Source organism: Typha angustifolia, chromosome 14, assembly GCF_048772165.1.
Source record: "Typha angustifolia cultivar Huaian chromosome 14, ASM4877216v1, whole genome shotgun sequence".
NCBI lineage: Eukaryota > Viridiplantae > Streptophyta > Magnoliopsida > Poales > Typhaceae > Typha > Typha angustifolia.
In genome coordinates this window covers 5,646,464-5,704,050 of record NC_133252.1, presented here as the reverse complement: position 1 = coordinate 5,704,050, position 57,587 = coordinate 5,646,464, and the positions used below count along the sequence as shown (strand labels likewise).

The following is a 57,587-nucleotide window of genomic DNA, read 5'->3' as shown; positions in this document are numbered from 1 at the left end:
ACTAAAACTATCATTTAAATCCAAAACACACAAAAGCCTCATCATCTCCTTCTCTTCTCCTCCCTCTTGTCTTCCTCTCTTCTCATCTCTTCTCCACAAATCTATTTACCTCGACCACAGCAGAAGACAACCTAAGCTATAACACATCATAAATTAAAAAGGACCAAAAGCCATAGTCCTCTTCTTTTTCTCTTTTATCTTCTTCTCCATCTCTCTCACGAGTCATTTTTTACAATCATGACACCTCGTTAGAAATGAAACTCTACAGTAATTTAAAGTAATGGAATAGTTATTATTTGATGTATATTTTTTATTTTTGAGTGCACAACTTAAACTTGAGGGAATGACACTCTGAAGCTAAAGTTACTGATAAATTCTTTTCTTGAGTTAGTTCATGAAAACCATTGAGTAAGACAAACCTTTCTATATCTTTCACTCATGTCAAACATGTCTTATGATCTAAAATTTGTAGCTCTAACATTAAATTTAACTTATTAGTTATATTTGAGGTTGATTTCTTGATGGATTAGTCAAGAATTACAATTACTAGCCAATCTCGAACAGGTTAGGTGATGTTCAGATGATTTTGTGTATCTTTTTAATCTAGATTTTTGATGGAATTTATGAATGTCAAAATAAAATAATTTAACATGCTTGCTTTAATCTAAACAGATAATGATTTTTTTTTTGGCAAAGAATATGCTTTTGTTCTCTTCTCTTGTCACTTTTCTAGCAAAATTTGTCTTTAACACTACCTTTTACTTGTTGATCAAATTTGATCAAAAGCAAAGTATGTGCTTTTAATCTAATTTATAAGCATGATTGTTTTTACCTTTTGAATTGGATACATTTCTTGAATTTTGGTGAGTTAGTTTGTGATTAACTTGTCTATAGATTATCAATCAATTAATGTACCTTACATTCTGCGGTTCTTAATGGCAATGATGCTATAGATTTTTGTGACATTTTAATTCTCTCTCGTGCTTTCTTTTACATACTTGTATAATATATTATATACTAGTCACATTTAGTGTTAATATATTATGTACTAGTCTTGTATAATATATTATAAAATATTATTTAAGTTGATAATATTTTTCAAAGTAATGTTCATTCCTTCACAAATATTTTGTTTTGGTGCCTTAGTTGTTTTTCAGTGTCTGATAACCTCACTACCTCTCATTTAGTGGTATAAACGTTACAAATATATAACTATTTTTTATTGTTTTGTATTTAAACCGGCAAAATTAAGATTTAAGATCCAATCTCTTATTCTATTTACAGCTTATACCTAGGATTATGATGTGCACTGATACCAAATATTAGGCTCTGAAGGCTCTGATACCAATTTGATAAGATCTGGAACCAAAAATAGGCTACGCTAAAATTCCTTCAAAATCTGAATACATTACAAAAATCAGCCTACGTAACTTTGGTAAAATATTTATAAAATATTCTTCGGTAGTTAGAAAATTACGAAACCAATTTGGTTGGATCTTTAACTTCCTGATCTACAACTTTCATATTTACACTCTTCATAGATTCGAACTGTAACAGAGACGAAAATATAGAATAACGTGGGTGATGGTGGTGGTAACGGGTGAAATGGATGTTAGGGTTATGGATGGGTATGAAGATGAGGGTGTATTGTGGAAGTGATTAAGGGAAGTAGACGAAGGGAACGAAGTGGTCGAGATCCCAAAGAAGAGGAGTGACTCGAGATTAGAAGCGAGGAGAAACCTTGCCAACGGTAAATATGGAAGGATAGTGAAGAGGGAGGAGGGAGAAATCTAGAGAGAAGATAGGAGGCAAGAAATTAATAATCCAATAATATAATAAAGTTGGCTATCATTCACATATTTATAGAGGCTAGCCAACAAGTCCTAAAATAATATGAAACCCTAATTCTAGAGGATTCCCGTCAATCGCGTTCGAACACGCCCGATTGCGTTCGAACACACTCAAAAAGCTCGATCTCTGGATGTGAGAACGCGATACAGGCATTCGAACGCAGGCGTTCGAACTCACCCAATTGCGTTCAAATACACAATATGCGTTCTCTGTATTTGCGAATCTGATGTAGGCGTTCACAAGGGCGTTCGAACGCAACCCCACCTGCGTTCGAATGCAACCTACAGAAATTTTATTTTAATGAAAATAAACACCTAATGCAATAAGAAAGGATCCTAACTAAGTGTATCAGATTATGATATGAACCTAATCTCAGAGGGTAGGTCTGGTATAATCTCTCCTCGAAGAGGTTTGATCCAACTCACAACTAGTTTTGAATAGAAACGAGGGAAAATTTTTTGAGAGATATTTCAAGAGTTATACTAATCAGATGCTCCTGAAAATTGGATATGTTGTATTCTCGAAGAGAGCTTTCCAATAGATCCAATACCATGAGATTTGGATGGATAGATCTAGAAATATCATCAAATTAGTGGAAGAAGGTCAGAGGGACAAACTGATATGAACTGATCTCAGCTACTGACTTAAGAGTGAGTGTAGGAATACAGTCTGCACAGTCGGTGAAGAATATTCGTCAAATATCTATCGGATGCTGGAAAATTATGAAACTAGATGGGTCCGTTCTATAACCTTTTATCTACGTTGCCGAAGTCAATCCCTTCTTAGATTCAGATTGTATCTAGGTCTAATATCAGCAAAGTTTCGGTGGTGGTGTTACAGTGCCTAATGGATTCGAGGGTAGGGAAGAGGGTCTAGGGTGTGAGAGAGGTGGTGGAAGAGGGAAGAAGGTCCAAGGGTGAAGATGGAGGCAGCAGTGGTGCTTATGTCTTGGTGGTGGCTCTCGGCTTGATGGAGGTGGTGGTAGTGTAGACCTAGACATGGTGCTTCTAGGAAAGGGGTTGCACATGATAAGTATGGAAGGAAGAGAGGGAGAGTGTTGTTAGCGCCCAAGGAGGAGGGGAGGTCCGATGGAGTGTTATGAACCAAATATAAACCAATCTAGACGTAAGAAATTTGTGATATTTTATGTGGTGGTAGCTTTGTGAGTTAGGGTTCCAATGTGTTAGGATCGTAGCTCGGATGTAAAGAAGCAGTCTGCGCAGTCAAATAAAAATATTTTCTGAATATTGTCCTTTAGTCAGAAAATTATGAAACTAGATGGGTTCATTGCGTATCTTCTTGATCTACATTTTTTATGTTCACCCTTTCATAGATTCTGACTATAAATAGGGTGAAAATAGGCAAAGTTATGGTGGAGGTGGAGATGACGAGTGATAGTGATGATGGTGGTGATGGTGGTAATGGATAGGTTGCGCACAGTGCTGTTGGGTGAAAGAAGAGTGGGGAGAAAGTGATCGAGATCCCAAGGAGGAGGGAGGACCAGATGGTCGATGGAGGCTAGGGGTAACCGGCATTGAGGTGGCACGCAGCTAGTGTTTGAATGAGAAAGGAGAAGTTTCAGATTAGAGGGGAGAAGATAGGTTAACTCAATGATTCATTCCATAACTCCGTATCAGACTGGCTTCTACATATTTAGAAGCAAGTCTATCTATCAAACAATTGAAGAAATTAGGCCTATTCTCACTGGGTGTGTTCAAACGGCCTCGCGGGGCGTTTGAACAGCCAAAACAAGGTCTCTGACTTTGCAAACGCGATGTAGACGTTTGAACATGGCTTCTTTGTGACAATCTCTTATGAAATACTGAAGGTATTGCTTGATCCCCCGGTTTACCACCTCTATTTGCCCGTTGGTTTGATGATGATACATCAACCTCAAGTCCAAACTGGTTCCTTGTGACCTAAATAATTTACTCCAAAACTCACTAATGAAAACATAGTCATGATATGAAATGATTGACTGTGGCATGCCATGTAGTTTAGCCACATTTGGATGAAATTTTTAGTCACCGTCTTTGCTAAGAAGGGATGCGCAAAAGTTGGAAAATGAGCATATTTGCTCAATCGGTCCACCACTACAAAGATCACTGAGTATCCTCGCACCAGCCGCAAACCCTCTATGATGTCCATCGATATGTCCTTTCACACATGATTTGGTATAGGCCAGGGTTGTAGGAGTTCGGCCGGCTTCATCATCTCCACCTTCGTGCTTTGCCAAATTTGGCACTTCTGCACGTAGGTTTGACATCCTTCTTCATTCTCGGCTAGGTACAGCTCTGAGATATTCTCTTGTAGGTCCTCAAAACTCTTTTAAGGCCTGGCCTACCTTTGGAGTGTCGTGGAACTGCTCAAGCAATTTGGACTGCAACATTTCATCCGCGAGGACTCATATGCACTCGTGCTCCATTAGGATGATGTCTCGCTTCTTTGGTCCATTCCAGATCCTAGAGAATGTGGGAGCAACTACATATAAGCTAGACCTACCCGAGTCATCCCGAGTTCACCCGGTTTTCCATGTATCCAACTTGACAGCGCGAGTTGGTCCAGTTGAGCAAGTTGCAACATAACTACCTGAGCTCGAATAAGAGGCGGTTGAGCCTGTTCTAGTGAAGGTCCTCGCACGAAGGAGGATTAGACGTGAAGAACGAATAGTCACAGAGGTGTTGGTAAGCGGGATCAGACAAACATAGGAGCATGCCACATAGGAACCAGAGGCAACCTTGATGAAGCGATATCCTAAATTTGTACTTTGAGGACAAAGTGAGTGGAAGCATGGTGGAATAATGTGATTCGGACCTCACTGAGTTATCTCAAGCATGGATACACCCTATAGGAGTCTACTATTCTTGTGTTCTAGTTATTTTTATCAGAAAATAAGGATTCTGTATGTTGCGTTCGAACGTAGGAGGGCAACCAAAAAGATTATTATGAATAAATATTGAGTTCTATCCCTTTCCTTCCTCTCTACCCTAATCTTCCTTCTCTTTCGTTCAAACCCTAGTCATGCGCCATCTCAACACTAGTAATCCTCTAATCTGATACGATCTCCTCTTAGGCTAAAGTTCGACATATTCCGTTTTCAGATCTGGACAGAATCTGGTATGAAACTTTGGCAATGGATCCCAAAAGATGCAGCCATCGATCAACATGAAATATTGATATGTTGTAGCCTTAGAAAACAACTTTCCAACAAATCTAGTTTCAGTAAAATCAGATGGTGGGATGTCGAGATATCATCCGAGAGCCACGGGCCTGCCCTATTGCATCAAAATAGCTCCAATGCCCTCACCCGAGGCGTTGCATTCCACCATGAATGGCTTGCTGAAATTCAGTAAAGCCAAAACTGGTGTGGTAGACATAGCTACCTTCAATGCTTCGAAAGCCTCTGTCTCCTTGCTTGTCCATTAAAACCCTCATTTTTTAAGGAAGGAGGTCAGCAAGATAGCGATCTTGCCATAGTTGGCAATGAATCGCCGATAGTACGCCATCAACCCAAGGAATCCCCTCAATTCCCGCTGATTTGTGGGAATCGGCCAATCCACCATGGTTTTTATTTGGCTTGGATCGGCTTCCACTCCTCTCGTTGAGATTATGTGACCCAAGTACTCCACTCGTGGCTCACCCCAAAGGCACTAGCTCATCTTGACTTTCAACTGGTTTAGTCAGAAGATATTCAACACCTCACGTACATGCTACAAGTGTTCGCTCCAATTTCTACTATACACTAGAATATCGTCAAAGAAGACGAGCACATACCGACACAAGAGCGAGTAAAAAAGGCCATTCATCAATCCTTGGAATGTTGTCGGTGCGTTGGTGAGCTCAAACAACATGACTCGAAACTCATAGTGGCCATCATGAGTCTAAAACGCCATTTTGTGCACATCTTCTGGGTCGATGAGGATTTGATAGTACCCTGCCTTAAGTCAAGCTTGAGAAAGTAAGCCGACCCTGTAAGTTCATCCAGCAGCTCCTCGATCACCGATATTGGGTACGAGTCTTTGATAGTGATTGCATTCAAGGCTCGATAGTTGATGCAAAACCGCCAACTCCCAACTTTCTTTTAAGCCAACAGCACTAGCGATGAGTAGGCACTCCTACTCGGCTTGAATAATCCCTTGCTCTAGCATCTCGACCACCAATTTGCTGATCTCCTCCTTCTAGACATATGGGTACCGATACGGCCGAATATTTGTTTGTTCTGCCCCTGGAAAGATCTGAATTCTGTGGTCATGCCGATGGGTCGGCGACAGTCCTCGGGGCTCCTCGAAGAGGTCACTGAATTCCTATAGCAGCTCCTTCATGTCAGCGAGTATTCCATTTGATGGTGAATGTTTTGGTTCAGCAATAGCCATTTGCAAGAGTATAGCTTGGTCCCCTACACATGGAAGTTCCAACAGCGATTGCAACGCCGGCCCTTATCGCGGTTGATTTTCATCCAGCAGCACTCTTCGACCATTCCTCCAAAATGTAAGTGTGAAGTTTGTAAAATCAAATGTTACGGCCCCAAGCTTTGAAGCCATTGAGTCCCCAAGATGATGTCGGCCAATGGATAAAGATCCAATGTGAAAGTTTGGCCGTACACCTTCAACTCCACACCTCTGCAAATGAAATCAGCCCGTAATGTGGTGCCATCTCCGATCGTAACATCAAACCCTTCCGTGGGTTACGATTCGAGCCCAATCTTCCTAAGAAACCTCTTGTCAATGAAGTTGTGAGTAGACATAGTGTCGATCAAGATTCTCACTATGGTTCTCTTGACTACACCGTTCACCCGTAAGGTCTTTGGTGTGACTATCCCATAATAGGCATGAAGGGAGATTTCGGCCATAATGTCTTCCACAAGCTGCTCCTCCGCTACTCCTTGTTGTTCAGCCACACCTTCATCTTCAACTATGTTAGGTTTTTATGTGTTGGCAATTGTGTACAAAATATTCTAAGTGTATTTTTTACATGTATATGAGCTTTACACAAGTCTAGAATATCTCTAGTCTGAAGAATTGCAAGGTTATTGGAGAAAAGCTGTTGAGTTCACACCGCGTTCACAAACGCGTTCGAACGCGGTGCGTTCACAAACGCGTTTGAACGCGGGCACTGCGTTCACACAGACAGAGAGCTGCGTTCACAAACGAGTTCAAACGCGAAATCTACGTTCACACAGACAGAGAGCCGCGTTCACAAACGCGTTCGAACGCAACCTGAAGAATTCAAGCTGTCGCGTTCGAACGCACTCGAGCCCGTTCGAACGCACCAACAAAGTTTAAAAATATTGGACTTTCATGAGTACGGATAAGATTCGGATTTGGCTCTATCTTGAAGAACATGAGTACGGATAAGACTCGGAGTTGGCTCTATCTTGAAGATCATGAGTACGGATAAGACTCGGATTTGGCTCTATCTTGAATATCATATATAAGGATTATGAAACCCTAACTTGAGGGTAGTGGAAGAAACATTATTGAGGGTGACTTCTTGAAGCTACATCGGTTCTTCTACCAACAAGGTTCCACTCATCTACAAGAATTTAATATTTCGTCTTAAGGGTGATCTAGACGAAAGATCAATCTCGAGGGCTACTGAGATTGGACTTCAATCACAAGAAGCAGTGAATCGTGGGTTCTAGCGATCAAGACTGAGAGAAACAAAGTCGTTTGGATCGACGGGGTGTTTTGTGAGTCAGTCTTGTAACTGCTACTATTATAGTGATTGGTTTTGATCCGAGTTTGGATCCGTGGTTTTTTTCCCGTTTTGGGTTTTTCCACGTTAAAATCTTGGCGTTCATCTCTACTTTCGTTTTTAATATTTCTTCCGACTTTTACTTAAGCGAACGAGAAATATCATTGCCTAGAGGTTAGATACATACGTGTGTCTAGGGATTTATTTTTTTTTTCAATTGGTATCAGAGCGGGTTCTCTCACTCTTTGAGAGAGATTAAATAGGCATGGATTTTCATAGAGATGGACCCTCATCTATTAGACCTCCTATTCTAGATGGATCAAATTATGGATATTGGAAAGCTAGGATGAGAGCTTATTTGAAGTCTATAGATGAGAGAGTTTGGATGGCTATTATGAACGGTTGGAGTCCACCAATGTACATGGTGAATGATGAGTTAGTTGAGAAACCGATTGAGTCATGGGATAAAACAGATTATGAAAAAGTTGGCTGGAATAGCAAAGCAATAAATGCAATTTTTAGTTGTGTTTCCTCGGAAGAATTTAGAAGAATATCTACTTGTGAAATAGCAAAACAAGCTTGGATGATCTTAGAAACAACTCATGAAGGCACTATGGCTGTAAAACTTTCGAAACTTCAAAGGTTGAATACTAATTTTGAAACCCTACGTATGGAGGAGAATGAGACATTTGATGAGTTCTATGCAAAGCTGAGTGATATAGTCAACTCTAGTTTCAACCTAGGAGAGAAAATTCCTGAAAACAGAATTGTCCGTAAGATCCTTAGGTCCCTTCCAGAAAGGTTTCAGGCAAAAGTTACAGCTATTGAGGAAAGTAAGGATATCGATTCAATGAAAGTTGAACAATTGGTAGGAAATCTACAAACATTTGAGTCTAGTCTTTCAAAACCGAGGAAGTCCAAAGGGATGGCCCTATCTACAGTTGAACAAAATTTAGAGGAGTCGGATGATGAAGGTGATTTAGATGTTGAGATGTTGACCATGTTTGTCAAAAAGTTCAATAAATTCTTTTGAAAGCCAAACAAGTTAAATACTGAAAAACTTGAGAAAAGCAAAGCCTTTGTAAAAAGGAAGAATACTATGAGTTCAAATACAGGTGGTACCAACAACAATGTCAAACAGAAAAATAAGAATTTTGAAAATAAAGTACAATGTTTTGAATGTTCTGGTTTTGGACACATCGCACAAGAATGCCCTAATCGTCTTAAGAGAAAGGGCAAAGCTATGAAAGTTACTTGGGGTGATTCAGATGAATCTAATGATGATTCTGAAAAGGATGAAGAAAACTTTGTAGCTTTTACCTCTTCTCTACTTTATACTGACTCTATTGTTGATACTGATAGTACAGATGATCAGGATATGTTACCTGCTGAGGAAGATGAATCTGAAATCCAAAAGGCATATAATGACTTATACCTAGAGTCGTTTAAACTCAAGAAAAGCAACCTTAGACTACTTCAACGACTCAAGGAAATTGAACCAGAAAGAATTCAATTTGAGGAGAAGTACAAATTGGAGCTTGAACGTGTCAAAGACCTTTCTGAACAACTTGACAATGCGAAAAATAAAATGAAGGTTGATGAAATTGAACTAGAGCGATTGCAGAAGGAAGTTACATTTCTGAAAGGGAAGAACAAACTTGACGAAATTCTAAAAGCTCAGATCTCTGGAAAAGACAGGTATGGTGTTGGATACACTAGTAATTCAAATAATAATAAAACTGTATTTGTTTCTGCAGGTATACAAAAGGAAGAATACCTGAAGCCATCAACCGCATTTACAAAGCAATCGTGGATGAACCCTTCTAAACAGAACTTGAATATACAAACTGGTGAATCTTCGACGGTACCAAAGGTAAACTCTAATCACTCTCCTCGACATAAGGTGAGTAGAAAAAGGTTTGTTCCGACATGCTATCATTGCGGCATTCTAGGGCATATTCGACCACATTGCAAATTTTTGCAAAAACCTAGAAGTGCTTTTATTTATGGGATGAAAACAAAGGCCATATGGATCAAGAAATCTGATTTAAAATGTTATGTTGTGCATACTGCCTTGAAAGCCTTAAATTCTGAATTGTGGTATTTAGATAGTGGCTGTTCAAGACATATGTCGGGTGACAAGTCTTTATTTTCTAATCTCAAAAAACATGAATGGGGAGTTGTGACATTCGGAGATGGTAACTCATCCAAGGTAATAGGTAAAGGAAAGGTAAGTACTCCAGGGATTCCTAGTCTCGAAAATGTTCTTTATGTTACTGGCTTGAAAGCAAATTTATTAAGCATCATTCAATTTTGTGATGAAGGCTATGAGGTAGAATTCTCGAAAAATGATTGTACTATTCTAGATCATGATGGTAATGTTATATGTTTTGGATCTAGAACATCTAATAATTGCTATATTGTTAGAACTTCACATAATCTGAAATGTAACAAGACAAAACAATAGCAATAGAACATGTTGAGATGGAGAAACAGTTGGGTGATTTGTTACAAAACCTTTTGATTTACAGAGATTTCAGTATCTTCGAACTATAACCCCATCCTCTGCTTCCTCCAATCCATCTATTAGCATCATCGATCCCATCGGTTTAGTGCAGCGATGTCCAGGTACAAACTTATCATCACAGCGAAAACATAGGCCTTTGGCTATTCGCTCCTCCACTTGAGCAGGTGTGAGTGCTCGACCCAGACCTCCAGGTGCATACTTCACATCATGGGAGGGCCTTTGGGGTGCTCGAGGAGATGGCATTGTAGCAGCAGCTCTTGGTATGCCGGCTACATTTCCTGTCACTATGGTAGGCCGAACCGGATTGCGACTTTCTTGGCTCGTCTAGTTCTGTTTGAGGTGTATCTTCATGGCTCGATGCTTGTCTTCCGTTAGCACTGCATCCTCGAAGGCCTCCTTTAAGATTCTAGGCCTTAAAGCCCTCATGTCAACTTGTATGTCTCCCGGCAATCTTAAGATGAAAGTGCTGCGAAGTTGTTGATCAGTCCAAGGAGGTTGGCAATGGCTACTTATCCTCTCAAATTCTTCTTGCTATGCTCCAACCGTGGTCCTTTGTATATAGTCTTTGAGAGGAGAGCAGTGAAGTCTTCATACCTCGACGTTCCAAATCATAGCATGATATCAATACAAAATTTAGCCCAACTTTTAATCATATCATGGGCATTGGCTACTTGAATCTAATTTCTTCTTGGTATGCTCCAACAGTGGACCTTTGCATAGTCTTTGAGAGGAGAGCATCGAAGTCTTCATACCTTGACATTCCAAATCACCGCGTGATATCGGTGCAAAAATCAGCCCAACTTTCAATCATATCACACTCATTGGCTGCCCAAAACCAATGAAGTGCTGCATCTTCCGCTGCACCTTGGTACACAAAGAATTGTTCCGCCCTATACAACCAATCGATCAGGTCACCACCTTTGAACTTTGAAAATTCGAGACACACGATTCGCCCACGGATACCGTTGTCTCATTCTGGATCATATCCAAGCCCTTGTCTAACCTGAGGAGGATGCATCATGAATGGTTGATGATCCCTCCTTCGATTTATGTTAACTCGATGCAGTTCCGGTTCGTATTGCCCCACCTAAGGGTCTAGATCTCAAAGATGATCTCCATTTAGGTTTCCTCGTCGGACAGGCTCACCCGCAACTTGGCCTGGTGGAATCATCCTTGCTTGTCTCTACCCATTTGGCGGTGGGTTCATGGTGGTAGACTCACGTCGAGGGGTCATTGGTGCATTTCCGATCGCCATAGCTTCTTTTGTCTCCCGTATTTCCCGCATCATTTCTATCATCATTTGATTATTGATGGCCATTTATTTGAAAAGAGACTCAATCATGGCTTGAACGTTAGGCTCTTCCATATTTAGGTTCGATCGGGCGGTTCCGCGAGTGGAAGTCCCCGTAGCCATTTCCCCCTCCTTGATTGGAGAAATTTAATCTTCCTAATTTCAGGGAAATCGGACGATAGAATTGATCGGTTCTACAGTACCAACTGATAGGCTCTGATACCAATGATAGGGCTACGGTACTAAATTAATAGACTCTGATACCAAATGGATGGGTTCTATAGTACCAAATTGATAGGCTCTGATACCAATGATATGGCTATGGAATGATTCCTTCAAAATCTATATTGATTGTAGGAATCAGTCCGTGCAACTGAAAAAAAAAATATTCACTAAATATTCTTCCATAGTCAGAAAATTACGAAACCATATAGAATCAATCCATAATTTCCTGATCTATGCTTTTTGTATTTATGCCCTTCGCAGATTCTGTTACGATCCTTCCTCGGCTATAGGCTCTGATACCAGATTGTTACGAACCCTCTTTTGGTGCTATGGCTCTGATTCAAGATTTATACGATCTTGCACGGAACTTTGAGATCAGATCCTGAAATATCCCGCCGTTGGATCGCTGTGAAATTTTGATATGTTGTAGGCCCGGAAAAGAGCTTTCCAACAGATCTAGTTTCAGGCGAATCGGAGATGGGGATCTCGAAATATCGTTCGTTTAGTGGACAAACGTCAGGATACTCTATTTTGGATTCCGTGGATGAAGGCACGAAATCCTAGGTAATGGTGGATTGTGGAGGGCCGGTGTTGATGGGGTGGCACCGGTGTAAAAGTGATGGTGGAAGGGTTATGGATGATGGAAAGGTTGGGATAGCGATGGATAAATTGGAAGAAGGGGGAGAAGAGGGCCACTCCTAAGGGACTAGGGTGATTGGCCTGTCGAGGGAGATTAGAAGCGGCGTTGCCGGGGAGATTGAGGGAACGAGAGCGAAGAAGATGAAGGAGGCAAGGCAAACTCAATTCTCAATATTCAATCCTAATTTTGGTTGCCCTACACATACTTTTATAGGCTAACCAACAACTCAATCTTATCCTAAAACACAATCTTATCCTAAAACTCAATCTTATCCTAAAACTCAATCTTATCCTAAAACTCAATCTTATCCTAAAACTCAATTTTCCCCGATCGCATTCGAACTCGCCCGACCGCGTTCGAACGCGACTTACAGAAAACCTATTTTAATGAAAAATAATTACTAAAACATGAAAATAAATCTCTCCTAAGGTAAATCCAAGCTTGAGACGATGTCGGTGAAGTCCGAATCGTATCAATCCACCACGCTTCCGCAACCTTGTCCTCAAGGTTTGAAATTTGGGAAGCGATCCATGATGTCTGCCTCTAGCTCCCATGTAGACTCGTTAGTAGGTTTGCCCAACCACTCAATCAGCACTTCAGTCTCTAATCTGGATCCTTGGCGTCTTCTCCTACGACTTAGGACTCGAACCGGCTCAGTGGAGCCATCTTCCTCCATTGGTTCGGGTAAGGTCGAACCCACTACATGGTTAGGCCCGATCTGGGCCTTCAATGCCGAGACATGGAAGACGGGATGTATCCTGGTTCCTTCAGGTAGGTCCAATCGGTAAGCTACTGGACCGATTCGTTGTAGCACTCGGTACGGACCATAGTACTTGTATCCCAACTTTTGGTTCAAAATTGGCCTCAATGTGGATTGTCGATACGGTTGAGCTCGAACGAACACCAATTGATCCACCTCAAATTCTCGCTCACGTCTGCCTTTGTCATGCGTTTGCTTCATGCGGTTTTGTGCTGTGGCTAGGTGAGTCTTGAGCCGTCTCAATGTTTCATCTCGATCAGCAAGCTCCAAGTCAAGCTCAGTCCTATCCGTCGCTGCGAGTCTATCGTAGGCACGCAAGACAGGGGGAGTGCGCCCATAAACCGCCTCAAATGGGGTCATGCCAATGCTTGAGTGATGAGCGGTATTGTATGACCACTCAGCCCAAGGAAGAAATTTGACCCAATCCTTTGGTCGATCCGCCACAAAGCATCGCAAGTATTGCTCTAGTCCACGATTCACCACCTCGGTTTGGCCATCCGTCTCGGGGTGATAAGCTGAACTAAGATTGATTTGAGTCCCTTGCAATCTGAAGAACTCGGACCAAAACTCACTTATGAAGATGCGATCCCGGTCTGACACGATCGTCCTAGGCATCCCATGCAAGCGTGCCACTTCCCGAACAAAAATTTCAGCAACCCTTTTTGCTGAAAACGGATGAGACAATGTTATGAAATGTGCATACTTGCTCAGTCTATCCACCACAACAAACACCACCGATTGTCCTCGAACTTCCGGCAGCCCCTCGATGAAGTCCATGGAGATATCCTCCCAAATACGCTCTGGTATCGGTAGTGGTTGCAGTAGCCCGCTAGGCTTGAGTGCCTCCGATTTGACTCGTTGGCAGATTTGACATTCACGCACATACTTCTTCACGTCCGTCTTCATCCCAGTCCAAGTACAGTTTTGGGCCAGCCGCTTGTAAGTACGTAATACCCCTTCATGACCTGCTATAGGAGTATCATGGAAGTGTGCCATCAATAGCCTCCGTAGCTCTTCGTTTCGGGGTACCTTAATTCGTCCATGCTCTAGTACTAACCCATTGCGCTCCTCGTGCTCGGGGTTGCTTGAGGGGTTCTCTCTCAACTCCTCCATGAGTCGGACCAGATCACTATCCTCTGCACTGGCTCTTCGTAGATCTGAAAAGAAAGGAAAAGTGGGTGCCGAGAAAGAAGCGAGCTCCCTTTCTTTTGAAAGTTCAAGCAGCGGTTTACTTCCATCCAACAACACTCTCTGATCATCTCTCCAAAAGGTCAATGTGAGGCTTATAAAATCAAAGGTCACGGGCCCCAAGCTCCGAAGCCATTGGGTCCCTAAAACAATATCGGCACCTTGCAAGGCCAATGGATAAAGATCCAATGTGAAAATTTGGCCTTGCACCTTCAATTCTGCACCTCCACAAATAGAATCTGCTCGCAAGGTGGTGCCATCTCCAATCGTCACATCGAACCCTTCCGTGGGTTCCGACTCGAGCCCAATCTTCCTAAGGAGCCTCTTGTCAATGAAGTTGTGGGTGGACCCGGTGTCAATCAAGATTCTCACTGTGGTCTTCTTGACTACTCCGTTCACCCGCAATGTCTTTGGCGCAGCTGTCCCCGAATAGGCGTGGAGGGAGATTTTGGCCATCGTGTCCTCCGCGTGATGTTGCTCCTCAACTTCTTCTCCTCGATGTCCAGCCACATCTGCACTTTCAGCTGCCATGGGTGGAAGATCGTGGCCTTCTCCTTTGAGTGGTAGCTTGGCAGGGAGCTGCAACGTCATCGCTGGTGATGAAGCTGTCATGGTCGACTGTCGATTGACCGAGGAGAATGGTAGAAGATCGCTGGAGGCCATATGCGATTTCTTCTTAGTTGCCGACTCACTATGGTTGCAAAGGGAGCTAGTGAAAGGCGGCCCAAGTGTCGAAATTCGCGATTTCGGATCATCTCCTTCACCACTGATGAGGATTCCTGATGAGGGATATCCAGCGACCAGGTGTGGGGTAGCCAGCACTTCGCGGTTTGTCGACGAGGTCTCCGGTGCATGGGAAGATGTGGAGGTTCCGAGGGCTGCTACAATGGTTGAGGATCTCATTGTAGCCGGTGGCAGTTCGTTGCGGCTGACCATGGGTCGAGGTGTAGAATCTCGATCTTGCCGGATAGCCGAACTCTCCCCTATTTTTGTGATGAACGGGGAGGCCGTGGAGGATGTTGGGTATGTTGTGGAGGGTTCCCAATGCTGTCTTGTGATTGCCTTGCTTGTTGAAAAAGGTTTCGTCCATGCCCGTATTTCCTGCATCATCTCCATCATTATTTGCTTGTTGATGGCAATCTGTTTGGAAATAGACCCCAACATGGATAGAACGCTAGGTTCTTCCGTATTCCTATTAGATCGAGTGATCGTCATTGGAAGCGCTTGTCCGAGGAACGGTGGCTCTGATACCAGCTTGTTACGATCCTTCCTCGGCTATAGGCTCTGATACCAGATTGTTACGAACCCTCTTTTGGTGCTATGGCTCTGATTCAAGATTTATACGATCTTGCACGGAACTTTGAGATCAGATCCCGAAATATCCCGCCGTTGGATCGCTGTGAAATTTTGATATGTTGTAGGCCCGGAAAAGAGCTTTCCAACAGATCTAGTTTCAGGCGAATCGGAGATGGGGATCTCGAAATATCGTTCGTTTAGTGGACGAACGTCAGGATACTCTATTTTGGATTCCGTGGATGAAGGCACGAAATCCTAGGTAATGGTGGATTGTGGAGGGCCGGTGTTGATGGGGTGGCACCGGTGTAAAAGTGATGGTGGAAGGGTTATGGATGATGGAAAGGTTGGGATAGCGATGGATAAATTGGAAGAAGGGGGAGAAGAGGGCCACTCCTAAGGGACTAGGGTGATTGGCCTGTCGAGGGAGATTAGAAGCGGCGTTGCCGGGGAGATTGAGGGAACGAGAGCGAAGAAGATGAAGGAGGCAAGGCAAACTCAATTCTCAATATTCAATCCTAATTTTGGTTGCCCTACACATACTTTTATAGGTTAACCAACAACTCAATCTTATCCTAAAACACAATCTTATCCTAAAACTCAATCTTATCCTAAAACTCAATCTTATCCTAAAACTCAATCTTATCCTAAAACTCAATTTTCCCCGATCGCATTCGAACTCGCCCGACCGCGTTCGAACGCGACTTACAGAAAACCTATTTTAATGAAAAATAATTACTAAAACATGAAAATAAATCTCTCCTAAGGTAAATCCAAGCTTGAGACGATGTCGGTGAAGTCCGAATCGTATCAGATTCGAACTACAATAGGGACAAAAACACGATATAGTGCGGTGATGGTGGTGATGACGAGTGGAGTGGATGTTAGAGTTATGGATAGTAATGGAGATGAGGGTGGATAAAGGATATTACTAAGGATAAAGACAAGGGAGAAGAAATTGTCGAGATCCCAAAAAAGAGAGAGGACTTGACAGACGACGGAGATTAGAAGTTAGGAGAGACCTTACCAACGATAGAGGTGGTAGGTTGGTGTAGAGGGAGGAGGGAGATTAGAGTAGAAAGAATAGAGAGAAGATAAGAGGTAAGAAATTAATAATCCAATAGCATTATGATTTTGGCTGCCATCCACACCTTTATAGAGGCTAGCTAACAAGCCAAAATATAATTATTAATCCTAATTCTATAAGATTTCCACCAATCGCATTCGAACGCGCCCGATCGCGTTCAAACGAACAAAAGGCGTTCTCTGTATGTGCGAACACGATGCAGGCATTTGAACGCGGCGTTCAAATGCACCTGACCACGTTCGAACGCACATTTTGTGTTCTCTATTTTTGCGAACCTAATGTAGGTGTTCGCAAGGGCGTTCGAACACGACCTACATGAATTTTATTTTAATGAAAATAAACAACTAATGCAATTAGAAAAGACCCTAACTAAATGTATCAGCCCACCACGCTTCCCCCACCTTGTCCTCAAGGTGAAAGGTCAAGGAAACACTCCAAAATATTAGTCTCCAACTCTCATGTCGCCTCATCGAATTGCTTGCCAAGCCTACTCGACTAGAATCTTCATCTCTAATCTGTACCATGTCGTCGTCTGCGCCTAGCAAGTACATGAACTGGCATTATGATCTCTGTCTCCTCCAATGGCTTTGGTAGAACAGATCCAACAACCTCATGATCTTCAATCCGCTCGCTCGGCATTGAAACATGGAAGACAGGATACATTCTCGACCCCTTAGGCAGCTCCAAATGATATGCAACTAGACCAATCCGCTATAACACTCAAAACGAACCAAAGTAGTGATGTGCTAATTTTTGGTTTTACATCGGATGTAAGATCACCTACTGATACGGTTGCACCCTCACAAATACCTAAGTGCCAATGTCGAACTCCTGCTCCCTATGAATGGTATCATAAACTTGCTTCATGCGGTTTTGAACAAATTAAAGATGGGTACGCAACCTCCTCAATGTGGCGTCTCTATCCATCAAAGCTAAGTCCACCTCTATCTGATCTGCAAATGCCACTAGATCATAAGTGCGTAATGTCCGAGCCGTGCGTCCATACACCACCTCAAATGAAGTTATATCAATGCTGCTATGGTGGATAGTATTGTAAGACCACACTGCCTACGGTAAGAACTCCAACCATCATCTCGGCATTTCTCCAACAAAGCACCACAAGTACTGCTCAATGCCTCGATTGACCACCTCGGTTTGGCCATCTATCTATGGATGGTGGGCAGAACTAAAGTTCATTCTAGTTCTCTACAATTTGAAAAACTCCATCCAAAAGTCGCTCATAAATACACGATCACAATACGAGACAATCGTGTGTGGCATGTTATGCAACTGAAAAACATCTCTAACAAAAATTTTAGCTGCTGACTTGGCTGAAAATGGATATGATAATGCCGAAAACTGCGCATACTTGCTCAATATATCAATCACCATAAAGATAACGGAATAACCACGTACCAGCGGAAGACCCTCTATGGAATCTATAGAAATATCTTCCCAAACACAGTCCACTATAGGTAAAGGCTGAAGTAATCCAGCCAGTTTCAACGTTGTTGCCTTAGCCCTTTAATAGACTTCGCAAGCACGGACAAAACTCCTCACATCTCACCTCAATCCTGGCCACGTGCAACTCTGTGATATTCTCCTATAAGTCCTTAAGACACCCTCATGATTAACCTCTGGAGTTTGGTGAAAGTGCTCCAACAATTTCTGCCACAATCCATCATTTGTGGGCACCCGAATGTATCCGTGGTCCAGCAACAAACCGCCTCGGTTCTCCAACTCTAGATAGCGCTCCGGATCATCCATCATCTCCTGTAACAATCTCAAAACATCTGGGTCAGATGTACATGCATATCTCAGGTCATCAAGAAAAGAAAAAGAGGGAGAAGAATAGGCTGCAAGCTTGGCGGTATCGAGTTGGCGTGATAATGCATCCGCCGCTCTATTTTTCGTTTCTTTCTTGTGTTAACTTTCATAATCATACCATAGTAATTTTGTGACCTATCTTTGCTGTGCTGGAGTGTGTATACGCTGTCCCATAAAGTATGGAAAGCTCGTTTGATCGGTTCAGATAATGAATCACGTACCAATCAAATAAGGAACCCCACTTTGTCATCGCATGCATAATTGCCAACATCTCTCTCTCGTAAGTTAAGAATTGCTAAAAATTTTGTATAAAGCCTTGCTAAGAAAGGCAATGGGACGTCCTACTTGCATTAGTACAACTCCTATACCAACTCGCAACGCATCACATTTCACAATAAACTCTTTCGTAAAGTCCAGTAGTGCTAAAACGGGCGTCGTCGTCATTGCTATTTTTAGTTTTTCAAAGGTTGTGGTGGGTTCATCCGTCCATCTAAAAGAATCTTTTTTCAATAAAAAAGTGAGATGAGCAGTGATCTTGCCATACCCGGAGAAGAAGCGGTCCAAAAAATTCTCGCAATCCGGTGGTGGAAGTAGGAATAGGCCAAGCGATCATGCATGCAACCTTTTGAGGATCCGCCGCTACACCTTCCGCTGAGATGATGTGGCCTAAATACTCCACTTGTGGTACTCCCCATAGGCACTTGGACTTCTTGCTCTTCAGCTAGTTTTGCTTCAACAAATTCAGCACATCCTCCAAATGCCGCTAATACTCTAATTCAGTTCTACTATACACCAAAATGTCATCAAAGAATACCAAAACGTACCTTCGTAATAGAGGCCAAAATATATCATTCATAAGGCCTTGAAAAGTAACTGGAGCATTGGTTAGACCACAAGGCATTACCTAGAATGGGATACTGGTCAAGCTTGCTGAATATAGTCGCCTCTACAAGCTCGTCCAACAACTCCTCTATAACCGGAATGGGATACCGGTCCTTGACGATAATAGCATTTAGTGCTCGATAGTCGACACAAAAACGCCATATCCTATCCTTCTTTCGCACCCATAGCACGGGCAATGAGTTAGAGCTATGACTTGGTTGAAAGAGGCATTTCTCCATCTTGGAGATAACTTCCTTTTGCACATGTGGATACCAATATGGCCACACATTTATCGGGCTGCAGGGAGACATACAAGCCGACGTGAGGGTTTTAAGGCCTAGAACCTTAAAGGAGGCCTTCGAAGATGCAGTACTCATGGAAGACAAACATCGAGCTATGAAGTTACACCTCAAACAGAATTGGACGAGCCAAAAAAACAGTAATCCAGTTCAACCTACCAAAGCAGCAGGAAATGTTATCGGAGTACCAAGAGCCACTACTACAATGGTGCCTCCTCAAGCGCCCTTGAAGCCCTCCCAAGATGTGGAGACATACCTAGAGGTCCGAGTCGAGTACTCACACCAGCTCAAGTGGGGGAACGAAGAGCCAAAGGACTGTGCTTTTGCTGTGATGAGAAGTTGATACATTTAGTTAGAGTTTTTTCTTATTACATTAGTTATTTATTTTTATTAAAATAAAATTCTTATATGTCGCACTCAAACGTGGAAGGGGGCGCATTTGAATGCCCTTGTGAACGCCCACATCAGGTTCGCAAAAATAGAGAACACAAAATATGCGTTCAAACGTGATCGAATGCGTTCAAACACCACGTTCAAACGCCTGCATCGTATCCATACATATAGAAAACGTCTTTTGCGCGTTCGAACGCGATCAGTGGGAATCTTCTAAAATTAGAGTTAATAATTGTATTTTAGCTTGTTGGCTAGCTTCTATAAAGGTGTGGATGGCAGCCAAAATTATTATGCTATTGGATTATTGATTTCTTGCCTCCTATCTTCTCTCTATTCTCTCTACCCTAATCTTCCTTCTCCCTCTTCACCAACCTACCACCTCTACTGTTGATAAGGTCTCTCCTAACTTCTAATCTCTCTCGTCTATCGAGTGCTCACTCTTCCTTGAGATCTCGACCACTTCTTCCTCTTCGTCTTTATCACTTAAACAACATCAACCATCCACCTTCATCTCCATTACCATCCATAATCCTAACATCCATTCCACCCGTCACCACCACCATCACCCGCACTAATGCATAATTTCGTCCCTATTGTATTGTGAATATGTGAAGGATGTAAATACCAAAAACGTTGATTTGGAAGTTACGGATCGATTCCACTTAGTTTTATAATTTTCTGACTATGAGAGAATATTTGGTGAATATTTTACCTCGATCTTGAAGAAATCATTCCATAGCCCTATCATTTAGTATCAGAGCCTATCAATTTGGTACCGTAGACCTATCAGAAATTTGTACTAGACATTGCTATGCTAAACCGATGGGATCGGTGATGCTAATAAACGGGTGATGGTGTGGCTAGACAACAAGGAGGAGTAGCTGAGGAGCAACCTATGGAGGACATGATGGCCGAGATCTCCCTCCACGTCTATTTGGGGACAGTTGCACCAAAGACTTTGTGGGTGAATAGTATCGTCAAGAAAACCACAATGAGAATCTTGATCGACACCGGGTCCCCTCACAACTTCATTGACAAAAGGCTTCTCAGGAAGATTGGGCTCGAGTCGGAACCCACGAAGGGTTCAATGTGACGATTGGAAATGGCACCACATTGTGTGCAGATTTTATTTGTGGAGGTGTGGAGTTGAAGGTGCAAGACCAAATTTTCACATTGAATCTTTATCCGTTGACCTTGCGAGGTGCCAACATTGTCTTGGGGATTCAATGGCTTCAAACCTTAGGGCCCGTAACATTTGATTTTTCAAACCTCACACTTACATTTTGGAAGAATGGTCGAAGAGTGCTACTGGATGGAAATCAACTGCAACAAGGGCCGATGTTGAAACCGCTATTGGGACTTCCATGTGTAGGGGATCGAGCTCTACTCTTGCAAATGGCTGTTGCTGAACTAGAACATCCACCATCAAGTGAAATACCCCCTGACATGCAGGAGCTGCTACAGGGATTCAGGATTCTCTTCGAGGAGCCTTGAGGACTGCCGTCGACCCGTCGGCATGACCACCGCATTCAAGTCATTCCAGGGGCTGAACTAGCAAATGTTCAGCCATATCGGTACCCATATGTTTAGAAGGAGGAGATTAGCAAATTGGGGGTGGAGATGCTAGGTCAAGGGATCATTTAACTGAGTAGGAGTGCCTATTCATCGCCGGTGTTGCTAGCTCGAAAGAAAGATGGGAGTTGGCAGTTTTACGTTAACTACCAAGCCTTAAATGCGATCACCGTCAAAGATTGGTACCCAATACCGGTGATCAAGGAGCTGTTGGACGAACTTACAGGGTTAGCCTACTTCAGCAAGCTTGACTGAAGAGCAGGGTACCATCAAATCCGAGTCGACTAAGAAGATGTGCACAAAATGGCGTTTTGGACTCACGATAACCACTACGAGTTCCAAGTCATGCCATTTGGACTTACCAATGCACCGACGACATTCCAAGGGCTGATGAATGACCTTTTTTGCCCGCTCTTGCGTCGATATGTGCTCGTCTTCTTTGACGATATCCTAGTGTATAGCAGGAATTGGAACGAACACTTGCAGCATGTGCGTGAGGTGTTGAATATCTTGTGACTAAACCAGTTGAAAGTCAAGATGAGCAAGTGCCTTTGGGGTGAACCATGAGTGGAGTACTTGGGTCATATAATCTCAGCAAGAGGAGTGGAAGCCGACCCAAGCAAGATCAAAAATATGGTGGACTAGACGATTCCCACTAATCAACGAGAATTGAGGGGATTCCTTGGGTTGACGGGGTACTATCGGTGATTCGTTGCCAACTACGGGAAGAGCTGCCCCACTGACCTCCTTACTTAGAAAAGGAGGGTTTCAATGGACGAGCAAGGCGATGGAGGCTTTCGAATCATTGAAGACAGCCATGTCTACCGCACTAGAGATGATTTTGGTCAAGTATATTTTATTATGCATTTGATTAGGCTGATCTGGGATATGAGTACATTGGCGATATATAGAGATGATTAAAGATAACCATACTGTTATGGTTTTATATCGAGATGATTTTTATCATGAGTGTGCATGTGATAAACTAGCAGGAGTATGCATGTGTTGACTACATGACTGGAGACTACATTGCATCATTTTTCTCTTGATTCCTATCCCACCTAAATTTCTGTTATGCATAGATTTGTTATCGTATTGGATATATGCATATGATTTTTTATTTAGAAAGAAAGCATAAAATATGATTAATAGGATAGTTGATAGAAAGCGTAAGGATACCTAAGTGGGTGCGAGGGTTAGGGCGTGCTTGGAGATAATTGATCGCTCGACATAGTTGCGATCCTATTGACCTTACATCTGGGGTCGTTAGTCTGTGTGCACAGCAAACATTTAGACACATGCCATTCGCTAGGGCATATATGGCGAGTTATCCTCATGAGATTTCTATTAGCTAGGAGGGTGCCCGATCTAGATAGATGCTGATACCCTAGCGGGTAGCAGAGTATGATTATATTTAAGATACTCTTTGCAGGTGGCAGAGTATGCTTTGAATTTTCGGGCATGATGTTGAGACCGGGTAGCTGGTGTTGATTGTGCACAGTAGTCTAGTATAATGATGACATACAAAGATGATATTGATGACTGAGATGTTGAGAAATGCATATGATTTCATTATCATCTGATTACCTAATTATCGAGTGGTCAATATACATCATATATGATTGCATTTGATATTATAGCATAGTCATGGTCAGTATGCATTATGTGTCATAGTTGAGAGAAAGTTATGATGATAGTATGACATGGAGATTTGTTTATTCATTGTCGATGATTATATATTTTTATCAGTAATGACATATTATTTACTTTTTATTTATGTATTATTGAGGAACATTCATATACTCATTTATGACATGATGCACTTTCTGATTCATATTATCCAGTATATGATTTACTCTCTGTTTGGCATTACTGATTCAAGGTAAGGTCTATTCACTGAGCCTTTTGCTTATGATTATCTCTTTATTTCTTTTCTGACCCCCTCAGATATGTGGTACATGATAGTGACTTGAGATATTCCGAGAAATATTTTAGATTGATGAGCTGAGCTATAAGTGCGAGACGATATAGATGATAATTTGTATAGAAAATGAGTTGTATCATTGTTTGTTATATTTATACTTTATTATATCAGATGATAATTTGTATAATACATGTCAGATTATAGTGTACTTATGTATAAGTTGTTTAGTTGTATCTTGATGGTTTGTCGTGGCCTATATGGATCTTGCCAGATTATATAGTAGTATAGTGCATATTATTGTGATTTAGATATTCATATGTTAATCAATTTATTTAGTTACTAATATGATTTATTTGGTATTGGATTATGTGAGCATGAATATGTTAGTAGGTATTATTTCATGATGTCATGATTATATGTGTACAGGGTGTATCTATATGTGACGAGCCTCGCCCGTCCTGTCGCGTGAGCCGCACGTGTCGTGTGGGCACATGGGCGTACACGTGCCCATGCCGGGCAAGGGCGTTACGATTGGACTAGTGGCATATCATTTGGAGTTACCTAAGGAATAGAGCCCATCCCGTGTTTCATGTTTCACTACAAACGATGAGAATTGGTGCGGATCAAATGTTGGGAGATATTTTGCTCGAGCCGGAGGATGAGATTGAAAGGGTGGAGCTTGTATGTGCTTGCTAGGCAACACCGTTGACATGGGGGGAGATTAGAAATGGAGGTGCTCATTGAGTGGCTTGGCAAGCCATCTAATGAGGCAATATGGGAGCTCGAGGCAAACATCATGGAGTGCTTTCCGGACTTCACACCTTGAGGACAAGGTGGGGAAGCATAGTGGACTGTGACGATTCATTGGAGTCCCTAATTATTTTAATTTTTAGCTTTTGCTTATTATGCATTGTATTTCATTTTTAAACCTTAAAGTCTTATTAATTGCTTACTAGATATTTAGGGAAATAAGATAGTTTCTGGCAAGTGCGTTCGAATGCTTGATTCGCATTCACAAATTCAGAGACTTGTTTTGGGGCATTAGAATGCAATCAACACAAATGGATAGCATTCGAATGTGGGCGTTCGAACACATGATTCACGTTTGCAAATCCAAAGACCTATTTTGGGGCGAACAAATGTGATTGGGGTATGTTCCAACACACAATGGGAAAGTTGAGTCGTAATAAGATTTTTTTAGGATTTTTGGATGATTGTGATAGGTTACAAAACGATTCCTTCAAGATCTGAATTTATTCTAAGAAGTAGTCCACGCAATCGAGGAAAAATATTCATCAAATATTATCTCGTAGTCAGAAAATTACGAACCTAAGTGGAATCAATCTATAACTCTATATTTTTTGTATTTACACTCTTTATAGATTCGAATTGCAATTGGGACAAAAACACAATATAGTGCAGATGATGGTGGTGGTGACGAGTGGAGTAGATGTTAGGGTTATGGATGATAATGGAGATGAGGGTGGATTGTTGATGATGTTTATGGGATAAAGATGAAGGGGAAGAAGTGGTCGAGATCCCAAGAAAGAGGGAGGACTCGATAGCGAGGGAGATTAGAAGTTAGGAGAGACCTTGTCAACGGTAGAGGTGGTAGGTTGGTAAAGAGAGAGGAGGGAGATTAGGGTAGAGAGACTAGAGAGAAGATAGAGAGGCAAGAAACCAATATTCCAATAACATTATGATTTTGGCTATCATCCACACCTTTATAGAGGCTAGCCAACAAGTCAAAATAACAATAATTAACCCTAACACTAGTAGACTCCCGTCGATCGCGTTCGAACACGCCCAATTGCGTTCGAACGCACAAAAGGCATTCTCTATCGATGCGAACCTGATGCGGATGTTCGAACGAGCCCAACTGCGTTCGAACGTGCATTTCACGTTCTCTGTTTTTGCGAATCTGATGTAGGCGTTCGCAAAGGTGTTCGAACGCGGTCAATGAGGCCGCAACACTGAAATTAGGTATTTCTATTTTAACCCATTAAACTAAAATTTAATTTGAGAGGTGGGGGAGGGCTTAATGCCGAGTCACGTAGTGGTCCCTATTACTCCAGTGATGCTTTGGCGGTTCGAACCCACATCGTGACTCTGACGGCAAGAAAGAAGAAAATAAAGGAGAAGAAGAAGAAAAAAGGAAAGAAGGATGGGTAAAAAAGAGAAAGAGAATTAGGGTTTAATTTATAGAGTAAAAAATCTAAATCTAAATTAGATTTATATTTGGTGAGATATATGCGGCTGCCTCGTCTTGCCTGCTCTTTTCAGAGGGACAAGGAGCTTAACCAAGAGAGTCCTATGAACCCAAAGTGGAAGAAGGATTGGAAGCTTCCTATAGTACCTAGAATACAAGTTTTCCTTTGGAAAATGTTGTTGGGAAGGCTTCTAACTAGGGATAGGATTTCTAGAAAGACATTAAAACCCTTGAGCATTTGTCTTATTCACTTGTGGAACAAGGTTTATTCTAAAGTAAGTATTCTAATTTTTAATACTAGAATAAGAGAGCTAATATAAGTATAAATTATTTTAGTGTTTAATTCAATACTAGTATAAGTAATAATTATTACATTTGATGTGATATAAAGTTGATATTAGAGTATTGAAGAATAATGAATTTGTATTAGAAATTGGTGATGTTTCTATACCAATGATAAAAATATCTTTAATTGGATGTAAAGTAGTAGTAATAATATATATTTATCTAAAATTATAACATTTTTTTATTACAAGTGCATATTTAAAATACTCCATATACTCGTATTATGAGGAAATAACTAATACTACAAGATTATAAGCCTACACTATGAGAAAATAACAACACACTCTATATAAAAATAATCATGTATTGTGGGATAATTTTAGACTAGTGCAGGAATTATAACCCAATAGTGCAGTAATATTTTTAAACATTACAGGAAAATAATCATGCATTTCAAAATAATTTTAGACCAATATGGAGTTATAAGCTTGCATTACGAGGAAATAACCTTCTACTTTGATAATATTTTTGAATATTACGAGGAAATAACTATGCACTTTGGAGTTACTTTGAAAGCGTGCGGACTTAATATTTTTTTCATTTTTGTAAAATTGACTTGTCAAAGGAAAAAAAGATGAAAGCTCAATTGTATATGAGATGGCTTATACTTAAGAGAGGCTGAAATAGTCAGTATTTAGGAGATGAGATAGATGAGAGCGAATCTTACCTCTAGATGAGGTGATATGTAATTAAATGTTACTAAACTTATGGGCAAAATAGTAATTACAAGTTATTATTAAATTATAGTTTGAAAGTTGTATGCAACAAGACGAGAGAGTATGATAAATTACTATACCAGAATAAGATAAATTATTAACTATATTAATTACCACTTCATAATAAAGAGTTTTATTCTATATCAATGAGCATTCTAGAAGCTAAAGGGGGGCTATTTCTTGTTTGTAAGACAGCTCAATATATGTGCGACTTGTCTACCACAACCAAAGTAACTTCCTCTGTAAAATTTGTGAGAATGATATTGAAACCCCTGAGCATTTGTTTCTTGCTTGTAAGACAACTCAGTAGATGCGGGACTTGTCTATGACGGACATTTAGTTTTTATCTTTAATTCAATGGAGAATGGCTGAAAGGGGGTTGGTTGAATGAAGGAGCCAATCACATAGTGATCACCGAATGCTTATATGAGTTATTATTGGTAATACTTTGTGGTTATTATGGAAAAACAGGAACTATCATGTAGTTGGTACCACTTATGACATATGGATAATATGATTTCCCTTACTTTTGATTATATACATAGGACTGCTTAAGGGGTTTTCAGTCTCCTTCTCAGCAGTGTAGATTGGCCCATTGGACTTCTAGCACGGCTTGGATGTTGGATTAAGCTCAATGTAGATGGTGGTTATGATGAATCTGACCAATTGGGTGTAGGATGGATCTTCAGAGATGCTATAATGCTAATACATCCATGAATGAGGCTTTGGTTATCGTGGCTTAGGCGATGAGGGAAGCATTGTGCATAACTAGGGACAAGCATTTTGCTAAGCTGGCGGAGGAAACAGACTTAAGCCAGCTCATTCAACTTCTTACAGCAAAACTTCTCCGTGGAAGATAGCAAATATGATTGAAGATTGTAAACACTATATTAAATTTTTTGAGCAAACGGATATAACTCAGTGTACAGGGAAGCGAATCAGGCTGCGGATTTGTGGGTTGAATCAGGTCATCCTGATCTTAATACCATTTTGGTGACAGATGCTTTAGAATGTAAGGCAGTTTCATGTAATTTTGGGCCTTTGGCCCCTTTTTAAGTAAATGCATTTCTAATTGTGTGTGTGTATATATATATATGAGAGAAAAGGTTCATTTATCTCCCTCTCGCTCCCACCGAAACAGGGCACTCTATCCTGAGCTTTAGCCCAATCCCCATGGTTCCTTTAAAATCGGATTCCAAGTGTTGGGCGGTGGTGCACTTGGAATCTCTATCTAAATCTCAAATCACATATACAACAGCTGAACGAAACCCAGGTTGCCAATGAAGCAATGTTAAAAAGGCAACAGATGGAAACTTGACTCATTAAGTGAAATGCCTCCAAAGATTTCTACACTTGAGCAAAAATATCAGCATAAAACACCTCTCAATTGTACTTATCATGAAAAAAATTAGAAAACAGGAAAGTAATGAACTCAGATGGAAACTTGATATACATCAGAGAACAGGGCTGATACAATTGCAACATTCCATCTCATCGAATGACTTGACTTGTTCTTAAGTAAATAACTAGGAGAAAACTATAACACTGCCAAACAGGGAAAGATATTGTCCTCTTAAAATTGAAAGTGTTGCATCCAGCTCTTTCCTCTGCTTTACATCTGAAACATTTCTAAACGCAACCTCATCTACTTTTGCGCAGAGTTTGAAGGATCTGATGGGGTTTTTACTATGGTGAGTTGACCACCTTCTTTGTTAGCAAGAGAAGCAGCTTTAATCTCGTTACATTTGTTTATGAACTTGCTCAATTCCTAGGTGAAATGAAACAGTAAATCAATCAGGATATGAATGCATATAGGAATAATGATCAACATAAAGAACTCTTTTGAAGGAACGATATTTAACTTTCGCATACAGTATTAACCTGAACATGCGCTAAGCAACAAGATGAGCATTCTTTTATCCAAATAACAGATGATCATAAAAGGCAGATGAAAAGAAGCAATTGCATACCACCCTTCCAGAAACAAAATAACAATTTCAACACCAATTGGATCACCATTTTGCACATCAAGAGATTCAGCATACAAATGATTTTCACAAAGGGCACACAAGGTGCTCCGAGTAAGCAGCTTTCTCATTAGACTGTGATGGCAGTGAAGTCAGAAGATCATTAAAAGGTGAAGTAAGCCTTTAAATCCATATCTAAGGTTTGGTTTTTGAGAGAAGGTAGTGTGGCACAAAAAAGAAAACAATAATAAACTACAAATCACCTCAAATTCAAAGAGGAGCAAGTTTCCCCTTTGTTTTTGTTTTATTGTGGAGCATCCAATTTGTCAGAATGGTGTCCAGCTGATTGCAATCCAATGTTCCTCTCAATAGCACTAAAGTGAGTCACGTAATGGAATTCATTTTAATTTCTGAAACCCTTTTATGCTTATGATCAAAGGGAGGGTATATCTTCCTCTCCTGGAAGTTCTTCCAAGTTCCAACTGCTCCGAAAACTCCTATCCAGTTTTGTCTGTTTAGCTATCTGCAGCTAAAGGTTCCTACTGCTGGTTTTCTTTTTCTCCTTCTCTCTAATCTATCATTTTACTAAAGGTCCCTCACATGAACAATGGTTTCTTTTTACACACCTCCAAATGATTATATTTGCACCCACAAGATATATCATAATCGTGGATAAAAGATTAGAAGAATACAATAAAATACCTCATTTACAAAGCCCTCCCCTTGAGGAATACCAAAAATATTAAGAGCTCAAAGTTTTTCTCCAAAATGCAATACTCCATTATATTTGCAGGCACACCTCTTTACTAGTTTCAAACTATCCTACCTTATATTCCATGGGCAACACACTTCCCATAAATCTCATGTCTTAGCACATCTTGGTTTGCTGACCAACTTGTCTGGAAAACAATATAGAAGGAAAAATATTTATCCCTACCACACCAAACAAGCGGAGTACCCTATTGCAAAATCTGTTGAAGCGAAAATATACAAATTTGAGTCAGATCTCGAAACCCCAAGGACTACATAATTCTTAATATATATATTAAGAGTACTTAACATAGATATATATTACATACACTTTACTGTCAAAATACAAAAATAATATTTGGATGATTTAGGGTATTCTTATCTGATTATAAGATACAAATTGTTTTTTAAAGAAAAAGTATTAACCATAATTAGGGTTTGCAATCAAGTCAAGTTTAAGCGAACATGAACATGACTTGTTTATTAAATAGGTTGGAATATTAAATACAAGCACAACCAATTCATTAAATGGGTTACACGAGTCACATATAAGTTATCAGTTTATACAAGTTCTATAATTGGACTATAAACAAGTTTATTTGAGTTACAAATAAATTTATTCAAGTTATAAACGAAATATTTGCATTCTAATCGAGTTATAATATCATAAATAGATTGGTGAGTCAAAAAGGGGTTAAACAGGTTGAGATCATAAACATTAAGGCGACCCATTTAATAGTCTAATTAGGCAAGTCGGCCCGTTTATAACTCGAACCTGATTATATTAAACTCAAACCCGTTTAAAGCCTTCTGGTTCGGGTCGAATTATCAAAGCAAGTCAAAAATTGCCACCTAATCCTAACTATATTAGTAGTATGTTTCTTCTAAACTTCCAATTTCTCTATCCACGGTCAAACCTAGTAATAATAGTAGATCGTCTGATGTCCCACATTCTCCGTAATATCCACAAAAAGGAATAAAATAATAAAGTTAAGTACTTATAATTTACAAAGCCTCACTTTTCCTTGACAAGCAGTAATGACTCCCTTATCAAGAATAGAAATAATATAATGAAGCAAACAGCATGCGCAAATGATCAAAAACATCCTACCTCTCGTTGAAAATTCTTGTCTTTTATTCAGATTGAAGACAGAGAGCCCAACCCAGTCAAATGGTAAGATGGCAAGACACTAACTAATACTTTGTAATTCCATAAGGAAAATAATATTATATGGCTGAGACAAAATCACAAACCTTTTTCAGTTTTCCTTAGTAAGTGTGTAATAATTCATGCAAACAATCTAAAATACAATCACCTAATTCTTGGTCGACAGCCTATATTTGATTCTCACTTGTTAGCAAAGAGAGGCACAAGAAAGAAGCACCAACATATTCAAATGACCCAGAACATCCTCTGTCATTGATAATACTTATTCTTCACTTGAAATGACGGCAAGCCAAATGCAAAGCACAACTTTCATAAGAAAGAAAATAAATCTTACTGAGCTTCAACTTACAACTCTTCTGAAAAATTGAATAAATTTATCAACACAATCAACCATCAACACTAGGAAGCTTACTACTAAAAAGAAGTTGCTAACTAACTAGTAAACCCCATTAAAGATTAAATAAGATATTTTGATTACACAACTTGCACATCATCATGTAAGTCCAACAAGGTACAAGTGCAGTGTATTCTGCCACAATGACAAACTAGTCAATAATTGATTGGTGCAGGACAAAATTGCATTCTAATATATTGCACCACCTAAATATCTTGCCAATGGAGCAATATGTAGTGGGAAGCAAGGCTCTCAATTAAACATATTCCAGCATTTGAAAATCTTTCTTAGTGAGCAACATTACATGTTATGATCTAAACAAAAAACATTTCCCTATGGATTGGCCAAATTATAGTGTCTCCTTGAACTTTCATCTGCAGATAAACCCTTATGGTGCTGCTCCACATAGAAACATTAGTTTTTTTATCCAAAGATAATAATAAAAGATAATTCCCACCAAAACAATCAAACATCTGACCTTCTACCCTTATCTTCGTTCCAAGTTAAAAACTTTGCAATATTATTGTAAATTAAAAAGGGAAAGCATACCCTTTGCACATTAAAATAGCTGTTTGTCAAGTAGTTGCACATAGGCTAACAATACAAGAGAGTTAAAGTGTCACAAATGCAATTCCAAGAGATAACTCTAAATTTTAGTCTAACCACAAGGGGTTAAATGTATTTCTCCTAAAACACAAAAAAAAATATAGGACTACCAAAGGGCATTATTAGAGGATAAGGCTTAACCCTTTGCATCTAAGAGGTCATCTTGAATAGTTCCTAGTTTCAACTAATCCCGAGTGGGATCGGCCGAAACAGGTCAGGATCGGCCATAGCCGATCTCAATCCGGGCCGCCCTGCTGTCAGCTGCTGCTGTTGGCTGTCGAGGGAAAGAGGAAGAGAGTCAGAGAGAGAGAGTGTGTGTGTGTGTGTGTGTGAGTGAGAAAAAGAAGGAAAGATAACAAAATAAAAAAGAGTGAGAGAGAGAGAGAGAGTGAGACAGCTCAGACTAAGAATTAGAAAGATAGAAGAGAAGAGATGATGGATGAGAGATTTTTACTTTTTAGACTTTATATATTAGTAATTATAATTTCTTATTGTCTTATAATTTTTTCTAAATTTTTAGAAATTTCTCAACATTTTTAAATAATATTTAAATTTTTATTTAATTAAAATAGTCCAATCCGATACAGGCGGCCGATACTTATCGTTTTTCCGAATGACCGATCCCGATCTCGATACCAATTTTTGGAACCTCGAATTCAAGTACAAAAATAACATCTTTAGAAATAAATGTAAGTTGGGTACATCAACCCTTTCTAGACTTCACATAGGTTAGACCCTCATGCACTTGACTCCTCTTTTGATTAGCATTCAAGAACAAATCCCCATGGTATTCCTATCTCAAGGTGTTTTAATGCTAAATATTTATCAAATTATCCACATAATTTGAAACCAAAAGTATTCCCTGTATGTATAGACAATTTCAAGCAAAGCACACACCCGCAGCAAAAAGAGACTCCACCATACCAACAAATCAAAAGAAACATATAATGTTATCTACTGTTCTTGAGAAATACTCAAGTCTGTCACATCCCTTAAGAGTTCTTATAACTTGAGGAGGCTCATACATCTAGAAACTTTTGTAAATCCCTACTTCAGTTTAGCTCAATCATCTGAAACAAAGATCTAAACGAGCCGAGTTCAAGCAAGCGGAGCTCCACTCCGCTCCGCTTGGCTCAAGCTCGAGACAAGCTAGTTAATAGGGGCTCAGCTCACATTAGTATCGAGCTAGCTCAGCTCAGCTCAAGTGCTTCGTATATAAAGTATTAAATATTATTTATTTCAAGAGAACACATTTTAATTGTCTAAGAGACTATCTATAAAGCTCATTTCAAGTTTGTTAGTTTTCGATATGGGACTAAAGTGGAACTTCATTTTAAAAAAGTAACAGACTATCTTGAAAAATGCAGTAAGTAGGATTCAAACCTGAGTCATGAGTAAGAATAAAGACAGTCTTACCAACTTTGCTAGTATAACTTTAGATAAATAAACAGAACTAAATATGATAATATATATTTCAAGCTAATTTGAGCCGAGGTCAAGCAAGCTGGCTCTAGCTTGGCTTGGCTCGATTACGTTTTCAAGCTAAAAAACTCAACTCAGCTCGGCTCATTTAGAGCTCGAACAGAGCTCGCCTAGCGACCCAGCAATGTTTTTTTGACAACCCTAATCTGAGATAGGGAAACCATTCACGACACTAGATAGCCGCGCAACTTAAAGCAAAAGAGGTCAAGACCACCTTGATACTAAAATTGAAGTACTATTTTTCAGGTAAAGATCTTGCTTTGCTTAAAATTATGTATTGAGAATGTTGTGTGCCCCCACCAATGAAGCTTAGCTTCACCTTTGAAGCCATTATGTCAATTGCATGCACGAACAGAGGAATTTGCACTAGGAAATACTGAAACTTCACAAAGAAACGGCAACCCTTATTGGGTTTATCCAACAACATAGAAAACGACGCTCTTATATCAGCAAAAGAAGCCCAAGCTCATAGACGTTGTTGATCTTGTGGCGTCAAAAGGAGACTTCTTCCAAATTTACCCCAAACTGCTCTAAATTTTCTTAACTAATCTATGGCACAAAAGACTCAACAAATAACCAGAGCAAATCAAAAAAAGGAAAAGCAATAACCAAAACAAGAAGAAGAACGTCAGAGAGCTTACTCGATCTGCGTCCACCTCCTTGCTGTAATTAGACGGCTTCACGAACCGCTTCCCTGCGGTTAAAGGATTTACCGAGAGTGGATTCAGCAAGGAAACGAGAAAGAAAAGTTACTAGAGGGCAGAGATGGATGGGTACCTTTTCGAATTTGAGGAGCTTTACCATGGCGACTAGGAGGGATCGTCTTCTGCTTCTTCTTGCCCTTGAACAGGTTTCCTTTCTGCGTCATCCCTAGAGAATCCCAATCTGTGGACTTCCAAAAGAGAGTTGCTTTTGCTGCTAAAGATTCCCCTCTAGGGTTGCTCGGCCGCCTTGGCTATGAATTAATGCAAGCACCTCCCACAACCGGTGACTGACCGACTAGGATTAGGGCATTAAATGGGATGATTGCACTTTCAGTTAAACCCCTGAAGAATTTTATTTACGACAAATCCCTAGCATAAGGGTATTATTATTTCTAACTGGGTGAACTTTATGAAAAACAAGCCCCTTTGTTTTGAGTTTTGGGAACCTAATCTGGTTTGGTTCAGTAACTAAAACACTAAATTACTTCTTTTTAATCCAGTTTAGTCTTTAATAAATAATTAAATAATATTATTTTAATTTGATTCTAATTTTACTTTTGATATGATTTATATCTAACAATTTATCGCTACTCTCATTTCTTGTCTCTCTTTTCTCTTTTTTAAAATATTTAAATATTTTATAATATAAAATAAAATAAAAATTATTGGAAAAGAGTGTAAATAATTTGAGCAGATAAAATATAATTAATTTTTTTAATTTACTAATAATTGTTTAATGTAGGTTTAATAAATAATTATATAATAAAATAAAAGTAACTCGTTGGAAAGGGCGTTTAAAAAAAATTATTGAAAATCAGTTTACTGGCTTAAAAGAGAAGCCTATGAATATTAAAATTTAATTTCCGAACTTAAGATAACTAAATTGGCTAATTTGCGAGCTTAGAAGACAACAAAGGTTAATTCGCTGACTTAACAAAACAAGCCAGCAAACTATGTTTTTATAGGCTTATAGACAACAAATTCATAATAAGTTAACTGTACACTTTTTTTTTTAATTTATTATGTGATGAGTCACTATTCTGACATTTGTAAGTTTATGTTATATATTTGCGGGCTTAGTCATATTATCTGTTGACTTAGAAGGTGAAGTTTGCAAATAAGAAGAATAAATTCGTACACTGATACTTATCAAATCATATCTAATCTCATCTTATTCTCTCTCCTCTCTCTCTCTCAGTAAGGAGGATAGCTGAGAGACGGTGAAGAAAACAATTTCCTCTCGCTCCCACTATCAGTCATCTTTCGCTCGCTCCCACTTTCAGTAGCACGTTGTCTCCTTCAAAGAATTAAATCGACTGTTGCACGCCGCCTTCGACAAAGAAACCTCTTGGGAGTCACATGCCGTCTTTAATGAAGCAACGACATCCTAAAATTTCTCGCATCCAACAAATAGCATTTTCTAGACTAACAGTATCTTGTTGAAGAGCTTCGAACGATCTCAAGTAAGTATTATAATCCTTTTACTATCTCAAATTATTATAGATCTAATAAATCATAGCTCATTTATTGTATATATTGTTTTACCTACCAACAGCAAAATGATTTTCTGTAGAAGATAAGCTATATATAGATTAGGCTATGGGCCATGCATGTTGCATTATTATTATAGGCTATGGATTTTAGAAAAGTTTATCCTAAGGCATCAAAATGTACTATTGCTTTCTTATATAGATGTGTTTCTTCATATTTCACCACTAGGGAGAAGATGCCATAGAGATGGCAAGAGATGAAAATTGAACTGATGAGAAAAATATAATTTTATTAGAGCACCTTCATCACCAACATGATATAGGGAAAAAGAGTGGTAAGAATTTTACCAAAAATGATTGGAATGAAGTTATGAAAGGTTAAAAACTGAGTACTAGGACCGACATACACAAGGATAAGTTAAAAAGTATGTGAAAGAAGCTTTGTGAGTATTAGAGAAATTACAAGAGCCTAAAAGAAAAATGTGGATGGGGTGGTGTTGGTGTTGGAGTTGGGGTTAGGGTTGGGACGACATCATCCACAAGTCAATCACACCTAATATTGAAGATTGAGATTTTTTTGTTAAAAAAATATTTAATAATGTTTTTTCAAATTTAATTAAATTGGTATATATTTTATTTTTTGAATGAACAATTGTTAACCATAATAATACAAAATACTTTTTCCACTATACAGAATGACATGAGAGACAAACAATATCAAGGCAAAGAATTTGTACACTTTGAAGATATGGGGTTTGTAACATGACAAAATGCTTTTGCATCTATTGAACCAAATGACAAGACAATGAATGAAAGTATTAGGTCTTCTAATACACCTAGCTAGTAGAAATATATGTGGGAAATCCCCTGTTGATGAAAGTCAGTTTGCTGATTGTACTTGGCAGATAGATTTTAATATCTCCCATATTAACTTCATACATACTACTAAAACCTTATTTGGTAGTAAGAGACAAAATAAAACTGGATCATCTACGGCTCAAAGAAAGAAGTCCCACGTTAGCAATGAAGCCTTCGATAAATTTGTTAATGGTTTGTTAAAAAGGCGTGAAAGAAAATGATGCAATATGATAGGCTACAGAACGATTACTTCAAGATTTTCCCATAATCAAAAAATTACGAAACTAAGGCTGATCGATCCGTAACTTCCTGATCTACATTTTTCGTAGTTGCGCCCTTCGCATATTTGAACTAAAACTGAGGTAAAATCATGATAGAGTAGGGATAATGGTAGTGGTGACGAGTGGAGTGGATGTTAGAGTTATGGATGATAATGGAAATGAGGGTGGATGGTTGATGTAGTTAAGGAATAAGGACGAAGGGGAAGAAGTGGTCGAGATCCCAAGGAGGAGGGAGGACTCGACAGATGAGGGAGATTAGAAGTTACAAGAGACCTTGCCAACGGTAGAGATGGTTGGTTGGTGAAGAGAGAGGAGGGAGATTAGGGTAGAGAAACTAAAGAGAAGATAGATGAAGATAAAAACTAATATTCATTAAACATAATAATTTTGGCTGCCATCCACACCTTTATAGAGATTAGCTAATAAACCAAAATAATAATTATTAACCCTAATTCTAGTAAACTCCCGCCAATCGTGTTTGAACACACCCAATCATGTTCAAACGCACAAAAGACGTTCTCTATGAATGTGAACTGATGCTGGTGTTCGCACGAGAGCGTTCGAATGCCCCCACATTGCCCTTAAGGTGTAAAGTCGGGGAAACGCTCCAAGATGTCCGTCTCTAACTCCCATGTCACCTCATCTTGCCAAGCCACTCAACTAGGACCTCCATCTCTAATCTGATACCATGACGTCGTCAGCGCTTAACAAGTACACGAATTAGCTCCACAATCTCTATCTCCTCTAATGACTCCAGTAGAACAAATCCAACGACCTGATGATCACCAATCCACTCCCACAATAATGAAACATGGAAGACAAGTTGTACTCTCGACCCCTCAGGCAACTCCAAATAATATGCCATCGGATCAATATGCTCTAACACCCGAAATAGACCGAATTAGCAATGTGCTAACTTTTGGTTTCGCATCAGACGCAAGGTCACCTGTTGATACGGTTTGCACCCTTATAAACACCCAACTACCGATGTCAAACTCTTGCTCCCAATGGTTGCGATCATAAACTTGCTTCACACGATTTTGAGCAAGTTTAAGATGGGCACGCAACTGATAGATTACTGAACGATCCCTTCAAAATCTGGATTTATTGTAAAAAGTAGTTCGACACAATCAAGGGAAAATATTTACCAAATATTCTCTCGTAGTCAGAAAATTATAAAACTAAGTTGGGTCGATACACAACTCTCTAATCTACATTTTCTGTACTTACACCCTTTGTAGATTCGAACTGTAACTCGGACTAAATCATGATATATTAGGGATGAAGGTGGTGGTGACAGGTGGAGTGGATGTGAGAATTATGGATGATAATGGAGATGAGGGTGGATTGTTGATGTAGTTAAGGGATAAGGAAAAAGAGGAAGAAGTAGTCGAGATCCCAAGGTGGAGGGAGGACTCGACAAACCAGAGAGATTAGAAGTTAGAAGAGACATTGCCAACGGTAGAGGTGGCTAGTTGGTAAAGAGGGAGGAGGAAGATTAGGGTAGAGAGACGAAAGAGAGGATAGAGGAAGATAGAAACCAATATTTATTAAGCATAATTATTTTGACTGCCATCCACACTTTTATAGAGACTAGCTAATAAGCCAAAATAATAATTATTAACTCTAATTCTAGTGGATTCTCGTCGATCGCATTCGAACGTGCCTAACCACGTTATAACTCACAAAAGGCATTCTCTATCGATACAAACTAATGCAGGTATTTGAGCGCACCCGACCGCGTTTGAATGCACATTTCGCATTCTCTGTTTTTGTGAACTAATATAGGCGTTCGCAAAGGTATTCGAACGCGACCTATAAAAAATTTATTTTAATGAAAATAAATAAATAATACAATAAAAAAAGACTCTAACAAGGTGTATCAACAACCTCCTCAATGTGGCATCTCTATCCATCAAAGCCAAGTCCACCTTTGTACGATCTACAGATGCCACTAGGTCATAAGCGAGTAATGTCGAAGTTGTATGCCCATACACCACCTCGAATGGAGTCATGCCAATATTGCTGTGGTGAGCGATGTTGTAAGACCGCTCCGCCCATGGTAAGAACTCCAACTATCATTTCAGCATCTCTCTAACAAAGGACCGCATGTACTGCTCAATGCCTCGATTGACTACCTCGGTTTGGCCGTCCATTTACGGATGGTAGGCCAAACTGAAATTCAATCGAGTCCCCTGTAATCTAAAAAACTCCATGCAAAAGTCGCTCACAAAAACACGATTACGATCTGAGACAATTGTGCGTGGCATGCCATGCAACCGAGCAACATCTCTAATAAAAATTTCAGCTACTGACTTAGCTAAAAATAGATGTGACAATACAGAAAAGTGCGTATACTTGCTTAATTTGTCAACCACCACAAAAATTATGGAATAACCATGTACCAACGGAAGACTTTCTAAGAAATCTATAGAAATGTCTTCCCAAACACGGTCCGTTATTGGTAGAGGCTGAAGTAATCCGGCCTATTTCAATATGGTTGCCTTCGCACTTTGACAGACTTCGCAAGCATGAACAAAACTCCTCACATCTTGCCTTTGTCCCGGCCACGTGCAGCTCTGTGATATCCTCTTGTAAGTCCTCAAGACGTCCTCATGACCAGCCTCTAGAGTTTAGTGAAAGTGCTCCAACAATTTCTGCCACAATCTCTCATTTGTTGTCACCCGAATGCACCCGTGGTCCAACAGCAAATCGCCTCGGTTCTCCAACTCCGGATGACGCTTTGGATCATCCAATACCTCCTATAACAATCTCATAACATTTGGGTCAGATGTACATGTGTATCTCAGCTCATCAAGAAAAGGAAAAGTGGGTGAAGAATAGGCTGTTGTTACGAACCCTCTTTTGGTGCTATGGCTCTGATACCAGCTTGTTACGATCCTTCCTCGGCTATAGGCTCTGATTCAAGATTAATACGATCTTGCACGGAACTTTGAGATCAGATCCCGAAATATCCCGCCGTTGGATCGCTGTGAAATTTTGATATGTTGTAGGCCCGGAAAAGAGCTTTCCAACGGATCTAGTTTCAGGCGAATCGGAGATGGGGATCTCGAAATATCGTTCGTTTAGTGGACAAACGTCAGGATACTCTGTTTTGGATTCCGTGGATGAAGGCACGAAATCCTAGGTAATGGTGGATTGTGGAGGGCCGGTGTTGATGGGGTGGCACCGGTGTAAAAGTGATGGTGGAAGGGTTATGGATGATGGAAAGGTTAGGGATAGCGATGGATAAATTGGAAGAAGGGGGAGAAGAGGGCCACTCCTAAGGGACTAGGGTGATTGGCCTGTCGAGGGAGATTAGAAGCGGCGTCGCCGGGGAGATTGAGGGAACGGGAGCGAAGAAGATGAAGGAGGCAAGGCAAACTCAATTCTCAATAATCAATAATAATTTTGGTTACCCTACACATACTTTTATAGGCTAACCAACAACTCAATCTTATCCTAAAACACAATCTTATCCTAAAACTCAATCTTATCCTAAAACACAATCTTATCCTAAAACTCAATCTTATCCTAAAACTCAATCTTATCCTAAGGTAAATCCAAACTTGAGACGATGTCGGTGAAATCCGAATCGTATCAATCCACCACGCTTCCGCAACCTTGTCCTCAAGGTTTGAAATTTGGGAAGCGATCCATGATGTCTGCCTCTAGCTCCCATGTAGACTCGTCAGTAGGTTTGCCCAACCACTCAATCAGCACTTCAGTCTCTAATCTGGATCCTTGGCGTCTTCTCCTACGACTTAGGACTCGAACCGGCTCAGTGGAGCCATCTTCCTCCATTGGTTCGGGTAAGGTCGAACCCACTACATGGTTAGGCCCGATCTGGGCCTTCAATGCCGAGACATGGAAGACGGGATGTATCCTGGTTCCTTCAGGTAGGTCCAATCGGTAAGCTACTGGACCGATTCGTTGTAGCACTCGGTACGGACCATAGTACTTGTATCCCAACTTTTGGTTCAAAATTGGCCTCAATGTGGATTGTCGATACGGTTGAGCTCGAACGAACACCAATTGATCCACCTCAAATTCTCGCTCACGTCTGCCTTTGTCATGCGTTTGCTTCATGCGGTTTTGTGCTGTGGCTAGGTGAGTCTTGAGCCGTCTCAATGTTTCATCTCGATCAGCAAGCTCCAAGTCAAGCTCAGTCCTATCCGTCGCTGCGAGTCTATCGTAGGCACGCAAGACAGGGGGAGTGCGCCCATAAACCGCCTCAAATGGGGTCATGCCAATGCTTGAGTGATGAGCGGTATTGTATGACCACTCAGCCCAGGGAAGAAATTTGACCCAATCCTTTGGTCGATCCGCCACAAAGCATCGCAAGTATTGCTCTAGTCCACGATTCACCACCTCGGTTTGGCCATCCGTCTCGGGGTGATATGCTGAACTAAGATTGATTTGAGTCCCTTGCAATCTGAAGAACTCGGACCAAAACTCACTTATGAAGATGCGATCCCGGTCTGACACGATAGTCCTAGGCATCCCATGCAAGCGTGCCACTTCCCGAACAAAAATTTCAGCAACCCTTTTTGCTGAAAACGGGTGAGACAATGTTATGAAATGTGCATACTTGCTCAATCTATCCACCACAACAAACACCACCGATTGTCCTCGAACTTCCGGCAGCCCCTCGATGAAGTCCATGGAGATATCCTCCCAAATACGCTCTGGTATCGGTAGTGGTTGCAGTAGCCCGCTAGGCTTGAGTGCCTCCGATTTGGCTCGTTGGCAGATTTGACATTCACGCACATACTTCTTCACGTCCGTCTTCATCCCAGTCCAAGTACAGTTTTGGGCCAGCCGCTTGTAAGTACGTAATACCCCTTCATGACCTGCTATAGGAGTATCATGGAAGTGTGCCATCAATAGCCTCCGTAGCTCTTCGTTTCGGGGTACCTTGATTCGCCCGTGCTCTAGTACTAACCCATTGCGCTCCTCGTGCTCGGGGTTGCTTGAGGGGTTCTCTCTCAACTCCTCCATGAGTCGGACCAGATCACTATCCTCTGCACTGGCTCTCCGTAGATCTGAAAAGAAAGGAAAAGTGGGTGCCGAGAAAGAAGCGAGCTCCCTTTCTTTTGAAAGTTCAAGCAGCGGTTTACTTCCATCCAACAACACTCTCTGATCATCTCTCCAAAAGGTCAATGTGAGGCTTATAAAATCAAAGGTCACGGGCCCCAAGCTCCGAAGCCATTGGGTCCCTAAAACAATATCGGCACCTTGCAAGGCCAACGGATAAAGATCCAATGTGAAAATTTGGCCTTGCACCTTCAATTCTGCACCTCCACAAATAGAATCTGCTCGCAAAGTGGTGCCATCTCCAATAGTCACATCGAACCCTTCCGTGGGTTCCGACTCGAGCCCAATCTTCCTAAGGAGCCTCTTGTCAATGAAGTTGTGGGTGGACCCGGTGTCAATCAAGATTCTCACTGTGGTTTTCTTGATTACACCGTTCACCCGCAAGGTCTTTGGCGCGGCTGTCCCCGAATAGGCATCGAGGGAGATTTCGGCCTTCGTGTCCTCCACGTGTTGTTGCTCCTCAACTTCTTCTCCTCGATGTCCAGCCACATCTGCACCTTCAGCTGCCATGGGTGGAAGATCGTGGCCTTCTCCTTTGAGTTGTAGCTTGGCAGGGAGCTGCAACGTCATCACCGGTGACGAAGCTGTCGTGGTCGACTGTCGATTGACCGAGGAGAATGGTAGAAGATCGCTGGAGGCCATATACGATTTCTTCTTAGTTGCCGACTCACGGTGGTTGCAAAGGGAGCTGGTGAAAGGCAGCCCAAGTGTCGAAATTCGCGGTTTCGGATCATCTCCTTCACCACCGATGAGGATTCCTGATGAGGGATATCCAGCGACCAGGTGTGGCGTAGCCAGCACTTCGCGATTTGTCGACAAGGTCTCCGGTGCATGGGAAGATGTGGAGGTTCCGAGGGCTGCTACAATGGTTGCAGATCTCATTGTAGTTGGTGGCAGTTCGTTGCGGCTGACCATAGGTCGAGGTGTAGAATCTCGCTCTTGCTGGATAGCCGAACTTTCCCCTATTTTTGTGATGAACGGGGAGGCCGTGGAGGATGTTGGGTATGTTGTGGAGGGTTCCCAATGCTGTCTTGTGATTGCCTTGCTTGTTGAAAAAGGTTTCGTCCATGCCCGTATTTCCTGCATCATCTCCATCATTATTTGCTTGTTGATGGCAATCTGTTTGGAAATAGACCCCAACATGGATAGAACGCTAGGTTCTTCCGTATTCCTATTAGATCGAGTGATCGTCATTGGAAGCGCTTGTCCGAGGAACGGTGGCTCTGATACCAGATTGTTACGAACCCTCTTTTGGTGCTATGGCTCTGATACCAGCTTGTTACGATCCTTCCTCGGCTATAGGCTCTGATTCAAGATTAATACGATCTTGCACGGAACTTTGAGATCAGATCCCGAAATATCCCGCCGTTGGATCGCTGTGAAATTTTGATATGTTGTAGGCCCGGAAAAGAGCTTTCCAACGGATCTAGTTTCAGGCGAATCGGAGATGGGGATCTCGAAATATCGTTCGTTTAGTGGACGAACGTCAGGATACTCTGTTTTGGATTCCGTGGATGAAGGCACGAAATCCTAGGTAATGGTGGATTGTGGAGGGCCGGTGTTGATGGGGTGGCACCGGTGTAAAAGTGATGGTGGAAGGGTTATGGATGATGGAAAGGTTAGGGATAGCGATGGATAAATTGGAAGAAGGGGGAGAAGAGGGCCACTCCTAAGGGACTAGGGTGATTGGCCTGTCGAGGGAGATTAGAAGCGGCGTCGCCGGGGAGATTGAGGGAACGGGAGCGAAGAAGATGAAGGAGGCAAGGCAAACTCAATTCTCAATAATCAATAATAATTTTGGTTACCCTACACATACTTTTATAGGCTAACCAACAACTCAATCTTATCCTAAAACACAATCTTATCCTAAAACTCAATCTTATCCTAAAACACAATCTTATCCTAAAACTCAATCTTATCCTAAAACTCAATCTTATCCTAAGGTAAATCCAAACTTGAGACGATGTCGGTGAAGTCCGAATCGTATCAGCTGTAAGCTCGGCAGTATCGGGTTGGCACAATAGTGCATCCGTGCTCTATTTTCCGTTCTCTTCTTGTATTGAATTTCATAATCATACCCCAGCAATTTTGTGACCCATCTTTGCTGTGCTAGAGTGTGAATACATTGTTCTATAAAGTATAGAAGACTCCTTTGATCGGTTTAGATAATGAATCGCCTACCAATCGAATAAAGTCTCCACTTTGTCACTGCATACAGAATTGCTAATATCTCTCTCGTAGGTCGATAATTGCTGGAATTTTTGTAAAAAAGCTAAGCAAGGCTATGGGACGTCCTTCTTACATTAGTACAACACCTATGCTAACTTCTAATGCATCATATTTCACAATGAACTATTTGGTCAAGTCCGGCAGAGCTAGAACGGGCGCCATTGTTATTACTGCTTTTAGTTTTTTAAAGGTTGTCGTGGCTTCATCCGTCCATCTAAAAGAGTCATTCCTCAGTAAAGAAGTAAGAGGAGCAGCAATCTTGTCATACCCAGCGATGAAGCAATGATAATACCCGACCAGCCCCAAGAATCCTTGCGATCTTATAGTGAAATAAGGATTGGCCAAGCAGTCATGCACGCCACCTTTTGAGGATCCGCCGCCACTCTTTTTGCTGTGATGATGTGGCCTAAATACTCCACTTGTGGTACTCCCCATAGGCACTTGGACTTCTTAATCCTCAACTGGTTTTGCTTCAATAAATTCAGCACATCCTTCAAATGCCGCTAATGCTTCATTTCAGTCCTGTTATAAACCAAAATATCGTCAAAGAATATAAAGACATACCTTTGCAGTAGAGGCCGAAAAATATTATTCATGAGGCCATGAAAAGTAGCTGGAGCATTGGTGTGACCAAAGGGCATCACCCGAAACTCGTAGTGCCCGTCCGGAGTCTAAAATGTAGTTTTGTGCACATCCACCGAGTGAACTCTAATTTGATGATACCCAGCCCTCAAGTCAAGCTTGTTGAATATGGTCGCTCTTGCAAGCTCATTCAATAGCTCCTCTATGAACAGAATGGAATACTGGTCCGTGACAGTGATAGCGTTTAGTTCCCGGTAGTCGACACAAAAATGCTATGTCCCATCCTTCTTCCACACCAATAGCACGAGCGATGAGTAATGACTATGACTTGGTTGTATGAGGCCTTACTCCAAAATCTCGACTACCAATTTAGAGATAATTTGCTTTTGCACATGTGGATATCGATATGGTCTCATGTTCGCTGGTGCAGTCCCAAGCACAATCTTTATACGATGGTCCGCCGTTAGCCTTGGCGGCAACTCTTTTGGTTCCTGAAATAGTCTGGTAAATTTATCTAATAAATTAGACAAATCAATTGTAGTACTTGGAGTCATTAGAGGCTCATCTTTTGTTGGTCTTAACTAAAGAAGATAAGTTAAATCACTCGCACTAGGCAGCCCCACCATCGGCTGCATCGCTGGAATCGACGAGGACCGAACAGCATCAAACCGCAACTCTTTATTTCCTTGCTTAAATTTCATCCACATGCTCCAAAAATCAAATGTGATGGGTTGCAACCTCTGCAACCACTGATTGCCTAGCATAATGTCTGCTCCTCTCAGCGCCAACAAATACAAGTCCATAATGATGTCGTGTCCTTGCACCCATATACCGACCCAGCGACACAAGCTCTCAACCCAAAGCTTGGTGCCGTCACCAATAGCAACTTCAAACCCCATAGTCGATTCAGCGTCCAAGCCCAACTTTCTCACTAACTTCTCATCTAGAAAGTTGTGTGTACTTTCAGAATCGATGAGGATGTGCATATAATGCTTTCTAACGAGTCCATCCACCCCCAATGTTTTCAACGCGAAAGTACCCAAATATGCATGCATCGATATTTTCGCTTGGATATCCTCCTCCGCAACCTCCTCATGGACCTCCTATAAACACTCTCCATCATCAACAACCTCATCGTCCCCCTCGAGACCATTGATGAGCATCATACTCCCGATCATTTTGAAACATCGATGATCAGGGATGAAACGTTCATCGCATCAAAAGCAAAGCCCTTTCGCTCTTCACTCCTCCACCTAGGCAAGTATGGGAGTTCGAACGGGGGGTATTGTGCCTCCTCTAACATTGAAAGAGGGTCTTACGGGTGGTCGTGCTCCAGTACTAGCAGCAGCTGCCTTTGAACCCGCAGATTTTCTAGCCGGCATTCTAGGCGCAAACCGCTCATCTCGGTTGCCCCAACTTGCTTTCGTTGCCATCTTGAGAGCCTTGTATTTTTGCTCTATCCTCACGACCTTCTCAAAGGCCTCCTTAAGAGTGGTAGGATAGAGAGCACGAACATCTGTTTGAATCTCCTCCCGCAGCTCTGAAATGAATGTGCTCATCAATGTCGGTTCGGGCCAAGGTGGCTCACAACGACTACTAACTCTTGCAAATTCTGCTTGATACTCCAATATGGTTGTCCTCTGAACCATCTTGCTTAATATGGCAGCAAAATCTTCATACGTCACTATCCAAAATCTACGTGTAATCCTTCTACAAAAGTTTGCCCAACCGGTAAATCCTCCACCACGAATAGCCGATTGATACCAATGCAATGCCGTTCCTTGGAGCTGAAAGCTTACCATCTATATCTTTGCATCCTCCGCTGTCCCTTGACAATCAAAATATTGCTCCACTTGAAACACCCAATCCGTCGGATCACCGCCTTGGAATTTTGGGAAATCCAAGTGTGCAACTCTCCCCCGGATAGCATTGTGGGAAATCCAAGTGTGCAACTCTCCCCCGGATAGCATTGTTGAGCTCACAAAAGATTCTTGGTTTAGGTCTGAACATTTGTGCTTGTTGCTCTCCTTCTCTGAATCCTCGAGCATGCCTATGACCATCTTCGAAGGGATCAGCATCATCCTCTAAGTGTCAATCTTCTTCATCGACGAAGTGCACCGATGCCGCACGCCTCTTGGGTTCCACCATTGCCAATCTTGGATTATGTATCGGAGATAGGGGATGACGTGTAGGAATAGGTAAAAGAGAATTATTGACATTAACATATCATACCTGGACCTGTGAGGTATCGGATCGGTGTGGTCCCACTACTGGTCCTTCTTGAGGCATTGATCTTTGTCGAGGAGATGACAAAACCGATCAGTTCATGATATATTCCTTCATGGCATTATGATCATTCTACATTGCATCGACCCTATGCAACAATGTTTGGAGCATGCCCCTAAGTTTATCCACCAAGCCTTTGTTCACACCCATGGACATTGGTTGACTCGGTCTTACCGTAGTCGCCCCAAAGGAATCGACCTCTCGATTAGAGTTATTGTGGATTGAGTCTTCCCTTATCAGTGTGCTCTCCATTAATCTCCTTGTTGATGTCATCTTCTTTATCTCCACCATTAATGGAGGTGCAAGGTTCACCGGCCTCTGATACTAATGATAGGTTACGGAGTGATTCCTTCAAGATTTAGATTTATTATAGGAAGCAGTCCGCGCAACCAAAGGAAAATATTCACCAAATGTTTTTTTTTGTAGTCAAAAAATTATGAAACTAAGGCTGATCGATCCGTAACTTCCTAATCTATGTTTTGTGAATTTACGATCTTAGCAGATTTTGAACTAAAATTGAGACGAAAACATGATAGAGTGGGGATGATAGTGGTGGTGATGAATGGAGTGGATGTTAGAGTTATGAATGATAATGGAGATGAGGGTGAATGGTCAATATAGTTAAGGAAAAATGACAAAGGGGAAGAAGTGATCGAGATCCTAAGGAGAAGGGAGGACTCGACAGACAAGGGAGATTAAAAGTTAGAAGAGACCTTGACAATGGTAGAGGTGGCTGGTTGGTGAAGAGGGTGGAGGGAGATTAGGGTAGAGAGACTAGAGAGAGGATAGAGAAAGATAAAAATCAATATTTATTAAGCATAATAATTTTAGCTGCTATCCACACCTTTATAGAGGCTAGTCAATAAGCCAAAATAATAATTATTAACCCTAATTCTAGTGGACTCCCGTCGATCGCATTCGAATAGGGTCGACCACGTTCGCACTGATGCAAGCGTTCACACGCGGGCGTTCGAACGCACAAATGATATTCTTTGTAGATGCAAACCGATGCAAGCGTTCACACGTGGGTGTTCGAATGCATATTTAGCATTCTTTATTTTTGCTAACTAATGTAGGCGTTCACAAAGGTATTCGAATTCGCCCCTTCCGCATTCGAACGCGACCTACAAAAAATTTATTTTAATGAAAATAAATAACTAATGTAATAAGAAAAGATTCTAATAAGGTGTATCACAATGATAAATTTTGAATTGAAAAAATTAAAAAAAGGGAATGCCAAATGGAAAATGATAAAGAGATATAACACTATTTGTCGTTAACTTATGAAATTCCCAATATAGATTGTAGAAAGATATATTTTCTCAAAGGGGTTCTTTTAGATGATAATTGTAACAACCTATCTTAAAAAAGAAATAAAAAAAATAAAAAATAAAAAATAATTAGTGCATGGCACGACGTGGCCGACCATAGCGTGGCCAGCCTCGTGCGATGCAACGGTAGGCGAGTTGACGGTGCCACACGCCCCCAACTGTCGCTAGTCCGGCCAACTTGGCCGAGCTAGCTGGCGTGATGGGCCCCATCGCCACCCCCAAGCCCCCCTTTTCGTTGCCTCTGTCTCTCATTTCCTTCTCTCCCGTCTCTTTCTCTCGGTCTCTCTCTCCTCTCTCTCTCTCTCAAACTCTCTTTCCTTCGTGCTGCTGCTGTCCTGCCACCACCAAGGTGAGCCTCTCTCTCTCCCCTCTCTTTCTCTCTCTCTCCCTCTCTCACTAATAGGCTCTGATACCAATTTGATAGGCTCTGATACCAATTGATAGGCTCTGATACCAATTAGTTAAAGCTCAGATACCAAATTGATGGGATTTAGAACCAAAATATCGGCTACAGAACAATTCTTTAATTTCTGAATTTATTACAGAAAGTAGTCGACACAACCGTGGGAAAATATTCGTCAGATATTCTCCGGTAGTTAGAAAATTACGTTACCAATTGGGTTGGATCCGTATCTTCCTAATCTACAACTTTTGTATTTACGCACTTTGCAGATTCGAACTATAGTAGGGACAAACATACAGAATAACGTGGGTGATGGTAGTGGTGACGGGTGGAGTGGATGTTAGGGTTATGGATGGGTATGGAGATGAGGGTGGATAGTGGAAGTGATTAAGGGAAGTAGACGAAGGGAACAAAGTGGTTGAGATCCTAAAGAAGAGGGATGACTCGATAATCGAGGGAGATTAAAAGCAAGGAGAAACCTTGCCAACGATAGAGGTGCAAGGATGGTAAAGTGGAAGGAGGGAGGAGTCTAGAGAGAAGATAGGAGGCAAGAAATCAAGAATCTAATAGCAATATGAAGTTGGTTGCCATCCACATATTTATAGAGGCTAGCCAACAAGTCCTAAAACAATAAGAATCCCTAATTCTAGATGGTTCCCATCGATCGCGTTCGAACGCACCTGATCGCGTTCGAACACACTCAAAAAGCCCCTTCTCTGGATTTGCGAATGCGACATAGGCGTTCACAAGCCGTTCGAATGTGGGCGTTCACAAACGCATTCACAAGGCGTTCATAAACGCGGGCGTTCACATGGCGTTCACAAGGTGTTCACAAGCGTTCATAAAGCGTTCACAAGGTGTTCACTAGGGTTCACAAGCGTTCGAACTCAATTCCATCTGCGTTCAAACGCGACCTACAGGAATTTTATTTTAATGAAAATAAACACCTAATGCAATAAGAAAAGATCCTAACTAAGTGTATCAGCCTACCATGCTTCCCCTACCTTGCCCTCAAGGTGAAGAGTCAAGAAAATGCTCCAAGATATTAGTCTCCAACTCCCATGTCGCCTCATCAAATGGCTTGCTAAGCTACTCAACTAAAATCTCCATCTCCAATCTGGTACCATGTCGTCGTTGGCGTCTAGCAAGTACTCGAACTGGCTCTACGATCTCTATCTCCTCCAATGGCTCCGGTAGAACCAATCCAACAATCTCATGATCTCCAATGCGCTCTCTCAATAATAAAACATGAAAGACAGGGTGCACTCTCGACCCCTCTGGCAGCTCCAAATGATATACAACCGGACCAATACGCTCCAACATTCGAATGCATTCGCGGTCCAATAGCAAACCGCCTCGATTCTCCAACTCGAGATGGCGCTCCGGATCATCCATCACCTCCTACAACAAGTCAAGCTTACTAAATATAGTCGCCCCTGCAAGCTCGTCCAGCAACTCCTCGATAACCGGAATGGGATATCGGTACTTGACGGTAATAGCGTTTAGTGGTCGGTAGTGACACAAAAACACCATGTCCCATCCTTTTTCGCACCAAAAGCACGAGGGATGAGTATGAGCTATGGCTTGATTGTATGAGGCCTTGCTCTAATATCTCGGCTACCATCTTTGAGATAACTTCTTTTTGCACATATGGATACCGATATGGCCTCACGTTCACCGGTGTAGCCCCGGGTACAATCTCTATGCGATGGTCTGTCGCTCTCCTCGGTGGCAACTCTTGCGGCTCCTTAAACAGTCCATAAAAGTTATCTAATAAATTGGATAATTTAATTATAGTACATGAACTCGTTTGAGGCTCATCTCCTACTGGTCCTAACTGAAGAAGATAGGCCAAATCATACGCACCAAGCAGCCCCACCATAGACTGTATTGCACGAATCGGCGAAGTTCGTACACCATCAAGCCGCACATCTTTGTATCCTTGTTTATATTTTGATACGATTCGGACTTCACCGACATCGTCTCAAGTTTGGATTTACCTTAGGATAAGATTGAGTTTTAGGATAAGATTGTGTTTTAGGATAAGATTGAGTTGTTGGTTAGCCTATAAAAGTATGTGTAGGGCAACCAAAATTAGGATTGATTATTGAGAATTGAGTTTGCCTTGCCTCCTTCATCTTCTTCGCTCCCGTTCCCTCAATCTCCCCGGCGACGCCGCTTCTAATCTCCCTCGACAGGCCAATCACCCTAGTCCCTTAGGAGTGGCCCTCTTCTCCCCCTTCTTCCAATTTATCCATCGCTATCCTTAACCTTTCCATCATCCATAACCCTTCCACCATCACTTTTACACCGGTGCCACCCCATCAACACCGGCCCTCCACAATCCACCATTACCTAGGATTTCGTGCCTTCATCCACGGAATCCAAAAACAGAGTATCCTGACGTTCGTCCACTAAACGAACGATATTTCGAGATCCCCATCTCCGATTCGCCTGAAACTAGATCCGTTGGAAAGCTCTTTTCCGGGCCTACAACATATCAAAATTTCACAGCGATCCAACGGCGGGATATTTCGGGATCTGATCTCAAAGTTCCGTGCAAGATCGTATTAATCTTGAATCAGAGCCATAGCACCAAAAGAGGGTTCGTATCAATCTGGTATCAGAGCCTATAGCCGAGGAAGGATCGTAACAATCTGGTATCAGAGCCACCGTTCCTCGGACAAGCGCTTCCAATGACGATCACTCGATCTAATAGGAATACGGAAGAACCTAGCGTTCTATCCATGTTGGGGTCTATTTCCAAACAGATTGCCATCAACAAGCAAATAATGATGGAGATGATGCAGGAAATACGGGCATGGACGAAACCTTTTTCAACAAGCAAGGCAATCACAAGACAGCATTGGGAACCCTCCACAACATACCCAACATCCTCCACGGCCTCCCCGTTCATCACAAAAATAGGGGAAAGTTCGGCTATCCGGCAAGATCGAGATTCTACACCTCGACCCATGGTCAGCCGCAACGAACTGCCACCGGCTACAATGAGATCCTCAACCATTGTAGCAGCCCTCGGAACCTCCACATCTTCCCATGCACCGGAGACCTCGTCGACAAACCGCGAAGTGCTGGCTACCCCACACCTGGTCGCTGGATATCCCTCATCAGGAATCCTCATCGGTGGTGAAGGAGATGATCCGAAATCGCGAATTTCGACACTTGGGCCGCCTTTCACTAGCTCCCTTTGCAACCATAGTGAGTCGGCAACTAAGAAGAAATCGCATATGGCCTCCAGCGATCTTCTACCATTCTCCTCGGTCAATCGACAGTCGACCACGACAGCTTCATCACCAGCGATGACGTTGCAGCTCCCTGCCAAGCTACCACTCAAAGGAGAAGGCCACGATCTTCCACCCATGGCAGCTGAAAGTGCAGATGTGGCTGGACATCGAGGAGAAGAAGTTGAGGAGCAACATCACGCGGAGGGCACGATGGCCAAAATCTCCCTCCACGCCTATTCGGGGACGGCGGCACCAAAGACATTGCGGGTGAACGGAGTAGTCAAGAAGACCACAGTAAGAATCTTGATTGACACTGGGTCCACCCACAACTTCATTGACAAGAGGCTCCCTAGGAAGATTGGGCTCGAGTCGGAACCCACGGAGGGGTTCGATGTGACTATTGGAGATGGCACCACTTTGCGAGCAGATTCTATTTGTGGAGGTGCAGAATTGAAGGTGCAAGGCCAAACTTTCACATTGGATCTTTATCCGTTGGCCTTGCAAGGTGCCGATATTGTTTTGGGGACCCAATGGCTTCGGAGCTTGGGGCCCGTGACCTTTGATTTTATAAGCCTCACATTGACCTTTTGGAGAGATGATCAGAGAGTGTTGTTGGATGGAAGTAAACCGCTGCTTGAACTTTCAAAAGAAAGGGAGCTCGCTTCTTTCTCGGCACCCACTTTTCCTTTCTTTTCAGATCTACGAAGAGCCAGTGCAGAGGATAGTGATCTGGTCCGACTCATGGAGGAGTTGAGAGCGAACCCCTCAAGCAACCCCGAGCACGAGGAGCGCAATGGGTTAGTACTAGAGCACGGGCGAATCAAGGTACCCCGAAACGAAGAGCTACGGAGGCTATTGATGGCACACTTCCATGATACTCCTATAGCAGGTCATGAAGGGGTATTACGTACTTACAAGCGGCTGGCCCAAAACTGTACTTGGACTGGGATGAAGACGGACGTGAAGAAGTATGTGCGTGAATGTCAAATCTGCCAACGAGCCAAATCGGAGGCATTCAAGCCTAGCGGGCTACTGCAACCACTACCGATACCAGAGCGTATTTGGGAGGATATCTCCATGGACTTCATCGAGGGGCTGCCGGAAGTTCGAGGACAATCGGTGGTGTTTGTTGTGGTGGATAGACTGAGCAAGTATGCACATTTCATAACATTGTCTCACCCGTTTTCAGCAAAAAGGGTTGCTGAAATTTTTGTTCGGGAAGTGGCACGCTTGCATGGGATGCCTAGGACGATCGTGTCAGACCGGGATCGCATCTTCATAAGTGAGTTTTGGTCCGAGTTCTTCAGATTGCAAGGGACTCAAATCAATCTTAGTTCAGCTTATCACCCCGAGACGGATGGCCAAACCGAGGTGGTGAATCGTGGACTAGAGCAATACTTGCGATGCTTTGTGGCGGATCGACCAAAGGATTGGGTCAAATTTCTTCCCTGGGTTGAGTGGTCATACAATACCGCTCATCACTCAAGCATTGGCATGACCCCATTTGAGGCGGTTTATGGGCGCACTCCCCCTGTCTTGCGTGCCTACGATAGACTCGCGGCGACGGATAGGACTGAGCTTGACTTGGAGCTTGCTGATCGAGATGAAACATTGAGACGGCTCAAGACTCACCTAGCCACAGCACAAAACCGCATGAAGCAAACGCATGACAAAGGCCGACGTGAGCGAGAATTTGAGGTGGATCAATTGGTGTTCGTTCGAGCTCAACCGTATCGACAATCCACATTGAGACCCATTTTGAACCAAAAGTTGGGATACAAGTACTATGGTCCGTACCGAGTGCTACAACGAATCGGTCCAGTAGCTTACCGATTGGACCTACCTGAAGGAACCAGGATACATCCCGTCTTCCATGTCTCGGCATTGAAGGCCCAGATCGGGCCTAACCATGTAGTGGGTTCGACCTTACCCGAACCAATGGAGGAAGATGGCTCCAATGAGCCGGTTCGAGTCCTAAGTCGTAGGAGAAGACGCCAAGGATCCAGATTAGAGACTGAAGTGCTGATTGAGTGGCTGGGCAAACCTACTGACGAGTCTACATGGGAGCTAGAGGCAGACATCATGGATCGCTTCCCAAATTTCAAACCTTGAGGACAAGGTTGCGGAAGCGTGGTGGATTGATACGATTCGGACTTCACCGACATCGTCTCAAGTTTGGATTTACCTTAGGATAAGATTGAGTTTTAGGATAAGATTGTGTTTTAGGATAAGATTGAGTTGTTGGTTAGCCTATAAAAGTATGTGTAGGGCAACCAAAATTAGGATTGATTATTGAGAATTGAGTTTGCCTTGCCTCCTTCATCTTCTTCGCTCCCGTTCCCTCAATCTCCCCGGCGACGCCGCTTCTAATCTCCCTCGACAGGCCAATCACCCTAGTCCCTTAGGAGTGGCCCTCTTCTCCCCCTTCTTCCAATTTATCCATCGCTATCCTTAACCTTTCCATCATCCATAACCCTTCCACCATCACTTTTACACCGGTGCCACCCCATCAACACCGGCCCTCCACAATCCACCATTACCTAGGATTTCGTGCCTTCATCCACGGAATCCAAAAACAGAGTATCCTGACGTTCGTCCACTAAACGAACGATATTTCGAGATCCCCATCTCCGATTCGCCTGAAACTAGATCCGTTGGAAAGCTCTTTTCCGGGCCTACAACATATCAAAATTTCACAGCGATCCAACGGCGGGATATTTCGGGATCTGATCTCAAAGTTCCGTGCAAGATCGTATTAATCTTGAATCAGAGCCATAGCACCAAAAGAGGGTTCGTATCAATCTGGTATCAGAGCCTATAGCCGAGGAAGGATCGTAACATATTTCATCCACATGCTTCGGAAATCAAATGTGACGGGTCTCAAACTTTAAAACCATTGAGCACCAAGGACAACGTCCACTCCCCATAGCGCCAACGGATACAAGTCCACAATGATGTTGTGTCCTCGCACCCATATATCGACTCGGCAACACAAGCTCTCCGTCCTAAGCTTCGTGTCGTCTCCAATAGCAACGTCAAACCCCGTAGTAGGTTCGGCATCCAAACCCAATCTCCTCACTAACCTCTCGTCTAGAAAGTTATGTGTACTCCCCGAATCAATGAGGATGTGCACACAATACTTTCTAACGAGTCTATCTACTCGTAACGTCCTTGGCACAGAAATACCCGAATATACATGCATCCATATTTTAGCTTGGATATCTTCCTCAACGCCCTCCTCAACGGTCTCCTCATGGGTCTCCTTTAGACACTCTCCATCATCATCAATCTCATCATCCTCCTCAGGACCATCGATAAGCATCACACTCCCGATCGGTTTAAAACACCGATGACCGAGGGTGAAACGCTCATGACATCGAAAGAAAAGACCCTTCGCTCTTCGCTCCTCCACCTGGGTAGGTGTGAGAGTTCGAATGAAGGGAAGAAGATCTCTAAGGTGGTCATTGTCTAGTAGTCGCAGTCGTTGTTTTTGAAACATCAGAATTTGCAGCCGGCGTTCTAGGTGCAAACCGCCTGTCTCAGTTGCCCCAATTGGTTTTCGCTGCCATCTTTAGAGACCAATGTTTTTGTTCCATCCTCACGGCCTTCTCAAAGGCCTCCTCAAGAGTAGTAGGACATAGAGCACGAACATCCGCTTGTATCTCCTCTCGCAGCCCTAAAATAAATGTACTCATCAATGTGCGTTCATGCCACGGTGGCTCATAATGACTGCTAACTCTTTCAAACTTAGCTTGGTATTCCAATACGGTAGTCCTTTGAACCATCTTGCTTAATGTGGCAGCAAAATCTTCATAGGCCACTGTCCCAAATCTGTGTGTAATCCTCCTACAAAAATCAGCCCATCCGGTAAATCCATCACCACGAATAATCGATCTATACCAATGCAATGCCGTTCCTTGGAGGTGAAAGCTTGCCATCTGGACTTTTACATCTTCCGTTGTATCTTGACAATCAAAATATTGTTCAACTTGAAATACCCAATCCATTGGATCACCGCCTTGGAATTTTGGAAAGTCCAAACGTGCGGTTCTCCCCCGAATAGCATTGTTAGGTTTACGAAAGATCCTTGGTTCAGGTCAACCTTTGTGCATGTTGATCACCTTCTCTAAATCCTCGAGCACGTCCATCACCATCTCCATAGGGATCAAGCTCATCCTCATAGTGCCAATCCTCCTCATCGATGGAGCACACCGGTGCCTCACGCCTCTTGGGTTCCACCACCGCCACTCTTGGATTTTGTAACGAAGGTGGGGGATGACGTGAAGGTATAGGTAGGTCAGGATCACTAACACTCATATGACGCATCTAGACCTTGGGGTATCGGTTCGATGGGGTCCCATCGCTGGTTCTTCTTGAAACTCTGTTTGTCGTCGAGGAGACGACGAACCCAATCGATTCACGACATATTCCTTAAATTTATTGTGATCCTTTTGTATGTTGTCAACTTTATGCAAAAATGTTTGGAATATGCCCCTTAGTTCATCCATATTCGAACTTATAGATGTTGGTTGACTTGGTCCTGCCGTGGTTACTCCAAGGGAATCGGCCTCACGGTTAGGATCATCGTGCATTGAGTCCTCCTTTGTTGGTGTGCTCTCCATAGGTCTCCTTATTGATGTCATCTTCCTTGTTTCAACCATTAATGGAGATCTGAGGTTCGTCTGCTCTGATACCAATTTGATAGGCTCTAATACCAATTTGTTAAAGCTTGAATACCAAATTGATAGGGTCTAGAACCAAAAGATCGGCTACGGAACAATTCCTTAAGATCTGAATTTATTGCAGGAAGAACTCCGTGCAACCGTGGGAAAGTATTCGTCAGATATTCTCCGGTAGTTAGAAAATTACAAAACTAATTGGGTTGGATCTGTATCTTCCTAATCTATAACTTTTGTATTTACGCCCTTCATAGATTCGAATTGTAGCAGGGACGAAAATACGGAATAACATAGGTAATGATGGTGGTGACGAGTGGAGTGGATGTTAGGGTTATGGATGGGTATGGAGATGAGGGTGGATTGTGGAAGTGATTAAGGAAAGTAGACATAGGGAACGAAGTGGTCGAGATCTCAAAGAAGAGGGGTGGCTCGACAGTCGAGGGAGATTAGAAGCGAGGAGAAACCTTGCCAACGGTAGAGGTGGAATGATGGTGAAGAGGAAAGAGGGAGGAGTCTAGAGAAAAGATAGGAGAAAAGAAATCAAGAATCTAATAGCAATATGAAGTTGATTGCCATCCATATATTTATAGAAGCTAGCCAACAAGTCCTAAAACAATATGTATTGAAACCCTAATTCTAGAGGATTCCCGTCGATCGCGTTCGAACGCATTCAAAAGCCCTTCTCTGGATTTGCGAACGCGACACAGGCGTTCACAAGCCGTTAGAATGCAGGCGTTCACAAACGCGTTCACAAGGCGTTCACAAACGCGTTCACAAGGCGTTCACAAATGCGGGCATTCACAAGGCATTCACAAATGCGGGCGTTCACAAGGCGTTCACAAGCGGCCGTGCCCTTCCTCGCTGGCTCGGCTCTCTTCCTTCCCCTCTTCTCTTTCTTCTCTTTTTCTTTTCTCTTCTTCTTTCTTCTCCTTCTTCCCTAGCTTCCTCTCCTCTTTCTATAATACATCTAGTTAGAGTCTTTTCTTATTGTATTAGTTTTTTTTTATTAAAAGAAATTTTCTATAGGTCGCATTTGAACACTTGCATCAGGTTCATATCGATAGAGAACACCTTTTGTGTGTTCGAACGCGGTCGGGCGTGTTCGAACGCGATCGATGGGAGTCTACTAAAATTAGGGTTAATAATTATTATTTTGACTTGTTGGCTAGCCTCTATAAAGGCATGGATGTTAGGCAAAATTATTATGCTTATGAAATATTGGTTTCTTGCCTTTCTATCATCTCTCTAGTCTCTGTACCCTAATCTCCCTCCTCCCTCTTCACTAACCAGCCACCTCTATCGTTGGTAAGGT

The 57,587-nt window shown here is 41.9% G+C and overlaps 1 protein-coding gene across 1 annotated transcript; it reads right to left on the bottom strand.

Annotated features, from left to right (window-relative positions):
* Nucleotides 1-28,014: 28,014 nt before the first annotated feature.
* On the bottom strand, nt 28,015-34,103 carry LOC140776732 (uncharacterized). The gene is made up of 3 exons (XM_073120555.1): nt 33,868-34,103; nt 33,732-33,784; nt 28,015-28,491 (listed from the first exon to the last, which is right to left on the bottom strand). Exons 1-3 carry the CDS (start codon nt 33,956-33,958, stop codon nt 28,369-28,371), a joined length of 267 nt encoding a protein of 88 aa, XP_072976656.1. The 5' UTR covers nt 33,959-34,103; the 3' UTR covers nt 28,015-28,368.
* Between the last annotated feature and the right edge of the window lie 23,484 nt (nt 34,104-57,587).

What these genes read in the sequence shown, in the direction of transcription:
- LOC140776732 (XM_073120555.1), bottom strand. Translation starts at nt 33,958, where the DNA reads ATGACGCAGAAAGGAAACCTGTTCAAGGGCAAGAAGAAGCAGAAGACG. An exon ending in AGCTCCTCAAATTCGAAAAG is followed by an intron (nt 33,785 to 33,867) that starts GTACCCATCCAT and finishes CTTTAACCGCAG; the next exon opens with GGAAGCGGTTCGTGAAGCCG. An exon ending in AGGAGGTGGACGCAGATCGA is followed by an intron (nt 28,492 to 33,731) that starts GTAAGCTCTCTG and finishes CATTTCACCTAG; the next exon opens with GAATTGAGCAAGTTCATAAA.